The 61,061-nt window shown below is 40.7% G+C and overlaps 3 protein-coding genes and 1 long non-coding RNA gene across 7 annotated transcripts; 2 read left to right on the top strand and 2 right to left on the bottom strand.

Annotated features, from left to right (window-relative positions):
* The first annotated feature begins 2,215 nt into the window (after positions 1-2,215).
* Positions 2,216-20,127, top strand: LOC131249342 (uncharacterized). 4 transcript variants are annotated; one of them, XM_058250027.1, is made up of 10 exons: positions 2,228-2,537; positions 4,952-5,019; positions 6,971-7,067; positions 7,185-7,313; positions 11,968-12,076; positions 12,190-12,334; positions 14,074-14,116; positions 14,767-14,940; positions 19,133-19,262; positions 19,395-20,127. In XM_058250027.1, the coding sequence occupies exons 1-9, from the start codon at positions 2,361-2,363 to the stop codon at positions 19,238-19,240; spliced, it is 1,050 nt and encodes a 349-aa protein (XP_058106010.1). In that variant the 5' UTR covers positions 2,228-2,360; the 3' UTR covers positions 19,241-19,262; positions 19,395-20,127. The 4 variants fall into 4 exon arrangements, with proteins under 4 accessions (XP_058106011.1, XP_058106008.1, XP_058106010.1 ...); XM_058250026.1 differs by having other exon boundaries at positions 2,231-2,537; positions 19,389-20,127; XM_058250025.1 differs by lacking the exons at positions 19,133-19,262; positions 19,395-20,127 and adding an exon at positions 18,366-19,089 and having other exon boundaries at positions 2,220-2,537.
* A 498-nt stretch (positions 20,128-20,625) lies between these two features.
* On the top strand, positions 20,626-34,026 carry LOC131249341 (uncharacterized). Its single transcript, XR_009172795.1, has 2 exons — positions 20,626-20,684; positions 33,915-34,026. It is a non-coding gene; the product is annotated as an uncharacterized LOC131249341 (long non-coding RNA).
* LOC131249337 (probable carboxylesterase 8) lies at positions 26,952-28,620 on the bottom strand. The gene has a single exon (XM_058250022.1). It carries the CDS (start codon positions 28,521-28,523, stop codon positions 27,486-27,488), a length of 1,038 nt encoding a protein of 345 aa, XP_058106005.1. The 5' UTR covers positions 28,524-28,620; the 3' UTR covers positions 26,952-27,485.
* Positions 34,027-39,576: 5,550 nt separating the features above from the next.
* LOC131249339 (probable carboxylesterase 8) lies at positions 39,577-41,336 on the bottom strand. Its single transcript, XM_058250023.1, has one exon. The coding sequence runs from the start codon at positions 41,316-41,318 to the stop codon at positions 40,413-40,415; it is 906 nt and encodes a 301-aa protein (XP_058106006.1). The 5' UTR covers positions 41,319-41,336; the 3' UTR covers positions 39,577-40,412.
* Positions 41,337-61,061: the final 19,725 nt, after the last annotated feature.

The raw sequence follows: 61,061 nt of genomic DNA, 5'->3' as shown, positions 1-61,061 counted from the left end.
ATTTTTTTAAATTGCAAAGTTCATGATTTATGACCATTTTGCTAATTGGATAATTAGTGAATTTATCAATAAACACTAACCCAGACACATTAATTGCCAAATTCATGAATTTAGTATGCATCTAAAGGTAAATAGTTTAAATAGAATTTTAAGCTTTTTTCAACTTTTCCTATAATATTGGTGTGTCAAACAAATTTTTATATTTTTAAAGTTATAGCAAGCCAATTTTAATGTTCTCCGAGGAAGTGAATTCCCCAACAACCAAATAGGCTATAAAACATTGATTATAATTCCTCAACAACCAAACAGGCCCTAAAACACCGATCATTCCTCTTGGGTGTATAAGTATCTTGCAGCTCAATGGAATTAAATAGAGAGTTAATTATTATTATTTTCTTTTTCCTTTAAAAAAATAAAAAATTTACACACCCTCACACCTAGGGGTGTACATCGAGTCCAACTGAGTCGAGCTAGCCTCAGCTCGACTCGGCTTGGCTCGGTCCAGTTAATAGCTCAGGCCGAGTTCGAGCCAAGATCGAGCTGAGTTCGCCATTGAGGCATTTCCTCAAACACCCAGACTGCACCTTCAAAATCCCTTTGTATGTGAAATAGAAATAATGGTTTTACAGGTATTTTATCAAACACCTTCTAAGCAACATAAAAATCAAGAAACACCAAGAAAAAAGGGTATTTGTTTCATGTACATACCTTCCTTACCACCAGTCACACTTCGTTGAGTCATTTTATCAAATACTTGGTGACCAACATCAATGGCAAAGCAATCGAGTCACAGAACTGGTTCGATCCGAGTTCGATTCGAGCTGGATTCGAGTTGGATTCGATCCGAGTCAAGTTGAGCTAGGGCCTGCTCGAACTCGAGTCGAACTCATTTTCGAGCTCAAAAAATCAGCTTAACTCAGCTCGAACTCAACTTCAAACCAAGTCGAATCGAGCTTTTTCGAGTCGAGTCGAGCGAGCTGGATTCATGTACACCCCTACTCACACCACAAAAGTTACTCAGAACCTATAACTTTAGGGCCTATTTGGTCCATGGGATTAAATAGTATTGAATTGCATTAGATGAGATTAATACTATTATTGCACAATGATTGCATATCCAGAAATACCATGGTATTTTAGCTATCCTATCCTTGCGTTAGATATCAATTTCTTCTTTTGTAAATATACTCATGGTATTGAGTACAAAAATGAGGCGGATCCACGGCTCAAGTGAACCACACTAAATAATAAGTTTTTTTTTTTTTTTTTTGGGGTCAGCTTATTAGTACACACCCATGTCAGTACACACACTCCATGTTAGCCACCCCCGGCTGGGGCACTAAATAATAAGCTTGGTTGCATTGAAAGCACAAAGGATTAAATGCAATAATAATGTGTTGTGGTACGACTTGAACGTTGGATGTATCTCATTTTTGTAAGCATGCATTGAAATGATACGAGGAAAGGGATGGTCAACATAGATAAACGGATACCACAGAATTGCCCGTTCGTGGCTAGAGAAGGCTGACGGCCAATCGGCCTCCCAAAATTTAAACATATCTAAGGTTTAAATGGACCACAACACAGGAAACAATGGGAATAACCTTACGATTGAATAAAATACATAAATCACGGTGGACCCACAGAGTTCACTCAGTACGCAATCCGCTTCCTCCGGAAACGGATTGGCTACTCCCCCTGACACCAGCCCCGGAGCTGATGGGCGGTGCTCTGTGGGCCCCACCATGATGTATGTGTTTCATCCATTCCGTTCATTCATTTTTAAATATCATTTTAGATGTTGAACCAAAAAATGAGAGGATATAAATCTCAGGTGGACCACACCACAGGAAAATAATTGTGAGTGGATATACATTTTTTAAATCTCCTAAGGCCCACTGTACTGTTTATTTGACATCCAATCTGTTGATTAGATCATAATGATCCAGATTAAGGGAAAAAATAAAGATCAACTTGATCCAAGACTTTTATGGCCCCCAAAAAGTTTTTAATGGTCGAAGTTCATTCAACACTGTTTCCAGTAATGTGGTCCACTTGAGACTGGGATGTAACTCATTTTTTGTGTTCTACCGTAAATTGATCTAGAAAAATAGATGGACGGAATAGATGAAACACATACATCATGACATCATGATGGGGCCCACATAGCACCGATCATCAGCCATTGGCCTGCTTCCTCCGGTTCCTCAGCTTCACCGTGTCATCTTACGAGTTTGTACGATTTCGGAGCGCCTTCGTATCAACCTTCAAACCCGGCCAGAGTATCAAATAACCCCCCATCCCCCCAAGAGGAAGAAGAACGCCCCGCCCGCATTAGGCCTTTTGTTCGATAGAACATCATGCTCCGTCTGCCTCAGACGCTTTTCCTTCCTTCTCTCCCCGCCCTTGCATTCGCCGCTCGAGCAGCATCATCATCAACGTCGTCTCTAAGCTTTCTTCATCGACGCTTCTCTTCTTCGCGCTCGTGCAAAGCCGGAGAAACCTCAGACCCTACCTCTGATGAATCTTCAAAATCCGTACCTCTCTCTCTCTCTCTCTCTCTCTCTCTCTCTCTGTCTCTCTGCAGCCCTAAGCTCTACGGTGCTCGCTGTCATATAAGTGTTATATCTACTCTGTCTATCCGTTTGGCCATGTAAGTTGGGTTACTGGGAGTAAGTCACTTCAAGGTGGTGTTTGGGGGAGGAAATTCAGTTGCGGGCGAAGCTCCAGCCATTGAAGAAGCTGCCCTCTATCTCTCTCCCCCTCTGCAATTCATTTATTTATTTATTATTATTATTATTATTTGTTCTTGCATTTGAATCGGGCCCCAATTCAGTGAGGCTGTGACAGTGGGCCCCACACAAGATATGCTTGCGTACTGAGTAAACTCTGTGGGCCCCACTGTTATGCATGTGTCTTATTCACACTGTCCATCCGTTTTACCGGCGCATTTCAGGGCATGAGCCCAAAATTGAAGCATATCCAAAGCTCAAGTGGGCCACACCACAGGAAACAGTGGGATAATGACATCCACCATTGAAACCTTCCTAGGGCCCACAGTGATGTTTATTTTTCATCCAACCTGTTCATAAATATCAGCTTGATCCAAAACTTCTTTAGCCATTTGGTCCCCAAGAAATTTTCAATGGTAGGCGTTCAATTCCCACTTTTTTCTGTGGTGTGGCCTACTTGAGCTTTGGATATGCTTCGATTTTGGGATCATGTCCTAAAATGTGCTAGTGAAATGGATGGACGGCCTGAATAAAACACATGCATCACGGTGGGCCCCATAGAATTTACTCGGTATGCAATCTATGCCCGTTTTGTATATCTACGCCATCCATCAGATTTACCAGCTCATTTTAGGGAATGGGCCCAAAAATGAAGTAGATACAAATTTCAGGTGGGCCACACCACAAGAAACGGTGTTGATTGAATGCCCACCATTAAAAACTTCCTAGGTCCCACTGTAATGTTTATTTGCCATCCAACCTGTTGATGAGGTCACATGACTTGGATGAAGGGAAAACACAATATCAGTTTGATCCAAAACTTTTGTGACCCACATGAAGTTTTTATTGATGGGCATTCAATCACCACTGTTTCCTATGGTGTGGCCCACCTGAGCTTGGGATCTTCTTCATTTCCTCCCCTTCCCCAGCAGCTCAGGCTTCTCCATTCGTCTGCCCCCCCTCCCAAATATATATATATATCTGTTTTAGTTGGCTGGCAGCTAGAAATCGGATCTTAACTATTGACAATTTGAGAAAGAGAGCTATGCAACTTGTTAATATATGCCTTTGTTGCATGAGTAGTGATGAGTTTGTGGATCATCTCCTAGTGCTCTGCCCTTTCATTTCCCAGATTTGGCGGGACTTCTTTATCAGGTTCAATGTTAGTGGATGTATTCCGAACTCTGCTTCTTCTATGCTAGCATATTGGCATGGTTTTAAGATGGGCAAAATCAAATCCCGTATCTGGAGGATGGCTATTCTCGCCATTTGGTGGGCTGTTTGGAAGGAAAGAAATGATAGATGTTTCAATGACATTCAGACCTCGGCTCAAGCAGTGGGTTCATTTGCAAAATATCTGATTATAGAATGGGTGGTTAATGTAATGGGTCTTAAGGACTATAATCTTCTGTTTTTAGGTTTGTAGGCTTTCGGTTCTGCTATCTCAGCAGGCCCTGTTTGTATGCTCTTTCTCTTTTTTAATATATTGCCGTTACTTCTAAAAATAAAAATAAAATTGAGCTGGCAAAACTGATGAATGGTGTGGATATATAAAACATACATCAAGGTAAACCCCACAATCACGGCCTTTGGTCCATTTATTTTATTAATTTTTATTTCCTTCCATCTATCAAACTGTTGAAAATATGGGTCCCATCGTGGATGAAGTGTAGCCAAAAGCAATCAAATGTCTGGTCCTTTTGATGGTTGGAAAGCTGCTATGCCTTTATCTCACCCCTCTTTGGTTCTATTGTGTCTTGTTATTCCTTTTCTTCTCAATAAAATGTCTCCTTATAGAAGTAAATACAAATCCAAAAAGGGTCCACCACAGGTTAGTGGATTCACAGGATTTTAGTTTAGTGACATGCAACCTGCTTTAAGTCGTTTCTTTTTCTAATTCATGATTTTAGGTGCTCCGTACATGATATACTTATACTTCTTCAATCTGTTCATTGCGTTTACAATTAACGGCACCATTAACTATGATAAAATAGACAATTTCAAATGTTTTCTTATGCATGCAAGGCTCAAATTTTTTGGTCTAGCAGTTGAAGACAAACCCATGGTTATTTGAGCAAGATGTTGATATGGCTTGATTGATTGTGGGGATTCATGGAACTATGAAAATGTAGATGAAAAGTGTTATGCAGTTCTTTCGAATCTGGGAGTTTCTGCTTTTAAAATATTTACCTTATTGTTGTTGTCTGACAAATTTGCAGGGTCCTTTGAGATCTGGTTTGTATCTTGTAGCCACACCAATCGGCAATCTTGAAGACATCACCTTGCGGTATGTGGTTAAACTTTGACAAGCAATAATTGCAATTTGGATATATTTATGCTTGCTCACCTGGGAACCGGTTCTCACGAGAACTTGTGGGCACTTTTTGAAAACTCATCTCACATTATGTGTATATGTAATCCGAACGGTCCACTAGATGAGTCACCTCATAAAACCCCTACAGCCCAAAACTTAGCCCGATCCAATAATCTAGTGGGCCATAGTGAAGTGAGAGGCAAATCAAAGGAAGAAATTACCTCTCGCTTTGTTATGGCCCACCAGGTTTTTAGATCAGACTAACTTCTGAGCTGTGGGGGTTTTATGAGGTGATTCATCCAATGGACCATTTGGTTCCCATGTGAACATTTCACCACACACACACACACACACACACACAGGGAGGGGGAGGGGGAGTGAGGGAGGGAGGGAGGGTTTTGTGGGGTTTAATATAGAGCTTCACCCCAATGAGAAGAATGCCCTTTCCTTTGCTTAAAAACCCATCTAATTTCCTTATATATTGCGCCTTTCAAAAAAAAAAAATCCTTTTATATTGCATAGTTTAATTATCTCCAATAACTAAATGTGGCAGAATTTTCCCTATAGCAACTCTCATTATATATTGTAGAGGTGTGCATGTATACATATACACATGACACTTGTTGAACTTGCTGTTTTGTGTTTCCAATCTCTTCACCTTCACAATAATCAATGTAAATAATTTATTGTCCTGATTTTCCGATTTTATGAAATATGACACAATGCATTACATATTATTGGCTGGTGTTAACTTTAGATGGATTTGGAAAGAGAAACCTGTTAACTTATTAGGCTACTGGAGACATGTATACAGAATCAGAAGGGTCATAGTGCTTGCAAGTAAATTGACAAGTATACGTCAATGTACAATACACACATTTCTGGCAATATATTTACAAATGTGTCATATTACCTTCCCAAAATTTGAGCCACGATGAGATGAGTGGTAGTCAGATGATGTAGGATGATAGGTAGATCATATGAAGAAGAAGAGGAAAGAAGAAATTGAAGAATTAGGATTGACAGATAAGATCAGAGCCTGTTTGGATGCCGAGCAAAAATGAGCTCACGTCATTAATGCCCGAAAACTGTTATTTGGTAGCTGGCAGATATCGTCTAGCTATTGTTCAACCAAGAAAAGAATGGACAATCCAGATTTCATGTAATATTTTGGCCTCCGTGGTGATTATTTTAGGCAGATTTTTAGGTCTAGGGTGTGATCCAGTATGACACACTTGATAACCAGTTTGGATCGTTGACATGTCTGCCACATTCATAGTTCTAAATATTGGTATTTGGGGGCATATCAGCACGGCTTAATACCAATACAATATGGGAGTATCGTATCCGTATATCCCCATATTGGACCGTATCAGTGAAATTCTTTCATCATCATCATCTAAGCCTTATCCCAATTAATTGGGGTTGGCAAATCACGCCTTCTAGTTGAAATTATTTGTTAAGAAAAAAAATTGCCGAAAATATCTGAAAATGCAAAAAAATGGGAATTCAAGAAAATACTATTTTGGTGTTTTGGACATGTACTTCATGTTGTATCAGGCCATTCTTTTATAAGATTGTTGTATGTCAACTTGACTTGTTGAAAGTCAATGACCCAGTTGAACACAAATCAAGCATGATTTGGTGGATTAGGGCCCCTTACATTGAAACGCAAAAAAAAGAAGATTGAAATACAAAAAAAAATGTTAGTTGATCTTTCCATCCTTCTGAATAATAGGGCCAAGGTAATGAAACAATTTTCTTTGAGGAATCTCCGGAAACAAATTGCTATCAGGAATCTTGCCTCCTAGGATATTTATGGCTATTCTTTTGGGGCGCAAGTGCCAACATTGTTTCTATTATTTTTCCTATGAACATGGATTCCTGTTTCTCTCACCTGCTCACCTCGAGTTTGCTGATGCAGTGCATTGCGCATCTTAAGATCAGCAGATGTGATACTTTCAGAAGATACAAGACATTCAGGGAAGTTGCTGCAGCACTACAATATAAAGACTCCCCTCGTGAGTTTTCTGTTTCGTTAGTTGTTCTCTTTATTGGCTCTGCTAAAATTTAATCTATGGAGTGCTTGTTATCCTTTCCCTATTTCTCTTTTTGAACCATCTGGTTTAGATTTTCAGCTGAGTTACCACAAATTCAATGAATCTCAACGTGAAACAACTATCCTTAAGAGGCTGCAACAAGGTGGTGTCATTGCCTTGATCAGCGATGCAGGGACACCAGGCATCAGTGACCCTGGCATGGAACTGGTATGCATTTGTCACACCTAGTCTTTCCTGGAAACTCTGCTATCATTGTGATACAAAGAAAAAAAAACTGCACGCAACATACTGCCTACCTGCTGATATGTTGTATGCTTTATGAGGGTTTAAACTAGTGCATATGCTAATCCCTCTGTCACCGTGTGTAAGTTAAGCTGAGTTTCTGGGGCTCACATGTAAATGCTTTGCTCAGCAATGCTCATACCAATTTTACCTTTCACTGTGCACAGTAGAACTTATTATTTTCTTTCATCTTCTTTACTTTAGCAGTGTTGTTGGCTTATACTCGATGTGCATGGATCCATTCCATTCTTCATTTGCTTTGCTTGCTGTTATTATAGCTGTTTTTACTTGTCATGCCAATTTGTATTTGGGAAGCATCCCTCTTTTGTAACTTCTAGTTACTAACAATACTTGGATATTTTATTCTTCAAAAAAATATAAAAAAATACTTGAATATTTTGAGAGGACACCAAATTTAGAATTGATGATTTAATCCCTATTAGAATTCTTTTCTGGTGCTGAACTGCGAAGACATCTTCCAATTGGATCTTGTACCTATGTGCTGTGATGGCACACGTGGTGGCATGTGCCATGGCTGCGAGTTCACCACATTCTTTGCTGCAATTTTTGTACTCCCAGGTCTCATTAGCAGGTGAATAGAGCCATCAACTTGAGAAGGAAAAAAAATTTGAAACTGTGCAAGTTCACAACCACTTCTAAAATAGTGGTGACTCGTCCTCCTCACAGGTGGGACTCATGTACATCTAACCCCACCATTCAAATTGTGTGGCACATTGTGGAAGGAGCATATCTCTAAAATAACACCAATAAACTAATCCTAACCTAATCGTCTGATTCATGCCTGGCTCCCGAATCGAAGTAGTTCCTCGAGGAATCTTTCTAGTCAAATCCAGTCTTTCTTCCTCGCCAGGGTCCGTCTCTGCAGCCAGAAGTGGTGGGGCAACCGATCATTCGTGATTGAGTCGAGTAGTTGAGTCTATCGCGGAGGAATTCATTCATGGATTGGCGGGCGCACAAACAAACGACTATTGAAACTGAGTGGATTTGTATCTCTCTGTCGTAGTTGAGTTGAAACAGGGTTCAAAATATATTGCAGAGAGGACGACAGCTGCAGAAAGTTGCAGCGATTTGCTAGGAATGGTAGAGAAGTTGCAAAGATTTTAGGCGGTTGAAAGTAAACAAGGGATCAAACCTCTTTGATAGCAAATAATGCAAACTAGTGTCCAAAGGAAACTAATTGCAGAATGTTGCAAGTTGTGTAACAGATTTGCAGCACAAGAATCACCACAAAGTACATCAACAACAGTCACATACAAGAAAGATTTGCAACTGATCATCATTTAGCTTTCTGCTTTCTTCCGCCCCCCCCCCCCCCCCCACACACACACACAGAGGGAGGGAGGGAGCGAGAGAGATTTACAACTGATCATCATTTAGTTTCTGCTTTCTTTCCCCAACCCCCAGCACCCACCCACACACACGCAGAGGGTATTGAAGTTAAACAGTAAACTAGAGGAATGCAAGTGAAAGCAAAAACATAACATGAGCGGGAGGTTAGCTGACATCAGTGCTAGAAGCAAACCCTTTGCAACTGTTTGTTTTGCTGAAGAGAAGTCCTGGAAAATGCTTTCCTTTGCATTTGCAATGGTTTGGTTTGCAATCCCACAAAGGGAAATCTTTTTCCCTCCAAAATTGTCATTTAAAACATCACATCAGAAGCAAACTCTTTTCCCTCTATTTGGCTGCTGAAGAAAAGGTTGTACTCTTGTTGAGGAGGGGAAAGCAAATGCAAACTCTTTGCTACAACATCCTTAGCTTCCAAACAGTGGCAAATGTCTTGTCGATGCAAACTGGTTGCATTCTATCTAAACAGGCCCTAAATTCCAACAACTAAGGGAAAGACTTCTAAAGCTACTAAACTAGTAAACTTGCCATAATATAGTGAATAAGTTTTATAGGAACTGTATAAACACCCATATGGTCGTGCAGACAGCCATATATGCCCATACAATTGTGCATATCCTTCCAGATGCACAAGTTATTTATTAAAAAAAAGATATACATTTTTTTAAAAACTTTTTGCATATGCATGGAAATTAGCACATAAATTGTTTCTAAGCAGGCCGGATACATGTGACCAAGTGGGGTCCACTTTGGGTCCCTTCACACGTGGGTTGGAGATTTGGCTGTATCAACCTCCAAGCTAATTCCCACCACCATTCCTACTTATTCTAGGTCCAAGTCAATCTCCACAACAAATTGCTTTGGCTTTTGACACCATAACACCGATGACAATATTTCACATATCCTCTTTCAACCATAGGACTAAGTAGGGTAGGATATAGACTAAGTTGGACATCCATGGTTAGCAATAAAGATGACAAGCCCTGAACTTTGTGAAGCAATCTATTATTCTTTGTCAAAAGCATAAAAAAACCTAGAGAATCTAAATATTGGCATGGGGCCTTATCTTTCCCAGTGAAAGGGCCTCCTAGGGAAAAATTTGATTGTCATTGAACAAAATAAAAGGAAAGAGAAAAACAAGAGAGACTTATATTAAGAGAAGGGTTGGGGCACTCTTACTAGATTAAAACTCCCAGGTGCACAAGGTGCTACACTGCTTCACAGTCTCCATATTAGTCTAAATGACTAGGCCCCCTTTCTATAGATAGGAATTACAACCCACTTTACCAAGTATCCAATCTGCTGAACATGCAAGGCAATAAACTTAAGAAGCAACACAATAAAGTGGACTTTTTTATATACTCACCCGCAAACTCAGCATGGTGAGATTTGAGATCTTCAATTGCAACTTGTCTTTAGATTGAGTTTTCTACATCTATTGAATCTTCTGTTAAAGTAGTGGGTCATGGCCAAACTTGATAATCATCGAGCCATCAAACCATCATTCACATGCACAATCATCTTAAAGACAGAAATACAATATTGCACAAGTGAGTGAACTATACTCACAATTGGTGGGGGCTACACCCATAATGTCATCCAAAGACACCAGTGAGATATTGCACAATTGGTGAATGAACTATACCAACATTTACATTAGATTTATTAAGGAAGAATCACTCAAATGGAAAAAGAAGGCTCCAATATCGGTTTGAAACCCTCCATGTTAGGTTGGGTTGAGCATCATGTCAAATAGTTTGCGCGCATCAAGCAAAAACTAGTTGTAGGATGTCCGCTTAGCAACTGAACAGAAATGACGGTGAGTGTGCAGCAAAGAGGTAGCCATAGTGAAACCGTCGGGCATTGCAATGAGCATCATCAAAACCCTCACTCCCAACAACAACTAAACACTAATACCATTATTCCACCACCACCACCACCAACTACTATTACTACAACCCTCTAGAGCTTGGAGGCATGCCATCATCGACTTTGGAGATATGCCCACAGGGAGCAACACTCGGCAACACCCATAACGCTCAAGAAACCAAACATTAGGGCCAACGGATGGGCAAACCACCAAATACAGTATGAATGGGATCTATCTGAAAGGGGGATCTATCTGACACCATCTTAAACAAAACCGTTAAGTTTAACAAAAATTAAAGAGAAAAACGAGAGAGATTTGCATTGGAGGTTGGGGCACCTAGGCGCCCAAGGTGCTACGTTGCTTACATGCTCGGTACTCCACACTAGATTCCATGACTTGAGCCCCTTTTATATCGATAGGAGTTACAATCCACTTTCCCACATGTGAGACATGCCCACAGGGAGCAACACTTGGGAACACCCATAACGCTCAAGAAACCAAACATTAGGGCCAACGGATGGGCAAACCACCAAATATAGTATGAATGGGATCTATCTGTAAGGGGGATCTATTTGACACCATCTTAAACAAAACCGTTAAGTTTAACAAAAAGTAAAGAAAAGAGAAAAACGAGAGAGATTTGCATTGGGTGTTGGGGCACCTAGGTGCCCAAGGTGCTACGTTGCTTACATGCTCGGTGCTCCACACTAGATCCCATGATTTGAGCCCCTTTTATATAGGTTGGAGTTACAATACAATCCACTTTCCCACATGTATCCAATGTGTGACTAAATTCATTAAGATATAACATCAGAAACTACACAATAAAAGTGATAGTTCTATTATCGCAACTCAGTGATATCCCCGGTTAATACTGTCAATAAACCATGAGTGTGTCATGTGATTTTAAATATAAGGCTAGCAATTGTATGTAAAAGTGTAAGCTGTAAATATTTCGTATGTTTTCAAATAACAACTAATGCATGTGAACCTTTTTATTGGAACAAAGAAAGCAATGTGGAGTCTATTTATTTAAAGTAAGAAATGTAACCCCACTAAATTGGATGGGTTAAAAAAAGGAAAGATTTGAAACTTCTTGTTGCCAAATTTAACATTTTGGCCAATCTTCTGATTATTTTCACATAACAAATGATGGTCTATCTTGTTTAAATTAGCCATCAATACTTAGCTACTATATATATATATATTATGACGACAGGGTGTCCCCGCTCCCTTTTGAGGCGAGACTATTCCCTGGGCCATCTGCAATCTTAACACAATCTAAATATGCAACTGAAAATTTGAAAAATATTTCATTGAAGTTCTCTTCCAATCTTAATGCAGGCAAAGTTATGTGTAAATGAGAACATTCCCGTTGTTCCTATCCCTGGGCCATCTGCTTTGGTGGCTGCTCTTTCTGCCTCAGGGTTATCAACTGATGAGTTCAAATTTGGTAATATACTTGGGAATTCATTATGTTCATATTAGAAATGGCCAAACTTCTGGTGAGGACGGTCGATAAACTTGGGGGGGTTATTGATGGCTAATTTCATTTTATTCTTACAGTTGGATTTCTTTCTAAAAATGCGGGAACAAGAAGACAACAAATGATGGTTTCTGCTAATGATAGTGCAACACAAATATTCTTTGTTCCTCCACATAAGCTCCTACAGTTCCTTGAAGAAGCTTCCCCAATCTTTTGTGACTCAAGGTAAATGATAAATGAAAAAAATACTGATATACATTATACCTAGATGGTAATGCATAGTTATATTTTTGGACCAAAAGTGATTCTCTGGTTGCTAGATTAAGGTAAAGGATTGATAAAACTCTGTTTTACATTATTCTTGGATGGTAATGCATATTAATTTGTATGTTTGGACCATAATTGATTATTTGGTTGCTAGAATCTCTATTTCTTCTTTCTTTTAATCAAAATAAGAAGAAATATACGTTTCATTTGCTGAAAATTAATTAGGGTAGTTTTGAAGTTATTGTGAAAGTAAATGGACATAATTTGCCTTTTGTCAGTAAATGGACATAATTTGTCTTTTGTCCTCTCGCATCAGCAACACAAATGGCCTTTTCAATAAGAAGGAAATATTTGAATGATACACTAGAGTCTAGGAAAGAAGCAAAAGCTGCAAGGCTTTAATGAAAAGAATGTAAGACCTCAATGATGGTGGAAGTCAAATGTGATCCGTAATTGCTATTGTGATTGAGAAGCGAAACAGATTTTAATGATCTTGTCTCTCTTATGTTCTCATCCACAGCAACATCCATTTCAGCAATACTCATCCTATGGGCATCATGTTCCTTGACTGCTCAACGTTGTGCCATAAAGCATGGTTGGTTTTACAGCTATACCATAAAATTTCCCCCTTTTTTGATTGGTATGCATCAATCACATCAAACTCTATAGGAACATCTCCACTTCATCTACTCAGCTGTAGTTCTATGAGAAACATCCTTGAGAATCTCTCTGCTCTCATGAATTATCAACCCCTTAACAATCCTCACTAATTACATGTTTCCACTCCTATTGTCACTAAAATTGCATTCCATATACTCTGTTTTAGTCCGACTGATTTTAAAGCTTTCTTCCATAGATCTCTAGCTTCGCATTTACCCCCTCACGTCTTGGCTATCAAACTATGTCATCTACAAACAACATACACCATGGGACCCTCTTCTAAATGCCTTGTTGGGTGATGCATATTGGTGGAAAATGCATATATGCGGTTTGTTTTTAAAATATATTTGGTGAGTGTTGATTCATGTGAGAAATTTATATGTTCACGAGTGTTGGCTGATTTACTGATTGGCCACAATATTTCCTTCTTTTAAATTTGTTTTTAGAAGTGCGTGTGCTCTCTCTCTCTCTCTCTCTCTCTCTCTCTCTCTCTCTCAAGAATACATATATTTCTCTATATTTCCATTTTCTAGAAAACTTTTTGATTATTGAGATATAAGACAGACAGACACACACACACACACTGTTTGTTTTTAAAATATATGTTGATGAATGTTAATTCATGTGAAAAATTTATATGTTCCCGATTGTTGGTTGATCTACTGATTGGCCACAATATTTCTTTCTTTTTAAATTATTTAAAAATTAATAGAAAACAAGATCTGTTTGTTTTTCAATATAATATCTTATATGGTTATATCATTTATGTAAGAAATAATTTATGAAATAGGTTGATCTAATTGTCTAGCGAGCTTTTATATACAGAAGTAATGTGCGGTTAACAAAAAAATGACCAGCAGTCCATGTCCAGTGTACTAAATGTGTGAATAGGTTAGATTTGCTTCACTATGCAAGAGATTGCCTGTTCGAACAGGCAACATTTTCCCGTTTCCACTCATAGTTTGTGATTTTAGGACAGTAAGAGCTGAAAAGCTGTTAAATTTTTTTGACAATGGCCACTATTTGCACATTTTCAGGCAATGTGTCATTGCTCGCGAGATGACAAAACTTCATGAACAGGTATTGCTACAACACACACACTGACACCATTTCTAGTCCTAGTGTTTCACTTGATTTTGGGAATCTGCGATGCATTATTAAATCACCACAACCAATAGCTTGCAAACTCTATATTTGGACATAATCCTTGCACAATTATTGTTGGCTCTATTACTCAAAAGAGGATCAGTCGTAAACATCTTCCTCACTACAGTGCTCCTGTCCTGCAGTGCTTCCATAGTGAAATGCATGGTATCTTTATTCTCAAAACTCATATGTGACATGAAAGAATTCCTCAGTATTGTCTCTTTACAGAACAGAGGGGCACACAGAGACTGGTGGACCATGTTCTAGACTGTCCCCCATATGGATGGTCCAAAAGCTGCACTGGTTGTGCCTTTCTGAATATGAGCCATTACCAGATTTTTTTTCCAGCTGTCCATTTGTTTGACACTGCTCATATGGTGAGGTCTTTGTGTTGTAAAATTCCCTCCATCTAGCTTACCCATGGTGGAGGTCCACCCTACGCCACATCTAGGTGGAGGTGTTGTGCCTAATGTGAAGCTGATTCAACACACAACATACACTAATATAGATTACTTTGTTCTTGATTATGGCTGTAATCAGCTGCATCCTAGTGTGTGTTCACTAATATAGATTACTTATGTTAGTTTTGGCGGGGGACTTTGGGGGAAGCAAAAGAAGCATTTTCAAATCAGCAGCCAAAGGGAGAGATCACACTCTTAATAGAAGGAAAAGAAAATTCTGTTGATGAAGTTCCATCGGAAACTCAACTTGAGCATGATTTGAGAGATTTAATCTCCAATGGTCAGAGTCTCTCCATGGTAATTGAGATTTTGAGCCCATGAAATATTTTGTACCATGTCTCATAATATTATCTTACATTTCATCTAGTGTTGAACATGTGCAGTTCTAAATATTCATTTCATTTTTGTAAAACTTTGAGAAGTCGACGAAGCCACACATGCATGCTAGATGATTGTTCATTTCATCTTAAGAACCTCAAACAGGGTAACTTATTCTCTTATCTTATTATTATTATTATTATAAAACAGATCAACTGAAAATTTTATGATTATTTTGTCAGTCTATATTGCAGTTTGACTTCCCTACCATTTACCATGTTGCGTCCACTTTTTTATATGTAAGCTATAGCTTAGCCAGATCTAAAACTATGCCATTGTGTTTTAAACTAGGGACTTCTCCTCAATCCAACTGACATAGCATAGTCACGTTTTTTTTTTTTACCAATAAGAAAATTGCATATTTACGTGGAACTAAGTTGACTTTGTTGAGAATGGCCTCTGAGCAACAAGTCTAAACCATTGTATTTAAGATTATATTATCAATTATTTGGGCTGTACGATCCAACTTGAATAATGCGTAAAATTATTCAGAAAATTTTATTAAATCATTTTTTTATACCATAAATCACATGAGCCAAAACTTGATAGTATGTTCAAATCATGGACTACGATCCAATTGAATCGTAGAATCCAATTGTGACTCGATGAGTCACTATTCACGCCAAGTTTCCAGCGCATGAATTTGTGATCCTTTAAAAAAAAAAAATTAAAAAAAATCTCTTTTCTCCTGTTTTAGTTTTCAACTATAGTAAAGCTTCTTTTAGGCTTTGTAGCCCCTTTTGTGGTTTTGTTGACTTAGTGACAACTAACAAAGCTCTACTAGGACGGTAGAGCCAGTTTTGTCTAATTCTGGAGTTGCCACTAGCCCCTTTTATGATGGCTCGAGGACAGCCAAAATCCTTAGTCGTTACTCCAAACTATACAGTCTCTACTCAAGGAGAATGAATTTCCAGAAATAGATGATTTGCCCCAAAAGTAACAAAAGGAAAATGAGAAGTTGGAGGATTAGATGAAGAATTGAGAAAGAGAAAGGAGAATGTGGCGAATTCGCTCTCGAGTGGTCTTCCTCTTCCTCTGACTATCTTGGTGGCTTGATTTCCAACTTGGAATGAGCTTGAGCTAGAATTTGAACTCCTTGATGTGATGTTCTTGTCTTGCCAAGGAGGTCTTGTCTTGCTTTGGTCTTAAATGGGCATTGGGAGGATTAGGATTAGGATAAGGATAACAGTCAATGCAGTAAGCTGCACATGGGGTCTAGTAGATAATGTACTTCTTCATTAACTTCTTTCCCGCCTTGACGAACGCACTACTGTTGTACATCACAACTTGCACTGTATTCTTCAAGCCCACCTCTCTAATTTCAGAAGGTCATATGTAGGAATGATCCTTTATGTGATCGGATGATAGATTCGAAAAATACCGGCCGCCCTCTGTAGTAAACCATGAAGTTGATGATTGACATCTTCATGGGCCTCATCAACCCATCGTACATCAATGTCATCCCATGTCTCCCAGTTCTGGCTTAAGGCTCTCTACCCAAGCTTGCATCTCCTCGTACTCGTGGTCAATGTAGACCCCCAAGGTCTTCTATGGCATTGGAGGCTTTACGACTTGGCCAAAGTGTTGAACAATTTCAATTATATTATGGAAATGTGGGTTGGACGCTATGTGTGCTGGTGTGCAATGTTTTAAATATCGACGATATCATCTGATATATCCCACGAGGCCACAATATGTCTTGTATCCTACCTGTGCGATACGAAACTCACAGGCAGTGCTGATATTTCTCACATGTTCAATCCTGTAAGCATTTTCAATTTTCGATCCCTTTTTTGTTGTTGTTGAAATTATGTTAAATTAGTGTCAAATGGTTATAAATCCATTGGTTCTTCATGTTTTGCATGAAAAATAATGGAGTTTGAGCTTTGATTTCAATTTCAATTTCAATTGGTTCTCCATGTTCTTCATGATTTTTTTTTTTTTTTCGAAGCTTTCCTTCAACCAACTGTCAATTGAGACTAATTTTGAAGTATTTAGGAGTATTTGATGAAATGATCATCGCATACACTCTAATTTCGAAATTTGAGTGTAGGTGGTCTAATTTGGGGAAAATTCGGAAATTCTCCAATTTCTCCCAAATTGCTTGCAAATTGCAATGTTGCACTCCAAACATGCAATCAAGCATGTATGATGGCTGGTCTACTTATTTGTTAAGTCCTTGTCACTTCTCAGAAAATAAAAATAATTTTTAATTAAAAATTATTAAAATATATATATATTTTTTTCAAAAATTTCCTTCAACCAGCTGTCAATTGAGACTAATTTCGAAGTATTTAGGAGTGTTTGATGAAATGATAATCACATACACTCTAAATTTTATGCATTCAATTTGAATATAGTTGCATTAGTTCAGTCAGACAACACATAGCTTATATGACCCTATACAAAGGAAACATATTATGTGCACTTCTTTTTTGAGATGTTACAATTTAAAAGTGTGTATTAAGGTCTTTTTTAACAATCCCTGAAGCTTCATTGAAAAATTCAACTATTTTCCATTGGTTCCCCATGTTTTCCAAAAAGCATGATAAAGTATCCGATACAAACGATAAATCCTGTGCGATAACCGATATGTATCTGTATCCTAAGGACGCGATGTAATATGATACTGATGTTTCAAACATTGTTGGTGTGTGGCTCGAAATGAACTACCTGACCATAACACTCCCCATATAGTTTCACTAAGTCCTCCCCTGCTCCATAAATCTTTCAATCTCCTTTGCTTTGCACCCGCAATGGATGCATTTGGAATATGGGCGCTTTGGATGCTGTGTAGGGTAGGCCCGCCTAAACTAAAACCACCACCCCTTACTGCTGCCCTCACCCCTTCACTTCTCCCACTAACCTCATGTTTAGAGGCCCCAAACGTTGGCGTTAATCTCCTCAAGCTGTCACCTTTGCTTCCTATCCAAAACCGATGCCAACAACTCGCGCATCGCTTGTCTGTACTCTATCCTTTCTCGCTCAGGAATACAATCCTTGGGATATGCCAAACCCACACCATCATCATCATCACCCAACTACTCAACAGTTTCTAGCCCTGTCGAGGAAACTTGTAACCCCTCCCTTATATCCCTCTCTCATGTTTGCTCCTTGCATGGCTTTCCCTCGCTCAGTACCTTCTTTATCTCCATTGTTATCTCCTTTGGAACACTTGGCAATCCTTCACATTTTTTTACCCCCCTGTCAAGTGTTCCTTCAACTGAGAACACCCCTATGCTCATAGTAATTGCATATGGTTCCAAATCTATTTTCCTCCATTAGCTGTCCATATCTCCACATGATGTCTCTTGTTTTTGTTTTTGTTTTTGTTTTTTTGAAAGATGAAGCAATTTATTAGGGCCGAAGGCCGAAGAAAAGAAAGACAACACAAAACAGAAAGGAAAAGAAAAACAACAACACAAAAATGGAAAATTACAAGACCCAAAACCCCAGCTCAGGACAAACTCAAGGCAGCCACTCAGATAACAAACAGAACACCTGATTGATCTCCCCATCTGAAGAACTACTCTGGTTCCGAAAGATACTATTGTTTCTTTCCAGCCAAATCGACCAAAGCATGGACAGAAGGGCAAGCCTCAATCTACGAGTAAAGCAACCACCCAAACCACCGTGCCATGAATGAAACTGAGCATCTGTTGGAGCAAGCGTAACCCTAGAGACACACCCCATCCAGGGCCAATGAAGAAATCACCGTTTGTGCGTCAGCAGTAGGACCCACACTGAAAAAGTATAGATTCCCTATGTGAAATGATGATTTTGTCCCTTTTACAGTAGATCCCATGCCTGACATACACACATGGTGTTTTTTTCATTGGTGCTGGATCAGGTGTGTCCAGCATTCTGCTGGATACAATCCACACACATCCAAGACTGCTTCTATTTGTTATCAAAGAATCAGCTGATTCACCCAGGACTGAAACCTGAACAAGTCAGCAAAACAACTCATCTGAGTCTGACTGGAACTTGCAAAAAATAAAAAATAAAAAACCAACTTTCAACAAACAGTTGGCCTTTTGTTTAATGCAAATTTAGTGTTTTGTCCCATTTTCTATTTCTTTAAACACGACATTCTTACGGGCTGATTTAGGCAGTGAAGTTGGTGTCTGAAGGAACATCTGTCAAAAGAAAAGCAGTTTATGCACTTGCGTTGAGGATGTTTGGAAAGCAAATCGAGGCTGAGGATTCTTCAAGTTAGGCTAATCGACTTGCTAGTAAAGGTGAGTATCTCTGTCTTCGTGCATCGTAGTTGTAAATCTCTCTATGTTCAGGTAACTTGGTTCTTATTTTATTTTCTTTTTCAAATATTTGAAATCTCACCTGCATGCTTTGTGCTGAAATCTTAGCTGCAGGAAGCTTTGAAGGTGAAGCTGGGGCTGATGTAGGTATAGTGGTGGGAAGACTGTTTGGAAATGTTAGAAAGTGCTAATGCCAAGCTGGAGCGGGAGAGCGAATATGAAGCTGGAGCAGATGGGGTATTAAGGTATTAGCTTTGCTAAGCGCATATGCATGTGCAATAAAGCTCATGTACATGCCACACGTGCTAGCATGGCACATAGGTGCAAGCAATCCACCCATCTGGTTGGTCCAACCATGTACATTTTTTCCCAAGAACAATCCTGGTCCACTAGGTTCTTTTTCAATCCTGGAACATGATACGCATTCTGCAAGACTTTTGAACTCCCTTTCATGGGTGAGATTGCGAGGTCACCCACGTGCTTCATGGTAGGGGTGCACATCGAACCGGTAGAACCGTGGAACCGGACCAGAACCGACCAAATGGTCCGGTTTGGTCCGGTTCTAGAGTGCACCGGTTCCGGTTCCAAAAATCAAAGAACCGATTACATCGGTTCGGTTCTTGGTTTGGAGGTAGGTAGAACTAAACCGAACTGAACCGAACCTGGAACCGAACTTGGAACCGAACTTGGAACCGAACCAGGAACCCTTTGATTGTTTCCATATTTGATTCATGATTTATGGTTTACAATGCACCATTTGATTGTTTCCATAAATGTATTTTAGCACACCTTGTACAGTATCTAAACCATTCATCAAATGGATCACAACACGAATGAACATGGGCAAGATTATAAAATAAAACATGCAATTGGGCTATATTTTAAAAAGCCCAAAACCCTGGAACCGATCCGGAACCGAACCGGTTTTAATGGTCCGGTTCCGGTTCGGTTCTAGGGTGCTAACGGTCCGATTCCGATTCCGAATATCCTAGAACCGTTGGGAACGGTTCGGTTCCGGTTTCATCCCAGAACCGGACCGAACCGGCCCGTGTGCACCCCTACTTCATGGGGTACGCTGAATTATCCGCGGTAGAACTTGGGATCGTCGATCTCTTCCTTAAAGATTGGGATGAGTTGATGTCGGTCGATGGTGTGAAAACACTTCCTGGTGTCGAATTCCAAAAACCAGCGAGAGGTTCCCAACTCTTCTTTTGATCCATCTTAGGGCCAAGTGGCAGCCTCGACCTGAGCGGAAGTGCGATGTGTCTGGAAACTCGGTATCGTAAATGGATTCGGGTACCGTTCAGCTTCTATAGTGGCCCTTAGCTGTAGTTTGTATTGGTGCTGAATGAACATATCAAACAAAGGTGAGCAGTTGGGTTCCAGTCCTTGCCTCAGTGGTAGGTAGACTCTGAGGAGTTTCAACACGAGGTCTTGGGTTCGAAACCCATAGGTGGTGAAATCCCACTATGGCGCGCGTGAGTGTGTGTCGGGTGCGCATGTGTTAAAATAAAAAACAAAACAAAGGCGAGCAGTATAAGCCCTTCTCTGGCGTAGGAAAAGCAGTGAACTCCATAAGCTAGGGCTTTGTTCACAGCATATGGGCCCAATGTTGGAAACAGGTGGGCTGGTTTACAAAACTTCAGCCAGGTTTTTTGGAGCTGTACATTTGTTTTGCAAACTGTGGACCTCTTAACCAGTGGATCAAACTGACTCTTGGGCTATATATATTAAATTTATTGAACAATTTACGTTTTTAAATATTTTATTTTCAGTGAGATTTTCTGATAATATCCTGAGAAAACCTCAAAATATGAAAATCTTCGAAGAAATTTTCAGGCCAAGAAATTGTCAATAACGGGATTTGTCACTGTCCATATTCCAAAGTGGTAAGGTTTGTAAGGATTAGAGCACCAGGGATGGTACCCTGAAACACACACACCCACACACCTCCAGTTAAATGAACGAGCCAGAGAGTATATCTTTTCTTTTCTGCTCTTTTTCCTTGAATACAAGTATTCAAACATGGCCTAAGAGCATCTAAGAATGCTGGAGTTGCTATATATTCTATTCAAAAAAGATATGCTTGAATCAGTGTTTGAAGTATTGGTATCGACTACAAGTTTCGGTGGTCGGGGATATGGAAACAATATTGATATCTATGATAATATAGCTGATAACTAGAAATGTGAGAAAACATGGGAAAAACAGTAGAATTTTCAATGAAACTTCAAGAGATGATAAAATAAACACATTTGCATATTTAGGATATATATATATATATATATATATATATATATTGCAAAAAGAATATGTACACAATAAGTTTCCATTTAATGAGGGTTTAAAAGCATGTGTCGTGGTAATAAACAGTCTTAACGATCCTCTTCATCCCATTTAACCATCCAATCATCCATCCAAACATCCATCGATATTGCAGAATATCGACAACTCGTGATATTTTGCAAAGAAATCATCAACAATAGTAAAGGAAATAAAATATTGTGGTCTTGATATTGTGCATGTTGCGATGATGATAATAATGAGATATTATCAATATTAACAACGACAAATTGAAAACTGTATACAACAATGTGCTCATAAAAAAAAATTGAAATAGATTTTTTTTAATTTTAATAAACAAGCTTTCTACGATATATGTACGTTGGCGATATTATTGAAATATCGTCGATATACTTGTGATATAAGTATCACCTAGAATATACACAGTTGAAAATATTGGTGATACATATGCGATATCAATACATTAGCAATACAAGTGACGACTAGAATTTATACAATTGAAAATATTGGTGATATCTATTCGTTGGTAGTACTTGGCAATACATTGTTAATGCTGGGAATTTCTAATACTACCGGTGTTATTGGTATTGCCAAGCTGGAGATAATGATAATATCGGAGATATTTCAATAGTACGGGAGAATTCAAACAATGGTTTGAATAGGCTTATTTTGTACTGTGTCTATAATAGCTTTTCAAGAGCTAATTTAGGTGTCTTTCCCTTGAAATGAAGAATTTTTTTGTGACGATTGAAAAAGACATGATTTCACATAAAATAAGTGCATTAAAGAAATACAATTCAACTTCACGTTGCTATCTACTAAATAAAATACAAGCTAAAATTCAGGAGCTGCATGTGCCTCGACTACCATTCATTGTCGTTTGATGTCATATGGGTGGTCGTGGTCATCATTGTCATAGCCTTGTCATCAACATCTGAGTAGGTTGTCTCGTATTCATCAATATTTGATTAAATGCAGAAAAAAAGTGTACATATCTAAATGAGGAAAATAGGCATATACAGTATGGTTTTGAGAACTTGCAAATGATTTCCATTACTCTTCACACGCAATGCACAACCAATGCCTACACCCAATATGTTCACTTGTTGTTGAACAACTAAATTTGAAGTATTTCTACTTTAGGTGGGTCCCTTGGTCTTGGTGGGGCAAACCTGATGAGCGGATTAGATGGCATATACAAGTTGTGGTGGACCCTGCATTCCATCTAGAAATTTCTAGATTGGGCGTCCATCCTCAATGTCCCTCGTTACTCCCTTTGGTGTGGCAAGTCTAAGTTAATGATCCGGCTGGATTTGTCTAACATTGGAGGGCTCAACTAATAACGGGTTGGTGTTAGCTGCTAGGTTTGTTTTTAATTATGCAGGCGTGCCAGAATCGATACAACGGCTGCTCGATCCAAACCGATCAACTTTGACCTTAAGCGCCAAAATAAGTAGATATTATATGGCCAAATTACGAGAAGATTGGTCGCTTACTCCGTTACTGGATCATTTGCAGAAGTTTATAAGAGTAGGAGATAATCAGAGAGTTGGGTTCTTATCCAAAGATGGGTTACTTTGTGCCTTTCATAAGAAATGACTTTTAGAATACCGGTGCAAAGTAAACAAAATGAAGAACTCACATTCGATTACTAAGAGCGATTGCAATAATACATCTCTTGAAAGAATTGCTTGATATTGGATATAGAACAAATCCAGCATAGGAACATTAACTTAGATTACAATTAAAGATTATAACTAAGAATTAACGCTATTTGATTACTTCTACTTTTAGGATAAGTTGAGATAAAGTAAATTGATAAGATTTGTTTGTTTGGTTTGATTGGTATGAGATGCTTTTCTTTGTTGATTTCCTCAGCTATTTATAAATTTATGTTGCTGCTTATTCATACATATTCTTGTTCCATTAATTGCAACGATTACAGTAGTCAAAATGCAATTTTCTTGATCATTCTCTTGTTACGTTTCTCTTTTACTACTGTTCCTCATCTGAACGTTTGTTGGCTACTTGTTTCATTTCTGTCAGCTAAGGTTTTGTTTTTACTACCCTCGGTTGTATTTTATATTTTGAATAGTTCGACCACGCTTCTTGTATATCAATTATAACGTTTTATTGACCATCTTTGATGTGTAGCGTAAACGTGTAAAGTAAATTTACGTCAATCGTGAACCTGCCATAAGGGCTAAAAATCTCTGAGGGCGTGTTTCGCCCAACGCACTGGATGGTATTAAGTGGGATTTGATCCCAATTTATATCCAATGGCCTGTTTGGATGGCTGGATGTTACTCTGGCGCATAACACCTCGTAAACTGCACTGGCCTCCCAAGGGATTCATGAAATTCGTCCTTCAGACTTATTCCGTCCCTTGATACAACATGGGATACGGGATGGGACCACAGGCGGCCTCACAAGCGGCCCACCGTGATATATAACTTTGATCCACACTGTCCGTACGTAAGGTCCATTTAGTATAGAGAATTGGGCCAAATCAAAGGTAGATCGAAGGCTGCAGTGGACCACACGGTAGGAAGCAGCAATGCTAAGGACGCCCACTTTTGAAAAACGCTTGCATTTCTAAATACTTCCGACAGTTTACAGCTGGAGGAGGGCCGAATCCCATTATCCATCCAAACAGATTACCCAGATCATCCCAGCCTCTTCCAATCCACTGGAATTCTTGGACACCACTGACCGTCCTCTCATTACCTAAATTTAATTTCATCTTTTCTAAATCACTCTAATGCATTGTTCCAAACTGGCACTGAAGGATCTTTTTAATCAACTTCCTCTCTCATTCCTCTCTCGTTCAATGTCACATGTCATTTTCCGATTGGCTTTCCCAAAATTTCAAAATTAGGATACAACAGGTACAACAGTTGGATGGTACTCATGCATCAAGCAGATATGAACACGTGTGCAAGATCTATGCTCTGTTAGGTGGCCACACTATCTGGCACAAACATTTGATGAGTCCATTTTTTTTTTCCCGAGGATGTTTCCTGCACGTGAGACACTATTGCGTGTGCATGAGCCAAGGGCAGGGCTTTACATGTGTGCAGTAAACCTAGGTGTAGAAATTCGGGTTCACACCGTCCCAAGCGGGCGCGGATTAGATACTGACAAGTTCAGTATCCAAATCGCTACTGAAGTGAGGTCACCAAGCTGTGTGGACCCCACCATGATGCATGTGTTGTTTCCATACCGTCCATCCATTTGGAGATATTGTTTTATGGCATGAGAAAAATAAGAAGATAGATCTAAAGTTCAAGTGGACCCCACCATAGAAAACAGTGGGAATAGTGACATCCACCGTTCAAATCTTGTTAGGGGCCACAGAAGTTTCCGATCAAGCTTATGTTTTGGTTTTCACTTCATCTATGTCTATGTTGACTTATGAATAGGTTGGATTTAAAAATTACATCATGGTGGGCCCTATAAATGTTTCAACGGTGGGTGTGACTGATCTCACGGTTTTCTGTGGTGGGTCCACTTGAACTTTAAATCTATCTCATTATTTTTCTCATGCCATAAAATGATCTCTATAAATGGTTGGACGGTATGGATACAACACAGGCATCATGGTAGACATCATGGTGGGGTTCACGAAGCTTGGAGACGACACTTTTGTAGCCGTTGGCTACTGACCTTGTCCGTATCTAATCCGCGGCCATGCACTACATGCGCACCAGCCTAGCATCGATGGGACGCCTTAGCCTTTTAATAAGGTGTCGTTTGGCGGCTTGTATTTGGATGTATCCGATGATGGTCATCTTGTGTGCGCCTGTGTGAATTCAGTGTAATGTGTGTAAAATGTCTTTTTTAGCTCTTTTTTAAGGGAGTGGATTAGGTGAGACCCTGGAGTCCTGGACTCACTCAAGACGGTGCTGCCCATACTGTGGGGCCTACCTTGTTGTATCTATTTTGTGTCCACACCATTTATCCTCTTTTTTTTTTTTTTTTTTTTTGTTTTTTGGATCATTTTAGTACATGATTTAAAAAATTAATCAAATCCAATTATCAGGTGGACCATACCATATGAAAAGTGGTGATTGACCATTAATAGGCTAAAAAAGTTTTGGGCCTAGTTGATATTTATCTTTTCCCTTGATGCTCTTGAGAGAATGATGAGACATCCACTGTTCAAAATTTCTAGATATCAAGTCTTTTTTATGTGATTTTTGTAGATTTTGAAAAGTCCATGGTTTGAATACTTTATTCATTATAAGCACTTTACAAGCTAGCCAAGCACATAATTTATTTACATGTAAACAGATTATCACTTAAAAGCCAAACCAGATATCATATAAACCGATTATACCTGAAATTCTTTTAAAGCGTAATGTGTTGACAAGTAAAAAAAATTACAACCCCTTAATTAATTAACTTCACGTTCTCATAGATGAGAGATTCGAATGCAACACAAGCATCAACATAAAATTTTAATTCCATTGCAATTTGAATAATTCATGCAAGGATTTCAATTCACGTGCAGATTTGATTTCGAAGTCATTCCAAATACAACATCATTGGGAGGACGACATTATTGCTGATTGTGCCTGTTTGATTTGGAGGGAACAGGGAAATACCCTTGAAAAAGGTCCCCGTGTTTGAAATTTCAAATGCATTTTAATCTCAACAATTGGTTCGAAAAAGCTGTCTTGCATCTGTGGATCCCACTATGATGTGCATTACATATCCATACCGTTCATTTATTTTATCAGAAGATTTTAGGGCCTAAGTCCAAAATTGAGACAAATGTAATGCTCAAGTGACCCATATCACAGGAAACAATCGCCATTAAAAGTTATTTTGTTTATTAGGCCTACATTAATGTTTATTTGTCATCTAACTTGTTCATTAAGTCATAAAAACATTAATAAGAGATAAACACAAATATCAACTTCATACAAAACTTCTAAGGGCCACGTAAATTTTTATACGGCAAGCAAGCATTCAATTTCCACTGTTTCCTGTAGTGTGGTCCATTGGATCTTTGGATCTACCTCATTTTGGGGTTCATGGCCTAAATGAGGCTGATGTATAGGACAAGCAATGTTAATACATTACTTACATCACAGTAGGCCCTTTATTCTTTTGGCAACTATCCTCGATTTCAACGCTAAAAAGTTCAGGCACAGGAAACGATGAGATAATTTTCTGTTAAGTAATTATTATTTATTTACCTAATAATTACCATTTACTTCAAAAATCAAACATGCCCTTGTAGGGCATATTGTCCTTACCATGTTGTGCCTGCCTGGATGTATTTGTGGTATATCCACACCGTTCATTTGTTTTTAAATCTCATTTTCGGACGCAATCCCAAATGTTAAGTAGGTAAAAATATCAGGTGGACCACACCACTAGTAACAGCGATGAATGACTATTAAAAACTTTGTGTGGGTCACAAAAGTTTTGGATCAAGCTGATGTTTGTATTTTCCTTTCATCCATATCTGCTTGACATTATCAAAAGGCTGGATGGCAAATAAACATTAAGAAAACCTCTACGATGGGCCTTCTGGAATTTTTAATGGTGAGGCACTCAATCACCACTCTTTCCTCTGGTGTGGTCCACCTAAGATTTCGATCTGCTCGTAATGTTTTAGGACCACGTCTAAAATGAGCTACAGAAACTGATGGACGGCGTGGATATACAACACATCATCAAGGTGGGCCCCACAGAAAGGGTAACACCTAATCCGCTCCCCTTTATCTTTGTAGAACTATCCTGTTGTTATGATACAGGAGTGTGGCAGTAGGCCTACTGTCCTCTGCAACATCCAGCGCATGTCATGAACGGTTCAGATGCCTCACAAGGGCGCCAGGTTGGCACGTGCGGAGGGGTGCGCTTACGCAACCAAACCTCAGGCAGGGACACTCACAGCCCACTGCTGACTGACAAGATGAAATCCCTGATGTCCGTAAAGAGGTCCTGGGCCTTCTTTGGATCAAAAAACTCAACGCCATGGCTCCCTTCCTCCTCGAACTGGCCCACCGCACGGACCCCACGATCTTCCAGCATCTTGACGAACGCGCGCTGGCGGTCCACGAGCGGGTCCCCGCCGTACCCCTTCACCAAGCACGGCGGCAGAGACCCGACCCGATCGTGGTAGGACCCGGGCGTCATCGGGTTGCAGAACTCGTGGTCCCTGTCGGCCCCAGCCGGCAAGGACAGGCGCCACATCAGGTCGTTGGAATGGAGGGGCAGGATCCGATCCTGGGCCAACCTCAGCTCCGATTCCGTCCTCTGAACCCCACCGAAGAAGGGCTGGTTCACGATCGCTCCAGCAATCTTGAACGGAGGGTCCAGATCCAATGCCCGCAGGGCCACGTGGTAGACGATGTTGCTGCCGGCGCTTGAGCCCGTGAGAAAACAACGCGAGAAATCGGCGAGATCGGGGACCATCCACGTGTCGCGGTGGAGATCGGAGATGGCCTGGTCTCTAACCCAACAGACGGCCTCGATCGCATCATCGTACGCGGCGGGGAGAGGGTGCTCGGGAGCTAGTCGGTACTCGACCGAAAGGACGATGGCAGGTACAAGACTGGCGATGTGCTCGCATGCCACGTGGAAGAGAGCAGATGCAGCGCTGAAAATGACGAAACCGCCACCGTGGAAATAGATAATGATGGGGAGAGGGGCCATTGGTGTCAAAATCTGGGGGCGAAATATCCGAATCCATGTGTTGTTAGAGGGATTAAGGGAAATGTCTTTGGAGAGAACGTAGTAGGGTTGCTGCACCTCAGCTTGTGGAGGTAAGTTAGGAATGGGGATGGACCGTATGTTCTTGAGGAGATCGTACGGATCTTCGAGGTTTGAACTCTCACTAGTAGCTCCCATCTCGGAGGTGGACCGCATGATCTTGAGGAGACCGTACGGATCTTCCAGGTTTGAACTCTCACTAGTATCTCCCATCTCTCTCTCTGTCTCTCTCTCTCTCTTGATCGAGGAAGGAGGCGCTCTCTCTCTCTCTTTCTTGATCGAGGAAGGCGGCGTTGAATAAATAGAGCTCTTTTGTCGGGAAACGGATTGGCTACTCCCCCTGCCACCAGCCCCGTGGCTGGTGGTCGGTGCTCTGTGGGCCCCGATATGATGTATGTGTTTCATCCATTCCGTTTATCCATTTTTACATATTATTTTAGAGTTTTATACCAAAATTGAGAGGGATATAAATCTCAGGTGGACCACACCACAGGAAAACAACGGTGATTGGATATCCACCATTAAAATCTTCCTAAGGCCCACTGTACTGTTTATTTGACATCCAATCTGTTGATCAGGTCATACAGGATCAGATGAAGGGAAAAACCAATGATTAGCTTGATCTAGAACTTTTATGACCCCCAAAAGGTTTTTATCTGGGAATATGGATGGACGGAGCAGATAAAATACATAAATCATGACGTGACTCACAGAGTTTTCTCAGTGCGGGCGTGTTTGGATTGGCGTATAGGACTGTATTGCAATGTAATACCGTACAACACGTATATTCTGAGCATTGTATACTGTATTCATGAGTCTTATCATTGATCAGCAGAATGTTTGTTACAGAGTGACCTTAGAAATGTAATCAGCGGATATACCTAAGGGCCTGTTTGGGAGCGTGGATTTGGAACCCCCTGGATTCGCAACCCCCAGGATTGGAAACCCCCTGGATTGGCAATCCTCTCGGTGTGTTTGGTACCCTTGAGTGTGAATCAACTTTAATTCAACAAATACCTATACATGGTATAATCACGGGGGTTTGAATTTAATTACTAAATCAACTTTAATATCCCCAATTAGTGAGATATATAATTTTTGACACTATGGTTGTGATAAGCCCGCTAAAATATATGTTTTGCCTAAAAGTGATGAAATTCCAAGTCTCAGATGGACCGCAAGCACAAGATCATGTTTGAGTGACTAACCAACGATTTTTAATCGTTGATTGATATGGACAATGTTTGGACAGTGCTGGACAATATTTGGACGGTGCTGATCTACATGAACAATGTTTGGACGGTGCTGATCATCGTTAGTGGGTCATGTGCCCAGTAGAATGATAGTGTACAATGACATACATTTATACCTGCAACTATTCAAATGATTTTAGGTGTAATCCAAGCTCTTACCTTAGATTACAAACCCCCTCAAAGAGGGGATTGGAACCCCCTGGATTGGCAATCCCCAGTTGCTTTATACTGCCAAACAACCATGGGGATTTGAAACCCCCTCTGATCCTCTCCAATCCCCTCCAATCCAAGGTGCCAAACGACCCCTAATTCACTGTTTGTTGAAGGAATGGAATCTCCAGTGCAAAAACTTCATAACACAGACAACATACAATAGTTGCTGTGGACCACGGATTGGCTACTAAAATCTAACACCACCCAATGGATGGTGTTCGATGCTCTGGGGGCACCACCAAGATGTATGTGTTTCATCCAAACCGTCAAAGATATAGTGTTCAATCAATCAACACCATTAGAAAACATTTTGGGGCCATAAAAGATCTGGATCAAGCTGATTTTTGTATGAGCCCTTCATTTGGGCTAAGTCCGTCTTTATTTTATAATATTGGATATCAAATATTCAGTACAATGGAAATTAGGACAATTTAGGTGGTGGATATCGTATCACTATTGTGTCGTATGGACAATCAAAATGGATGAAGCACATATGTCATGGTGTGGCCTACAGATCACCGACCAATTTCCATGCGGTCCACAGCACACAGATACTTCAGAACAAAAAATAATTACCTGGTTTCACATAACAGAAACATAATACATTTAATACAAATACCTAATTATGTATGTCCATTAACTAAAAAAAATATAAAAACAAAAAAGTTGAAAAAAATAGAGTATAGCATAAGGTAAATCAGAAAAAGATATTTCTGAGTCCCCAGATGTATGTGTTTCATGTTCTAATCGTCCAGCTAAGCAATTGTTCCCATCCTTATCATCATAGAGATGAAACAAACCATGAAATCACTGCGTATATAAGCACCACTCTAATAAGAACCTTAAAAATGACATCCATAATCCCTGCTTCCGTACCAACCCGATTGACCTCTAAGTTCAGCTGATCAAGAAGGTGCACCCCAACTTCATCTTCGTCACTGGAAGCCAAACGATGAAACGAAGCAGATTCACTTTCGACTCTTTTGGCGAGGCCTTCGTTTGTGATTGCTGACGCCCTGTATGGAGCTGTAGGATTGGTGGAAGATCCAACATTCTGCAGTGTGACCTACATTCATTGAACCCGAATGTCCATTTGTTAATTTGTTATATGATATGGTGTATAAATCTGGTCATAACCAAAAAATAGGCAACAAAATAATCGAATAATGCATATGAAAATAAAATTCATATCTTGAATCTCGTCCACTTTGTCATAGCTGATGCGTAGGATTTAAAAGATTGGTGTCTGCACCCACTGAATCCCTCTACTTGTGCCCGAGCAAGCTCCCACTTCTCATAAATTCCAGGCACCCTACCGACAAATACCACATAGTATTTCCCCATTTGTACTGATAAAAAACCAAATTAACGTCAGTTTGGATGTTCATTAACTGATGAAGCAGTTTTTTCAGACTTGTATAGATGTAAAAATAGCACATATGAAAATTAAGATGGAATTAATAAACAAAAAAAAAAGAAAAGAAAAGAAATTGAAATTCTCTCTACAAATTAAGCATAGGCTTTCTCACCTGATACGGACCCTTCATTTAAACCCAAACTGACATAATATTACCCATCCGAGTGATGGATTTAAATCCTGGTTGTTGTGAAAAGAATTTTACAGACCCTGTTTACTTGAAAGAAGAATTATACAAGTTCTAATAGTGTGCCCTAATACAATCCTATAAGAAAGTTGTTATGAATTTTAGGTTATTAATTACTATTTAGCACACATTTCATTTTATTTACATCTATAATACAAATTGTTTTACCTAAAAGTATGGCGACCACATGGGATTATCGGATATCTCTTTCGGAATATGTAAACCTAGGAACTTCACATATTCGGGATACAGTCCAATTACAGCATCAAGAACTCTATGAAAATAACGATTAACTGTCTCACCAGACCTTGAAAACCGATGACCAATGACACGGTTTCGTACATTGTGGCCGATAGTATGAAGAAACAATACCACCTGTTCCTCTAAGCTGCACCTCCTTGAATCAGAAAGTGAAATAATATGTTAGTCCTTCAGACATCTATCACAGCCAATGAACATTGACAAATAGTACAGTAGATACAATCAATACAAATAATCGATTGAAGATGTATCCTATTAGCCATATGTGAAAAAGATCGATGCATTTTAAATCATGTAAGAAAAAAGATGGAATATTACCTTCAACAATCAACAAGCTTCTGGATCTTATAGAAACACTACAAAATATTTTCAGAACTTACTTCTCTCTCTCTCTTTAAAATTTTTCGTGGAAGAATATGGAAGACAGCAGTGTCTTTTATAGGAATATATGAAATAAAGTTAATATTGGTCGGTGGAGTTCATTACTCCCACACTGTATGACATGCAGAAGTCATGTCGAAGGTGTCGGGAGGTGAATCCATCTCCCGGATACTCTTCTGATATGTAGGTTGTCATCAAGATTTCCATTTGAAGAAAATTGGAATCGGGTGTATTGCATGCTACACCTTCTTTGTAGGGGTACAGGAGAGAACTGTCTCCACAATCTTGTTCGACTGCTCCAACAACAGAAGGTACATGGAGAGAATGTATATCCACAACATAGATTGGATACTGTCAACTAAAAACATTGGTCAGATTTTGTCCCTGAAAATGCAAAGGATAGAAAATACATTACCTAGTCTTACAAACTTTGTTAGAATGATGTGTATACGGGAAAAGAAGATTGATTTTTCTGAGGATGAAACAACATAAAAGTTCATGGCATCTTCGACGTAGCTGAAGACCCTTTTGCGAACATCCAGGCTCACGTTCCAGATGTTGTCGGAGAGGAACGATCTCCTCTTTCACAGAGTGGAAGCCGAACGGAGAAGAAGAATGAAGCAACAGAAACGCGCTATGCTCTCTCGAAACACCAGAGAGAAAAGGGGGTTTTTTCTTTGAAGGCGGTGCAATGCAATGAAGGCGTTGCACTGAACGATGTGAATAAACAACTGTATTGAGATGCGTGGCCTTTCGTTTCTGGTTCCGAGACGTACATGGGCGGCGAGTGTATATCGGAATTCAAATCATATTCAAACGGAAGTTAATGTATGATTTTAAAATAAAACAACGCAGTACTCTATGGGCCTGCGACTAAAATGATACGCAGTACTTTTTCAATCCTGGAACATGATACGCATTCTGCAAGACTTTTGAACTCCCTTTCATGGGTGAGATTGTGAGGTCACCCACGTGCTTCATGGCAGGGGTGCACATCGAACCGGTAGAACCGTGGAACTGGACCGGAACCGACCAAACGGTCCGGTTCTAGAGTGCACCGGTTCCGGTTCCAAAAATCAAAGAACTGATTACATCGGTTCGGTTCTCGGTTTGGAGGTAGGTAGAACTAAACCGAACCGAACCGAACCTGGAACCAAACTTGGAACTGAACTAGGAACCCTTTGATTGTTCCATATTTGATTCATGATTTATGGTTTACAATGCACCATTTGATTGTTTCCATAAATGTATTTTAACACACCTTGTACAGTATCTAAACCATTCATCAAATGGATCACAACACGAATGAACATGGGCAAGATTATAAAATAAAACATGCAATTGGGCTAGTTTATAAAAAGCCCAGAACCCTGGAACCGATCCGGAACCGAATCGGTTTTAATGGTCCGGTTGCGGTTCGGTTCTAGGGTGCTAACGGTCCGGTTCCAGTTCCAAATATCCTATAACCGTTGGGAACGGTTCGGTTCCGGTTTCACCCCAGAACCGGACCGAACCGACCCGTGTGCACCCCTACTTCATGGGGTACACTGAATTATCCGCCGTAGAACTTGGGATCGTCGATCTCTTCCTTAAAGATTGGGATGAGTTGATGTCGGTCGATGGTGTGAAAACACTTCCTGGTGTCGAATTCCAAAAACCAGCGAGAGGTTCCCAACTCTTCTTTTGATCCGTCTTAGGGCTGAGTGGCAGCCTCGACCCGAGCGGAAGTGCGATGTGTCTGGAAACTCGGGATCGTAAATGGATTCGGGTACCATTCAGCTTCTATAGTGGCCCTTCTGCTTTGGTGTAGTTGTAGTTTGTATTGGTGCTAAATGAACATATCAAACAAAGGCGAGCAGTTGGCTTCTAGTCCTTGCCTCAGTGGTAGGTAGACTCTGAGGAGTTTCAACACGAGGTCTTGGGTTCGAAACCCATAGGTGGTGAAATCCCACTATGGCGTGCGTGGGTGTGTGTCGGGTGCGCATGTGTAAAAAACAAAACAAAGGCGAGCAGTATAAGCCCTTCTCTGGCCTGGGAAAAGCAGTGAACTCTATAAGCTAGGGCTTTGTTCACAGCATATGGGCCCAATGTTGGAAACAGTTGGGTTGGTTTACAAAACATTAGCCAGGTTTTTTGGAGCTATATATTTGTTTTGCAAACTGTGGACCTCTTAACCAGTGGATCAAACTGACTCTTGGGCTATATATATTAAATTTATTGAACAATTTACGTTTTTCAATATTTTATTTTCAATGAGATTTTCCGATAATATCCTGAGAAAACCTCAAAATATCCTGAGAAATTTTCAGGCCAAGAAATTGTCAATAACGGGATTTGTCACTATCCATATTCCAAAGTGGTAAGGTTTATAAGGATTAGACCACCAGGGATGGTACCCTGAAACACACACACCCACACACCTCTAGTTCAATGAACGAGCCAAAGAGTATATCTTTTCTTTTCTGTTCTTTTTCCTTGAATACAAGTATTCAAAGATGGCCTAAGAGCATCTAAGAATGCTGGAGTTGCTATATATTCTATTCAAGAAAGATATGCTTGAATCAGTGTTTGAAGTATTGGTATGGCTACAAGTTTCGGTGGTCGGGGATGTGGAAACAATATTGACATCTATGATAATATAGCTGATAACTAGAAATGTGATAAAACATGGGAAAAACAGTAGAATTTTCATTGAAACTTCAAGAGATGATAAAATAAACACATTTGCATATTTAGGATTTTTTTTTTTTAATTTTTTGCAAAAAGAATATATAGACAATAAGTTTCCCTTTAATGAGGGCTTAAAAGCATGTGTCGTCGTAATAAACAGTCTTAATCATCCTTTCCATCCCATTTAACCATCCAATCATCCATCCAAACATCCATCGATATTGTAGAATATCGACAACTCGTGATATTTTGCAAAGAAATCATCAACAATAGGAAAGGAAATAAAATATTGTGGTCTTGATATTGTGCATGTTGCGATAATGATAATAATGAGATATTATCAATATTAGCAACGACAAATTGAAAATTGTATACAACAATGCGCTCATAAAAAAAAAATTGAAATAGATTTTTTTTTTAATAAACAAACTTTCTACGATATATGTACGTTGGCGATATTATCGAAATATCGTCGATATACTTGTGATATAAGTATCACCTAGAATATACACAGTTGAAAATATTGGTGATACATTTGTATCAATACATTGGCAATACAAGTGACGCCTAGAATTTACACAATTGAAAATATTGGTGATATCAATTCGTTGGTAGTACTTGGCAATACATTGTTAATGCTGGGAGTTTCTAATACTACCGGTGTTATTGGTATTGCCAAGCTGGAGATAATGATAATATCGGAGATATTTCAATAATACGGGAGAATTCAATCAATGTCTATAATAGCTTTTCAAGAGCTAATTTAGGTGTCTTTCCCTCGAAATGAAGAATTTTTTTGTGATGATTGAAAAAGACATGATTTCACATAAAATAAGTGCATTAAAGAAATACAATTCAACTTCGCGTTGCTATCTACTAAATAAAATACAAGCTAAAATTCAGGAGCTGCATGTGCCTCGACTACCATTCATTGTCGTTTGATGTCATATGGGTGGTCGTGGTTGTCATTGTCATAGCCTTGTCATCAACATCTGATTAGGTTGTCTCGCATTCATCAATATTTGATTAAATGCAGAAAAAAAGTGTACATATCTAAATGAGGAAAATAGGCATATACAGTATGGTTTTGAGAACTTGCAAATGATTTCCATTACTCTTCACATGCAATGCCCAACCAATGCCTACAGCCAATATGTTCACTTGTTGTTGACCAACTAAATTTGAAGTATTTCTACTTTGGGTGGGTCCCTTGGTCTTGGTGGGGCGAACCTGATGAGCGGATTAGATGGCATATACAAGTTGTGGTGGACCCTGCATTCCATCTAGAAGTTTCTAGATTGGGCGTCCATCCTCAGTGTCCCTCATTACTCCCTTTGGTGTGGCCAGTCTAAGTTAATGATCCGGCTAGATTTGCCTAACATTGAGGGCTCAACTAATGACGGGTTGGTGATAGCTGCTAGGTTTGTTTTTAATTATGCGGGCGTGCCAGAATCGATACAGCGGCTGCTTGATCCAAACCGATTAACTTTGACCTTAAGCGCCAAAATAAGTATGTATTATATGGCCAAATTATGAGAAGACTGGTCGCTTACTCCGTTACTGGACCATTTGCAGAAGTTTATAACGAGTAGGAGATAATCAGAGAGTTGGGTTCTTATCCAAAGATGGGTTACTTTGTGCCTTTCATAAGAAAAGACATTTAGAATAACGGTGCAAATTAAAGAAAATGAAAAACTCACAATTGATCACTAAGAGCGACTGCAATAATGCATCTCTTGAAAGAACTGCTTGATATTGGATATATAATAAATCCAGTGTAGGAACATTGACTTAGATTACAACTAAAGATTCTAACTAAGAATTGACATTACTTAATTACTTCTACTTTTAGGATAAGTTGAGATAAAGTAAATTGATAAGATTTGTTTGTTTGGTTTGATTGGTGTGAGACTCTTTTCTTTGTTGATTTCCTCTGTTATTTATAAATTTATGTTGCTGCTTATTCATACATATTCGTGTTCCATTTATTGCAACGGTTACAGTAGTCAAAATGCAATTTTCTTGATCATTCTCTTGTTACGTTTCTCTTTTGCTACTGTTCCTCATCTGAACGTCTTTTGGCTACTTGTTTCATTTCTGTCGGTCAAGGTTTTGTTTTTACTACCCTCGGTTGTATTTTATATCTTGAATAGCTCGACCACGCTTCTTGTAGATCAATTATAATGTTTTATTGACCATCTTTGATGTGTAAAGTAAATTTATGTCAACCGTGAACCTGCCAAAAGGGCTAAAAATCTTTGAGGGCGTGTTTGGCCCGACGCACTGGACGGAACTGGATGGTATTAAGTGGGATTTGATCCCAATTTATATCCAATGGTCTGTTTGGATGGCTGGATGTTACTTTGGCGCATAACACCTCGTAAACTGCACCGGCCTCCTAAGGGATTCATGAAATTCTTCCTTCAGACTTATCCCATCCCTTGATACAACATGGGATACGGGATGGGACCACAGGCGGCCTCACAAGCGGCCTACCGTGATATATAACTTCGATCCACACTGTCCGTACGTAAGGTCCATTTAGTATAGAGAATTGGGCCAAAACAAAGGTAAATCCAAGGCTGTAGTGGACCACACCGTAGGAAGCAACAATGCTAAGGATGCCCACTTTTGAAAAACGCTTGCATTTCTAAACACTTCCACGAGTTTACAGCTGGAGGAGGGCTGAATCCCATTATCCATCCAAACAGAATACCCAGATCATCCCAGACTCTTCCAATCCACTGGAATTCTTGGACAACCACTGACCGTCCTCTCATTACCTTAAATTTAATTTCATCCTTCTAATTCACTCTAATGCAATGTCCCAAACTGGCACTGAAGGATCTTTGACTTCCTCTCGCATTCCTCTCTCGTTCAATGGCACATGTCATTTCCCTATTGGCTTAACCAAAATTTCAAAATTAGGGTACAACAGGAACAACAGTTGGATGGTACTCATACATCAAGCAGATATGAACACGTGTGCAAGATCTATGCTCTGTTAGGTGGCCACACTATCTGGCACAAACATTTGATGAGTCCATTTTTTTTTTTTTTTTTCGAGGATGTTTCCTGCACGTGAGACACTGTTGCGTGTGCATGAGCCAAGGGCAGGGCTTTACATGTGTGCAGTAAACCTAGGTGTAGAAATTCGGGTTCACACCGTCCCAAGCGGGCGCGGATTAGATACTGACAAGTTCCGTATCCAAGTCGCTACTGACGTGAGGTCACCAAGCTCCGTGGACTCCTCCATGATGCATGTGTTGTTTCCATACCGTCCATCCATTTGGAGATATCGTTTTATGGCATGAGAAAAATAAGAAGATAGATCTAAAGTTCAAGTGGACCCCACCATAGAAAACAGTAGGGACAGTGACATCCACCGATCAAAACTTCTTAGGGCCCGTTTGGCCGGTCGGATTGGAAGGGATTGGATGGAATTGGAAGGGATTGGAAGTAAAATCCTGGGATTGGCCTGGCGTGCCAAACAGAGTCGGTGATCTGATCCGAATCCCAGGTATCTCAAGACAATCCACTGACATCACCATCATTACATTTAAATCCCATCAAATCCACACTAATCCTTCAAAAATGCCTGGGACGTGTTTGGTTTAAGGGATTAGAAGGGATGAGAAAGTTTAAAACCGGGATTGGCCAGGCGCACCAACCAGACAGGATATAGCAATCCAGGGATATATCAATCCCATGGATCTCCAGACAATCCACTGACAACACCATTATTACCTAGAAATCCATGCCATCCACCCTAATACCATTCAAACCCTTCCAATCCACCCGGCCAAACGGGCCCTTAGGGGCCACGGAACTTTCCGATCAAGCTTATATATTTGTTTTCACTTCATCTATGTCTATGTTAACTTATGAATAGGTTGGATTTAAAAATTACATCATGGTGGGCCCTATCAATGTTTCAATGGTGGGTGTGACTGATCTCACGGTTTTCTGTGGTGGGTCCACTTGAACTTTAAATCTATCTCATTCTTTCTCTCATGCCATAAAATGATATCTACGAATGGTTGGACGGTATGGATGCAACACAGGCATCATGGTGGGGTTCACAAAGCTTGGTGACATCGCTTTAGTAGCCATTTGGCTACTGACCTTGTCAGTATCTAATCCGCGCTAGCGTCGATGTGGGGCGCCTTAGCCTTTGAATAAGGTGTCGTTTGCCGGCTTGTATTTGGATGTATCCGATGATAGTCTCTCTTTCTTCTTCTTCTTCTTTTTTTTTCTTCTTCTTCTTCTTCTTCTTCTTTTTTTTTTTTTTTTTTTCTATGTGAATTCAGTATCATGTGTGTAAAATGTCTTTTTTAGCTCTTTTTTAAGGGAGTGGATTAGGTGAGGCCCCAGAGTCCTGGACTCACTCAAGACAGTGATGCCCATACTGTGGGGCCTCCCTTGTTGTATCTATTTTGTGTCCACATCATTTATCCTCTTTTTTGGTTTTTTGGTTCATTTTAGTACATGATTTAAAAAATTAATCAAATCCAATTATCAGGTGGACCATACCATTGATGCTTTTGTGGCTCTAAAAAAACAGTTCATCCGTTATCAAATGGATCACATGAGAGAATGATGAGACATCAACTATTAAAAATTTCTAAATATTAAGTCTTTCTTATGTGATTTTTGTAAATTTTGAAAAGCCCATGGTTTGAATACTTTATTCATTGTAAATACTTTACAAGCTAGCCAATTACATAATTTGTTTACGTGTAAACAGATTATCACTTAAAAGCCAAACTGAATATCATATAAATCGATTATACCTGAAATTCTTTTAAAGCGTGTTGACAAGTAAAAAAAAATTACAACCCCTTAATTAATCAACTTCACCTTCTCATAGACGAGAGATTCGAATGCAATACAATCATCAACATAAAATTTTAATTCAATTGCAATTCGAATTACAACATACTAAATTCATACAAGGATTTCAATTCACGTGCAATTGCGATTTGAATTCCAAGTCATTCCAAATACAACATGATTGGGAACACAACATTATTGCTGAATGTGGACTGCTAGCCATCTTATCTTAGGGAGCAGATTATCCTTACCATGTGGGCCTACCTTGATGTATTTGTGGTATATCCACACCGTTCATTTGTTTTTAAATCTCATTTTCAGACGCAATTCCAAACGTTAAGTAGGTAAAAATATCAGGTGGTCCACACCACTAGTAACAGCGATGAATGACTATTAAAAACTTTGTGTGGGTCACAAAAGTTTTGGATCAAGCTGATGTTTGTATTTTCCTTTCATCCATATCTGCTTGACATTATCAAAAGGTTGGATGGAAAATAAACATTAAGAAAACCTCTACGATGGGCCTTCTGGAATTTTTAATGGTGAGGCACTCAATCACCACTCTTTCCTCTGGTGTGGTCCACCTAAGATTTGGATCGGCTCGTAATGTTTTAGGACCATGTCTAAAATGAGCTACAGAAACTGATGGACGGCGTGGATATACAACACATCATCAAGGTGGGCCCCACAGAAAGGGAAACACCTAATCCGCTCCCCTTTATCTTTGTAGAACTATCCTGTTGTTATGATCCAGGAGTGTGGCAGTAGGCCTACCGTCCTCTGCAACATCCGGCGCATGTCATGAACGGTTCAGATGCCTCACAAGCGCGCCAGGTTGGCACGTGCGGAGGGGTGCGCTTAGGCAACCAAACCTCAAGCAGGGACACTCACAGCCCACTGCTGACTGACGAGATGAAATCCCTGATGTCCGTAAAGAGGTCCTGGGCCTTCTTTGGATCAAAAAACTCAACGCCGTGGCTCCCTTCCTCCTCGAACTGGCCCACCGCACGGACCCCACGATCTTCCAGCATCTTGACGAACGCGCGCTGGCGGTCCACGAGCGGGTCCCCGCCGTACCCCTTCACCAAGCACGGCGGCAGAGACCCGACCCGATCGTGGTAGGACCCGGGCGTCATCGGGTTGCAGAACTCGTGGTCCCTGTCGGCCCCAGCCGGCAAGGACAGGCGCCACATCAGGTCGTTGGAATGGAGGGGCAGGATCCGATCCTGGGCCATCCTCAGCTCCGATTCCGTCCTCTGAACCCCACCGAAGAAGGGCTGGTTCACGATCGCTCCAGCAATCTTGAACGGAGGGTCCAGATCCAACGCCCGCAGGGCCACGTGGTAGACGATGTTGCTGCCGGCGCTTGAGCCCGTGAGAAAACAACGCGAGAAATCAGCGAGATCGGGGGCCATCCACGTGTCGCGGTGGAGATCGGAGATGGCCTGGTCTCTTACCCAACAGACGGCCTCGATCGCATCATCGTACGCGGCGGGGAGAGGGTGCTCGGGAGCTAGTCGGTACTCGACCGAAAGGACGATGGCAGGTACAAGACTGGCTATGTGCTCGCATGCGACGTGGAAGAGAGCAGATGCAGCGCTGGCAATGACGAAACCGCCACCGTGGAAATAGATAATGATGGGGAGCGGGGCCATTGGTGTCAAAATCTGGGGTCGAAATATCCGAATCCATGTCTTGTTAGAGGGATTAAGGGATATGTCTTTGGAGAGAACGTAGTAGGGTTGCTGCGCTTCAGCTTGTGGAGGTAAGTCAGGAACGGAGTTGGACCGCATGATCTTGAGGAAATCGAACGGATCGTTTGAACTCTCACTAGTATCTCCCATCTTGGAGGTGGACCGTATGATCTTGAGGAGATCGTACGGATCTTCGAGGTTTGAACGATCTTCGAGGTTTGAACGATCTTCGAGGTATCTCTCTCTCTCTCTCTCTCTTGATCGGGGAAGGAGGCGTTGAATAAATAGAGCCCTTTCGTCGGGAAACAGATTGGCTACTCCTCCTGCCACCAGCCCAGTGGCTGGTGGTCGGTTCTCTGTGGGCCCCACTATGATGTATGTGTTTCATCCATTCCGTTCATCCATTTTTATAGATTATTTTAGAGTTTTATACCACAATTGAGAGGGATATAAATCTTAAGTGGACCACACTGATTGATTGTTTCTAAGTGCAGATGTTTGTAAGTAGTATCCCGTGAATATAGGGTCGATTGTAAAAATGAGAAAATTAAATGCAAAATAAACTTAGTAATAAAAACTAAACTGATGATTTGATTTTGAGATTTTTGAATGGATGTAATTCAATTGAATTAAAACAACCCTCAAGCTTCAAAGTTCCACACATAGGTAAATGTTCTAAAATTATGATGACTTGGATAGCACAAGTAGGATCTGAGCACTATGGTCGACCTAATCGAAAAATAAAACAATTTAAACAATTTAAATAAATGATATAAAAGATGAGAAAATCATGAATTTGCACTATTGATATATGTTCTCAAACGTCAATGATTTTAAGAATTAATATTTATAGGATAATGAATATCAAAGAAATGTAGTAGGTTGAGAACCTCTCCTATTTGGAAAATCTAATTGATTCAGGATAAGTCTATTCATTAATGTGGATCTCATATTATGGAAATATACGGATCTCACATTAGGATAAAAAAACTAAACCTAAACAATAGATAACATGCATACACCATTCACGTCATCATTAAAAACAATCAACCATCAAAACTTAAAGAATTATTAAACCCATGTGCTTCCCCTCTAGCTTGGGCTAAAGAGAAATTAGAAAAACATAACTAAATTGTAGAAATAAGAAGCAACAAGAAAAAAATAAATGCATATAAAAAAGATCTAAAAGAAAAAAATAATTTATAAAATTTTAATAAAATTGAAAACTCTTTAAAAACCTTAAATCTTGCTCTTGAATACTTTTAATGATGCTTATGAATTCTCTGAGAAGTCCTATTTATAAGTTCGGAATTCCAACTTTCGTACAAAGTTGAAAAACTCTAGAAACTGCCTTAAATTTACACAGTTTTTCAAAATAGACTTCAGAGCTTCAGAATATACTTTTTCAAGACGATTTCAGGATTCTTCACTTCAAATCTTCAATTCTCTTCATTCCTCAGTTGAGTTTCTTGGATCTTTGGCATGTAAATTCTTTAATATTGGTCTCCTAAGATCCATCCCCTGCCTTGGTAATTCTTGATCATCAAATTCATGCTTTTAGCACTATTTTTCAATCTAAGCTCTTAAATTCACATTGCAACACATACATGAGTAAAATAGAACATTACGTTGATTCATGTTTATAAAACCAAGATATAATGGGAAAAATTATATAATATTTGAGTCTTAACACACGCCACAAGAAAACAATGGTGATTGGATATCCACCATTAAAATCCTCCTAAGGCCCACTGTACGGTTTATTTGACATCCAATCTGTTGATTAGGTCATATAAGACCAGATGAAGGGAAAAACCAATGATCAGCTTGATCCAAAACTTTTATGGCCCCCAAAAGGTTTTTAATGGTCCACGCTCATTCAACACTGTTTCCTGTAATGTGGTCCAGTTGAGATCAGAATATACCTCATTTTTGTTCTTATACCATAAAATTCTGAAAAAATAGATGGATGGAATGGATGAAATACGTACATCATGGTGGGGCCCACAGAGCATCGACCACATACGTCACAGTGGGCCCACAGAACTTGGTGACGTCACTTCAGTAGCGAGTCTGGCTACTCGACCTGTCTAAGCTAATCCGCGTCTGATGAAATCCCACTACGGCGTGACTGTTGTGGGTGTATGTGTGCGTGTGTTAAAAAAAAAAAAAAGGTTCATTCTTATTTGGATGAACTGATTGAAGTCGAGACTCTGTAGCCGTTGGATTTGGGATTTTCCAATGACCCAAAACTGTTTATTTGATAGAGTTACCGATTGATGGAGGAATAACCATTTGATTAGACAAAGGTTTCATGGACGTGATCATGCTCAAAGAAATAGAAACAAATTATCAAAGGTAGAAATAATCCAATTAAAAGCTTTTATCAGTTGAATTTTCACAAATTATCAAAGGTGAAAATATAGGGGGCTCACATGATGGACACATCGAGGGTCACTAAAACATCACGGTGGGCCTCAAATGCCGATTTGTTCAAACGTTTGGTTGAGAAAGGTTCACATTCAAAAACCCTAATGCCAACTTTCTGTTCAATGATTTGTATCCTGCCCGCGTATCAATTTGTGTGTATCTTCCAAACCGTTTAAAAGTGGACTACACCATAATCAAACTGGACCAATCTTAAGTGGGTGGGTGTGTCGGGTGCATGTGTTAAAAAAAAAAAAAAAAAAAAAAAAAAAAACTGGTCCAATCTTCTCATTACGTGGCCTGCAACAAAATGAACAGTACCTCTTGCTTCCTATCAAGTTTGATAGTGAATCATACCTAATGAGTAGATTATACTTGGCTTTTTTTATGGATTGGATGTTCTGTAGAAATGGCATGTTGGAGGAAGATAGCAATGCATGTGATGTATGTACAATTTCGTTCTATTGGAGGACAATCAGACAAAATTTCTCGTCGCCTCTGTTGACTAATTTCGCCTTAGAAATTTTTTGCCGACACTATAGTTTAATTTTGCCACCTTTGTTGAATAATTTCGGCCCTCCTCTAAAAAATCAATTTTCCATAGTCTAATCTTGACACCTTCATTTGAATTTGTTTGAAATCGGATTGTGTAAGCTGTTATCGTACTGAGTAAACTGAGTTGGGCCACATTAAATGTATGTCGTCTATCCACGCCCTTCATCCTTTTTTTCCATCTACTTTAAGGGGTTGAGCCCAAAATCGAAGTATATTCAAAGATCAACCACATGAAACAGTAGGGATAATGATTTCCACCGTTGAAAACTTTCTAGGCCCCACAGTGATGTTTATATGTCATATAACCTGTTTATAAGATCCTAGAGACATGGATGAAGTGAAAATAAACAAATATAAGCTTGATCCAAATCTCATGTGGCTCCAAGAAATTTTCAACTGTAGAAGTTCAATTCAACTGTTTTATGTGGTGTAGTCCATTTGAACATTGTATATTTTTCATTTTTCAGTTAAAACGGATAAAATACATAAATCATGATGGAACTTATAGAGTTTACTCACTACGCCGTAGTGAGACTCTTCGGAAACCGATTGTCTACTCCCATTGCCACCAGTCTGTGGCTGGTGATTGGTGCTCTATGAGCCCACCATGATGTATGTGTCCCATCCTGTTCATCCATTTTTACGGATCATTTTAAGACTTGATCTAAAAAACGAGTAGGAAATAAATCTCATATGGACTACACCACAGAAAAACAGTAATGATTGGATATCTAACCGTCTCCGGTGGTGGGAATTTGACTAATCGTCCTTGCATGCCACATATCTCCACTCCCACGGTAGCCACTCATTCCCTATCCACCTCCTAACCACAGGCTAAGACCATAAAATCATTTGGTGGTGGGAATCGTCCTTGCCTGCCACATATCTCCGCTCCAACGGTAGCCACTCATTCCCTATCCCCCTCCTAACCACAAGCTAAGACCATAAAATCATTTGGTGGTGGGAATCGTCCTTGCCTGCCACATATCTCCGCTCCAACGGTAGCCACTCATTCCCTATCCCCCTCCTAACCACAAGCTAAGACCATAAAATCATTTAATGCAGCAATGCAAGCAATGTGCATGGCTAGAGACGGTGGGGTTAGGATGCAATCCGCTTGGGCATGTTTTTGTTCGTGGGAATGTAATTGGGTCACATTATTCATGATGTTTGTGTTTCATCTATGCCGTCCATATATATATATATTTTAGATCATTTTGTGGTAAGAGATAAAAAATGAGGTATATCCCAATCTCAAGTGGACCACATTATAGGAAACAGTATGTATCATGTCCACTCCGTTCATTCATCTTATCAGACCATGTTAGGCCATGGGCCTAAAACTCAGGTTGATGCAGATCTCAAGCGGGACACACCATAGGGTAATGTGGGGGTAGAAACCTCTTAGACCTGAGATTTCTTGGTTTTGAAAATGTTAGGCTCCCTTGAAAATTATTTGAATAATTGTAGGACTTAGATTCCCTTGAAATTGTTGGAGTAGCCATTCAAACTTATATGAGATTCCCTTGAGTCCGGGAAGAACTTAGAAATGAGTTTAGAACCCTTGAAGATGGTAAGTTTAGTCATATGATCTTACAAAATTTTAGTTCCCTTGTAATCTACTAATGTGTTTGTTTAGACTTAGAAATTAAATACGTGTACCAAGTACTTGTCATGATGTACACCAGGCTACATGAGGACATTCTTATACTTGACTTCCAAACGAAAAATTTCTAGAAATCAAGGATATGAATTTCTCAAAATTTTCATAGTTAGGAATCACACTCTTGTAATAATCAGCAAGTGGATTGAACTTAGGCCTGTAGGAAATTCCTTACCCATCATAATATACGTTAGATCGATCATAAATGCTCTCTAAACTCAAAGAACAATATTAGGAATCATAATTTAAATTCATAATGCATCCTCTTACTTAGAAATAATATTTCCCACAAATCCTACCACGAAAAAGATTAAGTAGAAATAAGGTTATATGATTTTAGGTAGTTTCCCAACCATAGGCTGAGCACGTCAAGCCTAGATTTGAAATCCTAGGTGAATTCGGCAAGTTTAAACTCAAATTTCCATCGTAGAAACTTTGGTCGTGAAAATTTGTTAGTAGTGCATTAGGCGACCAGAGTGCGCATTGGAAGCGTGATGGTCGTTCGCATCTATTCACGTATATTTCGGGCACTCTCATTTGATTTACATGATATTCCCCATAGGTCTAGAATAATTGAGATCACGGATTGACGAAATTATGATATTGCGATATGTACGTGGTTTGACCTAAATTCCAAGTCCTAGTAAATCTCAACGATCTTGATGCTCTAATCAAGAAAAGGATCGAGATTTAACAGGATCATGAATGGATGCCAAAATCCTCTGTCCTGCGCAGACAGATGATTGAGGTATGGGGCTCAAACCCACTACGACCATCCATCTGTGACAACTCGAACACTGAAAACTAGAAGATTGTGTCATACTTTACATAGTAGGGAACTATCATTTAAGGAAAAAGAAAATCAAGAGAAATGTATGAAATGTTATAGAAAGTTCTAACGTTGGTAAGCATTAAAACGATTTGTTAGATTTCGAAGGATTTCTAATTGTTAGTAGAACCTAAACACACCAATTGATCCACTAGACTAGAGACTTAGGGGTTGTGGTATGTCTGTATATAACTTGTTGGGATTTCACACTTAGAGAAATCAAGAATACAACAAGCCACTAAGGAAATTCTCCTACGTTAATAACCAGGATGAGCACCATCAAATCCCAATGGTAAAACTTTCTTTAAGGGGGGTAGATTGTAACGACCCTAGTTCTGATAGATAGTGATACATGTTTGTACACACAAACAACCTTTATAAGAAAATAATGAATGCTTAGAATTACCATAAATTATGTTGTCATTGTCCCTAATCATACTAGAAGCATCAAATCTCGAGGATGAGATTTTCTTTAAGGGGGGTAGATTGTAACATATCGTACTTTTCAGTACTCGAGTGTTACTATATGACTTGATTTAGCAGAATGCAAGTCTAGCTTAAGCAAGCGTTCACGTGCATCCTGGGTTAATTTCAACTGTTGAAAGTAATCCAAATCTATATATAAAGCTGTCCATTCAGCGATTTCTAAGATGGATCATTTTACCACCAGAGAGATCTACCTTTAGGGTTTAAATTGCCTCGATAGGTAGACCAAACCATCTAACAGTCTACGGTCTCTAGCTAGTTCTACTAATTAAACTATAACACCCTATGCCTTTGGTACACGGGTGTTACCTCTTAAGCCCACGTTTGTGGAAACTGAAACCCATTAACTACGCGACTTGGACTTAACACATGCAGGATGAGACTTCCAAGGCAACATTAAGGCCATCCATCACGATGTCTAGAGGCTGACAGGTACCCTATATCAGCCAAGAGGGTAAGCTTAACAAATCACTCTAAGTTAAAGATACCGTAGGTCACCAATACTACCACTATACACTACTGTCAACCTTCGAGGATTAATAAATGGGCAACCAGGCACTTGAAACCCCTCAAAACCCCTTTCAACCGTAAAAAACGAGATATTGAACCCATCCAACCATTGGATTGTGATGAATGGGCTGAACAAAGCCCCGAAGTGCGTGATATGGCCCACCTGGACCTCACTATCAAATTAAAGTGGGCTAGGACCTCCAAATGGGGCCCCAAAGTGTTTGGATGGAATGGATTTTAGGAAACCATCGTGGTGGGCCCCATACATGGTGCACGTACACTATAGTATGTCATGCATGAAGTGCATTGGACCGGTGCATGCGGTCAAATGACCCTTGACCGAGCATTTCACGAAATGAGAGGAAAATCCTCTCCCGCTGTTTTGAACATTCAAACTGATGGACTAAAAGTCCCAAAGTGGACCACCCTGGCCACTTTCCGGACTGTCCAAACTGTCCACTTTTCTCGTGGGGTCCGCCCAACTAAAACGGTATAGGTATTTGGGCCCATGCTTAGAAATGGGGGAGTTGGGTCTGAACCGTCCGTTTCCTTCATATGTGGCTAGGATCCAAGATGGGGGACCATCAGGTGGCTTCACTTGCAAGCCAGCATCCTCTTTATCCAGAGGATTTTAGCCTCCCATGAACCAGCTGGGGAAGGTCTCTTCATGACCAAAAAAGGCTAGGCAAGCTTTAAGGAAGAAAAAGTAGGAATCCCATTTTTGGCAATAGGAGGCTGGCACCATTAGGGCCGTCTAATGGGGCCACGTGGAGCCATACTAGCCCTCCCAGTAGGGTGGTACGAGATGAGAAGCTCACCTATCTCATCTCATGAGAAGGAGAGGAGAAAACAGATTTTTCTTATGAGATAGATCAAGATCCACATCTGTGATCTGAAAAGTGGACCCTACACCGTTTATGGGCCGTATCCAGTCCGCTCAAACTGTCCGGATTGCCCTAAAACCCCCAAAGCAACAATCCACCGTTAATGGATGGGTCATCTTCCTCAATAACCCATCCAACCTTGATCGCGAGATGGACCCCACCAGGCCAGGTGGATGCATTTTTGGGTGGCCCAGGGCACCAGCTGTGCATCCCCACACATGGATGGGCCCATGCGCGCCCACCCTTAAATCCCAACCATTGGAAGTGGGGGACACTTGCCAACCGTCGGTCACCCCCTCTCCCTGCCTATAAAAAGGGCTCAGTTCCCTTCAGAACTCACACCAGAGAAGAGAAAAGGAGAGAAAGAGAGAGTGAGGAGAGCGAGTGAGCAAGGTGACTCGGTGCTCTACTGCACCAACTCAGCCCGCACGAATCAGACTGAGTCGGATCAGTGCTGACCTGCAGCACATCTGAGAGAGAGAGAGAGAGAGAGAGAGAGAGAGAGAGAGAGAGAGGAGTGTGGGTGTGTACGTTCCATCCTCAGTTCGAGTCTAGCTCGACCTTGGCAGGTAACTTTTTCCCCTCTAACCTCTTGAAGCTCCAAGCTAAGCTAAAACCCAACACTCCATCAGGTCCTGTTCAAAGTTGAAAACAGCCCCCTAATAGGACTGTTTCAGGCTGCAAGCACCCCACTAGCAGGTCCATACAGAGAGCCAAAAAGGGGCTCTATTTGGGCTCTATAATGGGCTGAAGGTGGCTTGTAAGTGGTCCCTGTAAAGAGCTGAAAACAGCTCTCAACGGGACCTGGGTTTGGGTTGAAATAAGGTCCCGACTGGACCCTGATCTGAGCAGAGAAATGGACCGAACCTTGGGCCGAAACAAGGGCTCTCAGTCAGGCCAAAAATGGCTCCCAGCAGGCCGTATAACCTGGTGCAAACGACCATTTTAATGGGCCACCATATGAGGCGAAACAGCCCTCAAAAGAGCCATGGTTTAAAAGGAAAAACAGCCAACTGAAAACATCCTTCAACTGACCCTGCAACAGGCTGAAAAACAGATCCTAGCTGGGCCGTTATTCAACCACGTTTTGGGTTGTGGTATGAGCTGAAAATCAGCTTGATAAGTAGCTGAAAACCGGCCTGTTAAATAGCTGAAAATCCACCTTAAAAATAGCTGAAAATCAGCCTGATAAATAGCTGAAAACCGGCCTGTTAAATAGCTGAAAATCCAGCTTAAAAATAGCTGAAAATCAGCCTGATAAATAGCTGAAAACCAGCCTGTTAAATAGCTGAAAATCCAGCTTAAAAAGATGGCCGGAACCTAGCCGCATCCGACCATGCAAACAGGCTGAAAAATTAGGCCTGATACCACGCTGAAAACGGGCTGGAATCCAGGCATGATAATGGCTGGAAATTTGATTGTAAATGGTTGAAAAATCAGCCTGATAATAGCCGTTTTTCTGCTTGCAAATAGCTGAAATTTTGAGCTTGAAAACAGGCGAAAATCGGCTTGAAAGTGGCTGAGATTTCAACTAGTGGATAGCTGAATGTTCTGCTTGAAAAAAGCTGAGATTTGCAGCTGAAAATTCAGCTTAAGGACAACATTTTGGGCCAAAAACGGCCCAGAAAAATGAACCTCCACGTGGGCCCAAACAAACTTCAAAAACATGTGGGCCTCACCTCAAACTGCAGCTAGGCCGCACCCTGTGTAAACAGGTGGGCTACACACTGCAGCAGGTGGGTTGCACCTTATAAAATCAGGTGGGCCACGTCCCGTAACCAGGTAGGTTGCACATTACAAATGGGTGGGCCGCACCACACTCAAAACTAGTGGGCCGCACTTCATTTAAGGTGCTGTGGGCCTCACATGAATCTGGTAAGCATGGTCGAGTTTTGGGCCACTCTTGGGACCACCAGGCTGGGTCGAACCAGGCACAGCTCAGGCCTCGAACGTTGGGCCAAACTGGACCTGAAATTGGAACAAATCCCAGGCCCAAATTTGGGCCATTTTAAGGGCAAGATCTGGTAGGCCCAGCCGCTCTAAAGCAAGCCCATTAATTCTCATAGGTCCTTTAACCCCCCACAAACCTTCAATATGATTAGAAGTTATTATCTAATGCATACAAATTCTCTATGGTACTATTTGAGTGACTTGGAGCCACCAACTTCACGCGGTGATTTGAATCAAGAAAGGGACTACGGCCCATAGGTGATGATTTTCTTCCCCTTGAGCTTTCCATCTCTAAACTAGATTAAGGATAGTTTTCTTGGCAGTTGTAAATGATATCCTAGGAGTGGATGATCATTCGACTTGCTTGCTTAAATACATGCCTTATAATTGTACTTAGCCATTGGTTGACTATTGAACAGATATTTTGGAAATGATTAAATCTCTAACTTTTTTTTTTTATCACCGATCATGAATCCGATCATTTGATTAGTTTACCATTATCACATGTTTTAGAAATTTATTAAATCACATGATTGTCTTATCTAAAAGTTCGTCCTAGATTCATCGAAGCATTTGATTAGTTTTGCTAGAACTATATGCTTAGAACTGAATCATGTTTATATCTTTATGTATCATATGATTATGTTGGTTGCAAGTCACATAATGATTGAAACCTCTCTATGAAAACTCCTATTAAAAGAGAGTCCGAGCTTAGGGTGTAACGGAACGGATGTGATGAATCGACCGTAAACGTGGATGTTATAATTAGTGGCAATTGAATTATGGGGCTCACCATCTATGGAGTGATTCCACTCACCTGACTGTGGAGTGAACCGCACCATGTTTATACTTACAGCTGTTTACTCGCATTGATCCATACATACCGTCTTACTTTAGTCGCTGTATTTAATGATTTCTACTTTTCATTCCTAGTCAGCATACGGTGGTAGTTCCCTAATATTGAGAATTGATTGGCCATGTGTTGATGTGTTCTATACACACCTTAAGGCGGTAGCCTCATGAGCTGGGGGTGGTGGTATGGGACCAATGCCTAAGCTGTTGGCCTACGCTGGTGAAAAGCCCCCGTAGTGACCTTGAGCTTACCTAAAATGGTTGATTGTAACTGGACTAATAATATTTGGCTAATCATGCATACATGACACAAACCAACGTCTATCTCTATCTTACGTGATGTACGTATTTTTCTGATTGGTTAAGCATTCCGAAGTCGATGACTGCATGAGTGATGAGCCCAAATTCCGCACGGATGAGCATCCTCAGGGCGTTGATTGCCTGGGTGACGAGCCCAAATTCCGCATGGATGAGCATTCCCAGGGCATTGATTGCATGGGTGACGAGCCCAAATTCCACAGAGATGAGCATCCCCAGGGCATCGATTGCATTCACGCATCCATGCATATACAAGACTGCATTCACTATATTTTGCTTGCCTGTATCTTTTATGCTATTCCTTATCTAGGGTAGCGGTGTGTAATCTTGAGAAAAATTCATACTGAGTTGGCCACTCATCCATCAAATATATAACCGTACAGGTAGCACAGGTGGCTTAAGTGATTTTCAGATTCAGACTGATGAGGAGCCGGGCATAAGTGCCATGGATGCTCGGCTGTATTGCTAAGAGGAGCTGCGCGATTTTGCGGCTGACATTTGTATGCTTTTGTTATTCTCCATATATCAAATCATGTAAATCTTGTAATTGTTAATGTAGAGACATTGGTTTGTATAAGTCATTATGGGCAATCTCTTGTATATTTTAAATATAAATGAAAATTTTCCTTTATGTTGACTTGTCCATTTTACGCTTATCTGCTAATCAATGCCCCGAGGATGCTCATCCATGCTGAATTTGGGCTCGTCACCCATGTAATCAACGCCCCGGGGATGCTCATCCGTGTGGAATTTGGGATCGTCACCCATGTAATCATCGACCTGGGAATGCTCAACCAGTCGAAAAAATACGTACATCATATACGATAGCGATAGACGCTGGTCTGTGCCATGTATGCATGATTAGCCAACCATTATTAGTCCAGTTATAATCAACCATTTTAGGTAAGCTCAAGGTCACTACGGGGGCTTTTCACCAGCGTAGGCCGACAACTCAGGCATAGGTCTCATACCGCCATCCCCGGCTCATGAGGCTACCGCCTTAGGGTGTGTATCGAACCCATCAACACGTGGCTAATCAATTCTCAATATTAGGGAACCACCACTGTATGCTGACTAGGAATGAAATGTAGAAATCATTAAATACAACGATTAAAGTAAGACGGTATGTATGGATCAATGCGAGTAAACATTGGTGAGTATAAACATGGTGTGGTTCACTCCACAGTCAGGTAAGTGGAATCACTCCATAGATGGTGAGCCCCATAATTCAATCGCCACTAATTATAACTTTCATGTTGAGGGTATATTCATCACATCCGTTTCGTTACACCCTAAGCTCGGACTCTCTTTTAATATGAGTTTTCATAGAGAGGTTTCAATCATTACGTGACTTGCAACCAATATAATCATATGATACATAAAGATATAAACATGATTCAGTTCTAAATATATAGTTCTAGCAAAACTAATCAAATTCTTTGATGAATCTAGGACGTACTTTTAGATAAGACAATCATGTGATTTAATGACTTTCTAAAACATGTGATAATGGTAAACTAATCAAAGGATCGGATCCATGATCGGTGATAAAAAAATGTTAGAGATTTAATCATTTCCAAAATATCTATTCAATAGTCAACCAATGGCTAAGTACAATTATAAGGCATGTATTTAAGCAAGTCGAATGATCATCCACTCATAGGATATCATTTACAACTGCCAAGAAAAACTATCCTTAATCCAGTTTAGAGATGGAAAGCTCATGGGGAAGAAAATCATCACCTTATGTTTGAATCGCCTTCACCATCGCTACGAAATGCGTGTTTTCTTGGAATCAATTCCTACCATCAATCGTGAAGTTGTACAATTAGATCCAAGCTTATACACTATTTAGGGTTAGGGTCTTAACCTAGGGTTTTGATTACCTAGCTTTTAGGATTTCATCCTAGGGTTTTGTTAAATGCTTAGATTCTAGGATTCAAGCGTTAATCGGTGTATTATTGACCATGACATTAATAATATTAATAATTTCATGGTGATCATTAACATTAAGGAAATAATTAATATTATTGATGTGACATTAATAGTCATTGCGATGAAAATAAATAATATGCTCTACTAACAATAATAATATTTAAGAGTGAAGAATAAAGTATTTATATTTAACAATGGCAATTTGTTTGTAATAACTAACATTAGTATAGGTAGTATAATCATTCTTAATATTAATAATCCTATTAATGATAATAATGATAACATTGCTAATTGTAATCGAAAAACTTCAATATGGAAGGAAGAACGTGGACTCACCTTGTTGACTCGGTTCCAGCTGAGTTGACTCGACTCAACCAACCGCTCTTCTTCCTTCTTTCTCTTTCCTTCCTTCTTCTCCTACTGCTGGAAAACTCCAGCAAGAAAGCTGACTGGTTCGAGCTGTGACTCGAACCGAGTCGACCCCAGTTGACTCGCCAGCAAACCCGACTCAACTCCCTGCTTTCCTTCTTCTTCTTCTCCTTTCTATTCTCACCCATCTGCTAGGACTCCAGTGAGGTCTGGAGCAGACCCAAGCCAACTCGACCCAACTGGCTCGACCTGAACTCGAACTCAACCCCTTAGCGAGTCGAACTCGGCTCGGTTCAAGTTGGTGCAACACGCACCTCCTCTTTCTCCCTCTATTTCTTCTCTTTCCATTCTCTCTTCTCTTTCTTCTCCTCACCCCTGCTGCTGCAGGTCTAAGAGCATCTGGACCAACTCAATAGACCCAACCCACAGCCCGGGACGGCCGGTCACGGTGGTGCAGTGTGACAACCACACCACCCCATTTTCTCCTCTCTTCTTGCTTCTTCTGTTTTCTTCCTCTCTTCCAGTTTCTCTCTTCTTTTCCTTCCGTTGGAAGGATCAACAACCTTAGACGACTCGGTTCGACCTTACTTAAAATGACCCCGTTGCAGTTTGGACGAAGAAGAAGATGGCTGCCATTAATGGCATTTCTTGTTTCCCGGCTTCTTCCTCCAATCCATTCTGTCGGGACAACCTGTATAGGCCCTAGAAAGCTTATAGACGAGCTTTTTCGAAGGTTGGAGGTGGTTAGGTTGGTGGGATCAAATGGAGGAGGTTGCGGCTAGGCTTTCTCTCGGACGGCCGCAAGAGATGGAGCAAGAGAGTCGTTGGTTAATCCTCTCCCATTTTATGGTTCACCCTATCATTCTAGAACCGTTAGATTGAGAATAAACGGTTTGGATTTGCTCTGGCTGAAACCATTTTCAAATCCGGTGGGTAGGATGGAAACCGGTAGTGGTTTTGTTAGTAGAACCCTAAGCAATGGACGACCAAGATTTCGCTTGTTTAGACGTTCTAGATTGTGCCGAACACCTCTCACGCGGATCACCAGCGTGTTTACACGGAGAACAGTTTCCATTTCTAGAAACGAGTGTTTATAGGACCCATTTGCAATAGGGATTGTGCGCATGCACACGTGATCCCAGGCATAGGATTTGGTGGGGTTTGGTCAGAATGATTGTCTGCACCAGATGGGCAGTTTGGATTGTCCAGATGGTCAACGTAGGTGGGCCACCAATCAAGGAACACGACGTGCGTCCGTCGGCTGGTGCAACTGAGGAGAGGGAGAAATCTCTCTTTTTAGAGAAATTTCATGTCAGCGCAGTCTGACTGAGCTTCTCAGCTCAGTGCACCGTGAGTGCACGATCACAGTAGTGCACACCTAGTTCATCGTGGGATCCACGTCGATGCATCGGCCCATCCACTTTGTTCATTCCACTTCGTGGGCCTTATAAGAGACTTTGGTCAACGATCCGGTGGATCCCAAGCTCAGGTGGGCCATGCAGATTGATTCCTAGTTCTAATGGTAGATTTCCGTCGATCTAACGACCGGATCTTCCCGAAATCGAACGTCAATAGTTAAAAGGGTTCATGGGACCACTCAAGCTAGAAATCACTAGTTAGATTATGGATATATGATCTGTTATGTTTTTATAACACTAAATATCATGTTACACCACTCTTAATAATGTTATTTATTATTAGTATTATTATTACTATTATTATTATCATTATTACTATCACTTATATATTTTATATTATCACAAGTTGTTAACATGTAAATTGTACGAATATTAGCAAGCAAAGATTAATGTATATATTATTTGTACATTATTTGTAGGGTTACATATGTGTATGTTTTAATTTCATATAAGTTTTTAAATTGTTTGAAATATGTTATTCATTGTAACTTTTTCTAGTATATTTTATTTTCATGTATTATAGATTTTGTAATTTATATTAATGATATCGTAAGTGTATACATATATTATGAGTTACAGTTATTGTAACACCTCGTACCTTTGGAACACGAGTGTTACCCTTTAAACCCACATCAACCTAAATCAGATTGGATTAACCAAATACCTTGAACTCAACATATATAGGATGGGGATTCCAGTCAATATTAAGGCCATCCATTAGGGTCTCTAGGAGCCAAGACGCGCCCTACGACAGTCAAGAAGGTGAGGCTATTCGAACACTCTAAATTTAAGCCATTATGTCGATTTATATTGGTACAACACACTTGTCACCAACACTTGAGAGTTAGTTGATAACAAACCAAGCCCTCATCGTAGCAAGTACCTTATATTAACCATAAAAAACTAGAATCAGGCCCACCCGATCAACGGATCGCGTCATATGGGTCGATAATAGCCCAAAGAAGTGGGTAACGGCCCACCTGGGCCTTGGCCCAGCACCAAAAATGGGCCAAGACCCCTATTCCTGGGTCTCCAGAAAAATGGACGGAATGGATTTGACACAACCATCACGATGGGCCCTCTCACGGAGTGCACGTGCACCCCATACATGTGCACACGACTTACACTGGGACTACTGGCTCGGTCAAATGAACTTTGACCGAGCTCTTTTGAAAATGAGAGCAAAACCGCCAAAACAGAGTTCAAATAGCTGATCTTTGAGCTCCTAGGTGGCCCACCATGGCCACTTTTCGGGCCATCTGAGCCGTTCAAATCCTCTACGGGGCCCAACTTAACAAAACCGTATAGCCTTTCGGTCCCTGGTAAACGGACGTAGGAGATAGGTTATGGCCATCCAACGCATTACATGTGGAAGGCATCCGAGAGTGGGGACCACAATGAAATCTGTTGGACGGCTCACGATCGGTCCGATCGTGTAATCCCATCCGTCCATTTTCCTATTGGAGGCGTGCTTTTTCTCTTGCTAAAAATAGCCAGGCACGGCCTGTGGAAGGAGTGAGAGAGAAGACCTTCCTCTTTTGGGAAAGATAGGGACTGGGGAATCGCGGCCGTTCGTTGGCTGCATGGTGATCCGACCGTTGAAGCCTCCCCTCCCTGGCTATATATAGAGCACAAAGCTCTTGGGATTCGGACCGAGAAGGAGAAGAAAGAGAGGGAAAGAGAGAGAGAAAACAGGGAGGTCCGGCACCCTGTTGCAGCAGCACAGTTGAGGGAGAAGAGAGCAGTAGCTCAGGTGACCGTTTCTTCTCATCTCCCTGTAGTTTTCAAACTAGATAAAGGCAACACTTGCTCGGACCAAAACCAGGCCAAGCAATGGCTAAGTTCGGTCCAGCAGCAGTGGCGTTTGGGTGCTGGAGTTAAGCCAAGAAATTGCCCCGCTTCAGGTTGCAATGCAGTCAATCAGGGCACCAATTCAGGCCCCATTTGAAGCTTTATTTTGAGCTCTCTGTAAAGCTTCGAAACCGACTCAGGTTCGGGTTGGAGACCAGCCAATTAATGGTTGTGAGACGGACTGAGGAAATAGTAAGTTGGGTCTCTGTTTTAATCTGAAACTGAGCCGATCAGTGGCTCTATTTTGGGCTGAAGACAGACCATGTGATAACAATGCCTTGGGGTTGACGTCCGACCCAACTGCAGCACCCATTTCGGGCCAGGACTAGGCCAAACAATGGTCGTGCGTCAGGCCAAAACCAGGTAGAACCGAAGCTTTGTTTTGAGTTGAAATCGGGCCAGATTCGGTCTCAAACTGGGACAGCTTGTGAGCAGGGAGTCGGTCCAAGAGATGGACCGAAACCAACTCCGGTGGGCCATGATCAAGGATCGGGATCGGACCCCAGGCAGGACTGGTACGAGCAGAAGCCCAGGGCGCTCTTGTTGGTACGTGTAGGAGCTCGGGACGCCGTTGCTGGCCACGATCGGACGAGCTGCACAGACGTAGCTCTCAGCCGGACTGAGAACGGGCCTATTGGGCCATATACAATTTCTGGTGGGCCACACCATGTATGATAATGGGCCCCACTATAGCCTCAGTTGGGCCGCACCTTGAAATCGAAATAGGTGGGCCGCACCATGCCGAATGTTGGTGGGCCACAACATGCATAGCAGTTGGGCTGCACCTGGTTTGAGAGCAGGGTGGGCCGCACCTGAGATCCATCTCAGTGGGCCGCACCACGGCCAACCTAGTGGGCCTCACCATGCATACAATGGTGGACCTCACTCGACCCAAACTTCAGGTGGACCGCACTCTGTAGTGGGTCCCACTTCAATGTCAAATGGGCTACACCCCAGATATGGAGGGCCACGCCCAGCAGTGGGCCTCACCTTAGCTCACAACCCTGACGGGCCGTACATACCCAGTGGGCCTCATTCATGTAGCTGGTGGGCTGCTGTGTTAGGGCCAAACAGGGCCCACCATGGCTCAATTTTTGGGTCAGCTAGGGACAACAGATGTGGGCCCTGATCGAGCCCAGTTCAGGCTGAAATTGGGAGCTAGAGTGAGCCAACCTTCCCTTTTGAGAGCCTCACAGATGGCCTGCCTAGCCAATCTTGGGCCGTGTACATGGGTGGGTTGCACCACTGGCGGGCCTCACTACACTTAGGTGAGCTGCACCCTGCCTGAAGGCAGGTGGGCCACGCCCATTTCAAGAGGTCCACGACACACATCACAATGGGCCGCACCATGCTAAATGCAGGTGGGCCACACTATTAATTTTTGCTAGGCCCAGTCCTTGGGCCACCTTGGGAGCCAATAAATTAGGACGAATCGGGCCCAAGTTTAGCCCAGATAGGATCTAAACCTTGGCCAGTCAGGCTCTTGTTGGAGCTAGCATAGATGTGCCTGATTTTCTTGGTGAAAGCCCAAACAACATTTTCTAAGGGTTATCAAACCTTTCACTAACCTCCATGCTTAATGCCTTAAGATGTATTATCTAATGCTAGAAAAGAATTTCATCAAGGAACTATTCGAGTGACATGGAGCCACTTACTTCTTGAGGACACTCGCATCTAGGAGCACATTACGATCTTTCCGGTGATGATTTTCTTCCCCTTAAGCTTTCCATCCCTAGCTAGACCAAAAATAGTAGCTTTAATTAATTTAATGGCTAGTTAGGCTAGCGATAAACTGTGTGTGGAAATAGATCGCATTCATTTAACATGCTTACTATTGTTAGACTCTTGATTTCTTTGAACTATCTAGGTGAATAATCTAACCGCTCATGTCATGTATCTTATGTTAACTCAGTTAGTGTGTATTGATAGAAATATATGTATTGTTCCTTATTTGCTATTCATGTTAAGATCTATGTTGCCGTTATGATAATATGACACACATACTGTTGGAATCTCTCCATGGGAAGTTCTAAGCAAATGAGAGTCCGTGCTTAGGGTGTAATCGGATTAGACATGATGTGAGTAGGCCCCTGACATGGAGGTTTTGATTGGTATTGAGTTGATTGACCACATGTTGGTGGGTAGTACACAGACCCTAAAGACGGCAGCCTTATGGGCCAGGGATGGTGGTCATGGGACACTATGCCCGAGCCGTCGGCTTATGTTGGGCCATGCGCTCCCCGTAGTGACCGTGAGCTAAATTAAACTGGCTGAGTGTAATGGGACTAATGACGGATTGACTAATCATGCATACATGGCACAAACCAGCATCTATTGCTATCGTACGTGATGTACGTATTTGTCCAACTGGATGTTTTTCCCAGGTCGATGATTGCATGGGTGACGAGCCTACTGTCCGCACGGATAAGCATCCCCGGGACGATGATTGCATTCCATACATCCATGCACTTAATAAGACCGCATCTACTATGTTTTGGATTACCTGTGTGTTTTATGTTGTTCCTTGTTTAGGGTGGCGGTGTATAATCTTGAGGGGAGATCACACTGAGCTGACCACTCATTCATTAATGTTCAACCGTACAGAGGACGCATGTATAGAGGCCGATGTGTACGCGGCAGACTTGGAAGCGGTGGCAGTCGATGAGGAGCTCTATGACAAGGAACCGCAGCAGAAGGCGGCTGCCTATTTTGGGCTAAACCAGTAGATTAGCTCTTTATTTTTATTTTCAGTACATTTAGGAACTTGAGAAACTTGAGGCTATGTAATTGGCCCCCAGCTGAGTGAGCCAGAATATTGTTCGTATGTTGGTTCAGATATATATTATGTTTCTTTTTCCCGCTATCTGCACTTTGATTCATTCATTAATTACCATTATCTTTAGCTAACTCCTGGGTTCTTGGAATTTGAGTCGTGTACTCCGGTTCTGAAAACCGGGGCGTTACGGTTACCTATTGTCTTAACATGAAATTTTAAATCTTTACAAGGTATATAAATAACATTTCATGGTACATGTATTTATGTCGTATTATTTCACTTATTTTAATGATTATTAAATAGTTAGATTACGAAATACGTATATATATGTGATAGGTTATGTATATTAGATAATTATTACATATTATATATCCTAAATTGGATGGTTAATCTAATGATCGGATAATTCTACAACTGATCCTAAGCGCACCTAATGTTTCCTGTACTAGTTTAGGGAACTTTCGACAATTACATTTATAACCCGATGGCTAATCTAGATTGCAAAGTTGGATGGTTATAAGAGACGCAAACCCATTATGATAAATCAACGCTCAACCCAAGGTGGTTTGACTTTAGACCTTATCGATGTATTGTGGGCCGTCCTAGCCCATATTTAGGCATCACGATGATCAAAGGTTCTAAATCTAATATGGTCAGTTAGATCTTTCTGTTAATGAAATTAGAATCCTAAGAGTCCTCCTAACGACGTGATGACTCTTCTCGCACGACAACGGATGGACAGTTTGGTACATGGATGGGGATTGTTCTCAATGATTGGATTTAGGCTAGAATGAATGTGAGTGTTCACTTAAGCCATGCTTGTATTTATATTAAATTAGAGTACATGGTAACACCAGTGTATTGGGAAGTACGAGGTGTTACACGATGACTTCTACATGCTTGTGCTTCACTCCCCAAACTCTAGATGATGCTCAGGAGTGCCTTATGGACTCATATTTATAATTTTAGGTCTTAAACTTTCGCATCGAATGGAAATTTTTGGAAACCGTCTCAAATTT

Source organism: Magnolia sinica, chromosome 6, assembly GCF_029962835.1.
Source record: "Magnolia sinica isolate HGM2019 chromosome 6, MsV1, whole genome shotgun sequence".
In the NCBI taxonomy this organism is placed as follows: Eukaryota; Viridiplantae; Streptophyta; class Magnoliopsida; order Magnoliales; family Magnoliaceae; genus Magnolia; species Magnolia sinica.
This window is presented reverse-complemented; position numbering and strand designations above follow the sequence as displayed.

Coding starts and splice junctions, on each gene's coding strand:
- LOC131249342 (XM_058250025.1), top strand. CDS start 2,361: ATGCTCCGTCTGCCTCAGACGCTTTTCCTTCCTTCTCTCCCCGCCCTT. Junction 7,068..7,184: donor ACAATATAAAGACTCCCCTC/GTGAGTTTTCTG, acceptor TTAGATTTTCAG/CTGAGTTACCACAAATTCAA. Junction 12,077..12,189: donor AACTGATGAGTTCAAATTTG/GTAATATACTTG, acceptor TTATTCTTACAG/TTGGATTTCTTTCTAAAAAT.
- LOC131249337 (XM_058250022.1), bottom strand. CDS start 28,523: ATGGGAGATACTAGTGAGAGTTCAAACCTGGAAGATCCGTACGGTCTC.
- LOC131249339 (XM_058250023.1), bottom strand. CDS start 41,318: ATGCGGTCCAACTCCGTTCCTGACTTACCTCCACAAGCTGAAGCGCAG.